The sequence below is a fragment of the Momordica charantia genome (assembly GCF_013281855.1).
Source record: "Momordica charantia cultivar OHB3-1 chromosome 11 unlocalized genomic scaffold, Mcharantia_2.0 BLBB01000011.1, whole genome shotgun sequence".
Classification (NCBI taxonomy): domain Eukaryota; kingdom Viridiplantae; phylum Streptophyta; class Magnoliopsida; order Cucurbitales; family Cucurbitaceae; genus Momordica; species Momordica charantia.
The window spans coordinates 13,194,555-13,266,643 of record NW_028275159.1 but is presented as its reverse complement, the minus strand read 5'-3'; the positions used below and the strand labels follow the sequence as shown (position 1 = coordinate 13,266,643).

Below are 72,089 nucleotides of genomic sequence, written 5' to 3'. Positions count from 1 at the left end.
TTTGAATTTTTCTAAGTTTTAATCCACATCTCACCTCGAACTTGTAAGTTCTTGAGGATTGAATTTTTCTTGAATCTTTCTAAGTTTTAATCCATGTCTCACCTCGAACTCGTAAGTTCTAGAGGTTTGAATCTTTCTAAATTTCGATCCACATCTCACCTCGAACTCGTAAGTTTTAGAGGCTTGAATTTTTCTAGAATCTTTCTAAGTTTTAATCTACATCTCACCTCAAACTCGTAAGTTCAAGAGGCTTGATTTTTTCTAAATTTCGATCCACATCTCACCTCGAACTCATAACTTCTAGAGGCTTGAATTTTTCTAAGTTTCGATCCACATCTGGCCCCCATTTAATTTCACATCGACTCGCACCCTTAGGAGATATGAAATTAAATCACACGGAGTCCTTTACTGGGATTGGCCTTGAAAATTTTTACAAGTCTGATTCATTTTTGGACCATTTCAACATTCCAAGGATAATATCTCTTTAAGTGCTCTGCGTTCCACGGATGCAAGAGTAACTTTCCTTCGACATCAGCCAGCATATATGTCCCAGGTAGGACTATGGCTTTGACTTTGCATGACCCCTCCCAACTTGGTTCTAGTATGTCAACATGCTTCTGCACCTTACGAAGGACAAAGTGTTCGATCTGGAAACTCCAAGGTCGAACTCTCGAGTTGTAGTATCTGGCCATTCGATTTTGGTATTATACTAGGCGCAACTGGGCCGCTTCTCTTTTCTCATCAAAGAGGTCGAGGTTGAGGAGTAACTCTTCCTCGTTCCTTGTCTGCTCATAGTAGTCTATTCTTTCGGTTGGCATCCCAATTTCTACTGGCACTACGGTCTCGGAGCCAAAGGCCATAGCGAAGGGAGTTTCGCCAGTGGACTCTCCAGGCGAACTAGTTCGGTAGGACCAGAGCACCTCAGGTAGCTCATCGACCCACCTGCCTTTCCTTGCGTCGAGCCATAGCTTAAGGGCGCGTTTGATGATTTTGTTGATCACCTCTACTTGTCCGTTGGCTTTGGGGTGAGCTGGGGACGAGCAGAGGTGACTGATTTCGAGTTTGCGGCAAAATCCTTGAACTTTGCGTTGTCGAGTTGCTTGTCATTGTCTGTCACGATGGCATTGGGTATGCCAAAGCAGCAGACAACGTTTGTCTAAATGAAGGTTGTGACCCTGCCTTCTGTAATTGTTGAAAGCGCCTCGACCTCAGCCCATTTGGTGATGTAATCCACAGCTACAACGGTGAATTTGGTTTGTCCCTTGCCCAATGGCAAAGGTCCGATTAGATCGACTCCTCATTGTGTGAAGGGCCATAAAGCTAAGATTGGAGTCAGTAGCCCGGGAGGTCGATGGATGATGTTCGCGAAGCGCTGACAATTGTCACATGCTTTCACAAACTCTTTCGCGTCTTGATCAATTGTGGGCTAATAGTAACCCTGACAAACGACCTTGGCTGACAATGATATAGCCCCTGAATGATTGCCGCAAACCCCTCATGCACCTCCCTGAAAACATAATTCTCATCTTCTTTGGAGATGCACTTAAGGAGAGGTAAGAAGAATCCACGCCGGTACATAGTTCCATCTCGGAGCAGGTATCGAGCTGCTTTCCGCGTAATTTTCTTTGCTTCCTTGGGATCTGCTAGAATACGGCCTACCAGGAAGTCCCTGATCGGGTCTATCCATGACGAAGGCTAGGAATCGATTTCCATCATCTCTGGCTCTAAGATAGAAGGGTTATCTAGGATCTCAACCAGAACCGATCTCGCCAGATCAGTCTCGTAGGCAGATGCCAACTTGGCTAAGGCATCGACATTGGAGTTCTCGAACCTTGGAATCTGGCTGATTTCGTAAGCCTAGAAGTGGGCGAGGTGCGATATGACCTTTCCCAAGTACTTCTCCATCTGAGGTTCTTTTGTATGATATTCTTTTTTGATTTGATTCACTATTAGCTGGGAATCGCTGAAAATCTGAAGGTAGTTGGTTCCAAGTCCCCTTGCCATGCACAGCTCGGTCAACAGAGCTTCGTACTCGGCCTCATTGTTTGAGGTGCAGAAATTGAAGTGGAGGGAATATTTGAAACACATGTCATCTAGGGCGAGGAGGATCACACCTGCACCGCATCCTCTTTCATTTGAAGATCCGTCCACGTACATCTTTCACGGTTGGTTGGACGTGGAGATTTGAGTCGGGGGAGGAGTGAGCTTAGCTATGAAGTCCGCAACAACTTGCCCCTTCACAACTGTTCGAGGTTCAAACTAGATGTCGTACTCGTTCAGCTCCACAGCCCATTTCATTAAATAGCCAGACATCTCTGGCTTATGGAAGAATTGCTTCAAAGGCAAGTTTGTGAGTACGACCACAGTGTGGGCTTGGAAGTACGGCTTCAGCCTGCGTGCCGAGGTAATTAAAGCGAGGGCCAGTTTCTCCATTTGAGGATACCTGGTCTTGACCTCGGTCATGGCCTTACTCGTGTAGTAAACAGGACTTTGTCGAACTCCGTCTTACTTAATCAGGGCCGAGCTAACTGTGTTGTCAGACACGACCAAATACAAATGCAGCTTGTCTCTAGGCATGGGCTTTGCAAGCAACGGTGTCGAGCAGAGATAGCTCTTAAGTTCTTCGAAGGATGTCTCGCACGCAGCTGTCCACTCGAATGTCCCCTTCGTTCTTAATACTTTAAAGAAGGGAATGCATTTGTTAGTGGACCTAGAGACAAACCTGTTCAGGGCAGAAATCCTACCGTTAAGGCACTACAGCTGCTTGAGATTTCTTGGGACTTGCATCTTGAGCACGTCCCTTATCTTCTCTTAGCTGGGTTAAGCTTCATCCGGTATTTGCGAAGAACTCAGAAAGTTTCGATCAGGTCGACCAGGTGCGACCTGGACCGCTTGCTCTTGACAAGCACGTTGTCCACGTACATTTCCATGTTGCGTCTGATCTGGTTGGCAAACATTTTGTTCACCATCCTCTGATAAGTTGCCCCTGCATTCTTCAATCCAAAAGGCATGATTTTATAACAATAAAGGTTTTGATCGGTTATAAAAGAGGTGTGGACTTGGTTTGGTTCATGCATTTTTATTTGGTTGTATCTGGAGTAGGCGTCTAAAAGGTGAGCAGCTCGTGTCTCGCCGTAGTGTCTACGAGCTGGTCGATCCTCGGTAGTGGAAAACAATCTTTTGGGCAGGCTTTGTTAAGATTGGTGAAGTCTACGCACATTCTCCACTCTCTATTGGATTTTTTAACTAAGACAACATTAGAGAGCCACTTGGGATACATAATCTCTTTTATATATTCAGCTTATAGCAATTTATTTACTTCTTCAAAAATTACATCACTCCTTTCCTTATTTACAGGTCTTATTTTTTGTTTGACAGGTCGGAATGATAGGTCGATGTTGAGGCAATGGACCATTATCTTCAGATCAATATCCGACATGTCTTCGTGAGACCATGCGAACACGTCTGTGTTCGACCTGAGGAAAGAGATGAGTTCTTTCCTATCAGTGGCCCTCAGCTTGGTGCCAATGCTCAATTGTTTTTTCGAGTTGAGTAAGGGAACAAGCTCCAACTCCTCAGTGGGTGCAGCTACCTCTCGTTGGCTTACTCTTGGCAATTCGTCTTCTGAAAGTGTAAAAGATGGACTTTGAAGGATTGACTCCTACTCCAAGGCACAAACAGCCGATCCTTTGAGTGTCGAGGTATAACACTCTCGGGATATCTTCTATTCTCTCCAGATCATACCAACCCCGTTGATAGTTGAATATTTCATCACCTGATGCAGGGTTGATGGGATGGCTTGAAGTGAATGAATGATGGGTCGGTCGAAGATGGCATTGTAAGCTTATCGACCATCGTCACCACAAACTCGACCATCTGCGTGACTTGAGTGTCACCTTGGCCGATGGTGATGCAAAGGTCGATGCAACCTTCAGAAGTAACGCTAGGTAAGTGGTGACAGATAGGATGTTAGCCGAAGCACCCCCATTCACCAACACTCTCCTAACTTGGACATGGTCAATCAGCGGCGAGATCACCAAGGCATCATTTTGGGGTAAGTAGACCCCCTCCAAGTCATAGTCGGAGAAGGAGATAGGGCAGGTCGGCCTCTGCTCCTGGATGGTGCAGACTTCACGCCAGGCTTTCTTGGCTAGCTTCTTCCTTTTGTTTTCGAACTTGCCCCCACTCGGGCCTCCGAAGATGGTGTTAATGACTGCAGGTCGGTCATCTCTTCGAGGTGGCATCCTTGAACGCTTCCTTTCTTCTTTCTTTTCTGTCGAGCTCAAGCCTGGCTTGTCAACGTATTTTTTGAAGTAGCCATCTAGAATTAAGTTTTCAATCTGACGCTTCAGTTCCCAATAACTCGAAGTATCATTCCCGTGATCGCGATGGAAACTGTAATACCTGTCCTTGTTGCGTTTTTTGGGGTCTCCTTTAAGCTTATCAGGTTGCTTGAGAAGCTTTTCCAATCCGTTCTCCTTAATATTAGTGAGAATCTCGGAGATCGGAATGGTGGTTGTGGAGTACCTTTCATAAGGCCCCCTTCAGTTGGAGTCCGAGTCGGATCTCCTGTAGTCGGATCGGCCCTGGGAAGGCTAAAAAGACGATCCCTTGTCTTTAGACTTGGAATCAGACTTCCCTTTCTCTTGGTTTCCTGACCTCTTCTGATCGAATCTCTTGTCTGTACGGCCTAGCTTGGTACTGAGTAGCTCCTGCCCATCTATAACTGTCTTGGCCTTTTGTAAGACCTCAGCAAAGGTTGATGGCGCTTCTTTGCCCAACTTGACTATTAAAGTCTCGTCGGCCATGCCAGTGAGGAAGTAGCATATAGCCGAGTCGTCAGAGCAATGTGCTACTTTGAGATGCTCCTCCTCGAAGTGAATCACGTACTCCCTTAGAGTCTCGCCTTCTTTTTGTCGAATAGTAGTGAGATGAGTGGCTGTCTTCCTGTCATAGTATCGAGAAGAGAATTAGGTGATGAACTCCTTCCTCAGCTGACTGTAGGTCAAGATCGACCTTGCTGGCAACCTTCTATACCAGAGCCGAGCACTTCTTGTGAGAGCAATCTGGAATGCTCGACACTTGCGAGCGTTTTGAACTTCAGAGAGATTGGGGCCTTCAAGATGTCCGTGGTGAACGGTGATTCACCCATCTCACCATCATCAAATGAGTTCTCTTTCTTTTCACACTTCCCCTTGAGTGCTTCAACTTGCTCGTCGAACCTGTTCTTCATCAGGTCGAACTCTTTCCTTGTTATCACGGCCTCCGACGTCAATGGTGTGTACATTGACTGGGCCTTGAGGTTGAAGTTGGGGTATTTTTTAGAGCAGGATGGAGAGATCCCTGGGCCTCGTGAGGCCTTCCTCTTCTTGTCGACGAGGTGCTTCCTGAGATCATGGTCCCTTAAGCTATAGTCGACCCCTCATTGTCGGCAATGGGCTCATAGTCATCGGGGTGGAGGTGTGGATCTTGGTGCGCACCCGGATACACATATCGTCTAGTTCCCGCTGGAGAGTAGCAAGAACCTCAGGGTCTGCGGCTAGTGCAGCCCTTAGAGAAGTCTTCTTTGAGGTCTCACCTCGACCTTGGTTGGTTTTGGCGGGCCTCGGATGGGTAGGAGGCAGGTCTAGATTCACGTGGAGAGTGGATCTTCGAGGTGGATCTACCTCTTGCCCTACACAGACTTGATTCTCAGTCATCTTGGCATCGAGCTCGTGCTGAGTGCCATTGTTCCCATTCAAACCTCTCTGTTCTGCCGTGTTAGCAGAGTTTGCTGACTGCACCATCTCGAATCGCTTAGTTGCTGGGATAACTTAAAATGTCCTTCCCACAGATGGTGCCAAATGTTTATGTAGTAATTTGCACAACTTCAATATTAGCTCGAACTCGGTCTTCGCTCCGACATAAAACTCTAATGGAAGACCTACACAATAGGGCAAAATCTCATACGCTCAAGTCAGTAAGCAGCTCAGACTCAATATTAAGTTCGAGGAGAAATTCGATACCTGATGGTGAAATGAGGCCCTCTAGTTATAGGTTTAGGTTTCGACAGGGGTCACAACAGGCGGTTACCTTGGTCAAATTTAAGGTCGGACGTGTCAGGTTCAAGCAGACCGAACTCAAACACTTTCCCCGAAATAGTAAACTAACTTTGGAAGAAAATAGTGGTCTTCGTCCTTGGAGGGTTCCAAGGTGGACCTCTATGAGTTGTTCTTTCTAAATGGTGAATCGTTGTCCCCCACATGGCGGTAAGATTTTTTCTCCTGAACAAACTAAAAATGAATAAATGAATGAAAATAATTAAGACTACTTTCCAGAATTTGACACCAAAAGCAAAGGCATATAAAAATGTTTATGAGGGTTGGATTTGAATAACTCTGAAAGATTAAATTTATATGAGATTTGGCCAGGTGAATCTTCACCTTTGTGCTGCTCCTCTAAATGTAAATGTATAATTTTTTCAAAGTAATACACCATAAATAAAGAATTGAAACTTATTTTTTTGTTTAGCACAATAAATGAGTGGATGAAGATTGGACTTCAGACCTCTAAGACAGAAGGTAAAGTGTTTCCCTTTTGTAAAGGTAAAATGCCTCTCTTCCATGGTAGTGGTACGTTTGGGGTTGGGGTCGTCTTCTCCGATTACACGTTGGTGACTTCTTAGTCTGGCAGCGATGGCCGGCTGTGCATTGCAATGTTGTGGTGATTTGTTTCTGGGGGATCCTGCATTCGATTTCGAATTATATCATTTGGAGAATTATGCTCTAAAGTTTCTGCTTATATAAAGAAGTCTCAAAAAGTCAATCAAATACTACTCCGAAATAAGTAGCACTCAAAGATATGGGTGGACAGTTCAAGATATCAGGAATACAATGTACCTTATGTTATTATGCAACTTAATATCTCTGTTGTCTTGATTATTGAGCATGCACATTTCCTTCTATCCCACCTTTACCTAAGCTCTGTTACAACCATTGTTAAATTCCCTTTGATTTTTGCATTTTATTCATCTAAAAGTGGGGAAATTTGATTCATTTGCAAACCTATGGTAATAACATGTTTGGTTTTGAGAGAAAAAAGAACCCTAAAATGATATTGAGAGATTGAAGTGAATTCCTATGAGCGTGTCAAGTCTTTTACATTGGATTTCAAGGAATTGATGAGATGTTTGAATTCTTTTACAAATTATATCTTATCATCCCTTATTTCTTGATTGTCATTCTAATTATATTCATCTCATAGATGCATGATTAACTTGTATTTTTGGGTATTGAGAAGAAGGAAATGGAGTATAAGGGAGAGTTGGTATAGTGAATAAGATGTACGTGAGGATAAACATGACTTAGGTTTAGAAGAATTTTCTATGAATAATGTGCACCCATATTTAGCTTTCCTTGATTATTTGATATTAGATTGCTATATTTGTTCGAGGACAAGCAAAAGGTTAAATTTGGGGGTGTTGATAGCTCCTGATATGAGCTATATTTTATAATCATTATAGTGGAATTAATTGTTAGTTTCCATTTCTTTATGATCAATTTATGATCATAAATGTTGTTTTATAGAATGATCGAAACATCGAATTGATCAAATAGAGCAGAAGACCATAGCCCGACCAAGTGGAGAAAGCCCCACAACATGATTTAGAGCTAAAAGATTTGAGGGGGTAGCATTGAGATGTTACCAGAGCGTCTCAATGCTCTAAAAGAAAGTCCAGCCAGATGACCAAACAGAATAGCGTCTCAACACTACGATTGCAAAGCATCTGTAAGAACGCTTCGCGTCGTAACGTCGAGACACCACTTACAACATCTCAACGCTACAACGCCAGAGCTGCTTACGCCAACATTTTAAGGCACAACGTTAAGATGCTGCCCCTAGCGTCTCAACGCTATCGAGATTTTTTCTATAAATAGGGACCTATGCATATCAGAATCGAGGGAGATCCTAGAGGGAAACTTACAGAGTATTTTGAGGAAGAAGCCAGGTTTTGAAGATCGATTGTTGAGATTGAGTCGGGGACGATCAATCAACATGACATATTCACTTCCTATCCATTTTCTTTTATTTGCTAGTTTGATCATGAACATGAGTAACTAAATTCTGTTGTCTTAGCGATTGATGTAGTCATTGACGTTTATGGATTGATTTTTTGATGTACTTAATTCAATGCATTTATTTATTATATTTATGTTTTTCTTTGCTTCATGTCATCAATATACTAGCTACAAATTAATTGATCTTAGACTTATAGTCTTATGCTCGGGAGAGGTGATTGAGAGTTGAAAACTGGGATTCATAAATGAAGACGTTTTAAGATCGGGAGATTTAGAATTCTTTTAAAGGTCATTGAGAGACTTGTTCATTAAAACACTTACTTGTTATAGAAACTAGATAGAGATATTGATTTCGTAATTTAGTAAGGAGACTCGACTTGCGCTCGGGAGAGGCAGTTGAGATTTGAGAGTTCTTGGCCTGTAGAATTGAGAATCTGTTCAATCTTGATAAATTAAATAATTGGTTCATAAATTCAATAAGTAAAATTTATTCCCTATGATCATACTTCCCATTGACTCTACATTCTTTAATATTTTATGTTGATTTGTCTTAATCATATTCTAACATCCGAATTTGATTTTCTAAATAAAATTGGGGAAAAGTATCTATGGTACTTGAGTGATCTAGAAACTCAATTTTGAGGCGATATCAGTATTGACTTACCATTTTATTAAAATTTGACCCATACACTTGCAGCAAGCAATTTCTGCTATAATATGTTATGACCAGTTGTTATCTGAAAGATCTCTGCAAAGCTGTGTTGGAAAGCCCCACCGAGGCTAATAGTGATTCCTCCTAGTGTAAAAGTTTTAGGTGAAAAAAAAGTGTGCATAGTCTATACCGTTGCTAAAAAAGTTTTCATGTTTTGAAAAAAGAAAAGATTTTAAGAAACTTTTTATCATAAGGAACTTTGTTGACTTATGTTAAATTGGTTTTTGAAGATAGGAAGAAGATAATGTTTTGATGATCTTTTTGAGATACCATATGAAAAAAGTTTAAGCCTATCTTTGTGTTCAATGCTGTCCATGGTTATTGCATGTGGATTGAGAAATGTAAATTGTTTAAGTTTGCTTGGGACAAGTAAAAAGTCAAGTTTCGCGGTGTGATTTCTCTTATTTACAAGGATAAAAAGAAGCTCAACAGTACTGTTTGATCTTACTTTTCAACATTTAGTACAACTTTCAAACTTTTGAATAAACTAAATTATTCAAACATTTAAAACAATCTTACATTCATTCAAACTTTTAAAATCAGAGTGGAATGTTGCATTATTTGGGTAGCCTACAGAACATATGTAGTTACTCGTCAGTAATACCAATCAATTAGAAGTTTCAATCAGAGTTGTCGAACTAATATTGAACAGAACAGAGTTGCTGAAATAACATCGACTAGAACAAATAGAACGATTACTTAAGTGTGAGGTCACGCGAGTGAATAACACAGACATGAATCTTCCTACCAAAGAAATGTCAAACCACAAAAATGTCTTCCCACAAGTAAGTCGAAACAGAAATCCATCAATTCCAAATTAGGCTACTACATCAAATAGGCAAAACATTCCTCAAAAAAAAAAAGGCATATCAGGATATCCCTATCAAATCAATCAAAACTATCTTTCAAATAAATATGTAAAACAAAAACATACTTTCAATATGAAATCAGTTCAAAACATTTAAATAATTTCAAACAAACTTTATCGGATCATACAAAACATAATTTCAAATATTTCACAAATAAACCAAAGATCAATTTCAAAACATTTAAATAATTTCAAACAAAACTTTATCAATTCATACAAAACATGCTTCAAATAGTTTGCAAATAAACATAAGATTAATTTTTCGAAGGGATATAACAAATTACTTACAATACTTTTAGAAGGGATATGACAAATTACTTACAACACTTTTCGAAGGGATATGGCAAATTACTTACAACATTTTTCGAAGAGATATGGCAACTTACTTACCACATTTTTGGAAGGGATATGACAAATTACTTACCTCTTTCAGAAATCCTACTTCTTCTTCATTGGGTAGTTGTTAACCTTCTTAGAGACCTAGAAACAACCAATATCCAAAATCAATCCTTAAATCCTACCTAAGGATTTAAAATTCAACCAATTATTAAGCAATTCTTATCTACCCAATTCTCCAATTCATAACACTTTTTCATGTAAAACAATTACGAAAATATAGATTTATGTCTACAAAACCATATCTAAAAAACCGGATTTATAAGCCTCAAAATTAAACAACTTTAAAAGTCCAAGAATCGATACTTATCAATATGGGATAAATTTACAAAAAGTTTCTCAACAAAACAAACTTAAAACCTTCTAAATAATTGAAAATCAAATCTGAAAACTAGGTAAAACCATACAATTTTTCATGGAAAAACCAAAACAATAAGCTATAATTTATGAGATTTAAATAGGTAAACATTTTTATGCAAAAAGAATCTCAAAATAACCCAAAAACAGTCTCATAAACAACAAGATTCAAACTAAAAACTCTGGAAACTTTTTAGGGTAAAAAGTCCTTTATCTTTTATTCTAAAAACGAAGACCTCAAAACTTTCGCAATAAATTGAATTAAAGAACTACAGATCAAGAAAAAAAAACAAAAACAATAGGGAAGAAAACTTACGATCTTGAGAGAAAATATCAAAATTTCTTTTCTTTTCTTTTTTTCTCCGGAGATAAAACTAGGTCTAGCGGTTTAAGAAAATAAAACCTAGGGTTTAAGGGCTTCGAAAACAAACCCTAATTAAACCTTTTTAAAAAAGCTAATATAAAACGATAAAGATTTAATAAAACTCATTCTATTTTTTTTAATTCTAGGAACAAATTATCTTTTAAAAACAAAAAGTTTTTTTTTTTGAAAGTAAAAGAAAACAACATATAAAAAAATCTAAATATTATATATATATTTTTTTCTGGTTGTTACAATTAGAGCCGCCTTACTTAAAAGCATAAAAGGGTTGCAACCTTAACTGATCCACCATCCCCGTGGACGCTATGTTATTCGAACTCCCAGCATCAATGATCATCTTTGCACTGGCCAATTCCAACACAGATTTGGAATTTTGCCTTCCATCTCTTCCTCCATTCTGTTGATGTTGGCTCACGTTGCCACATAATTTAACGACAATGAAACTTTCTTCTCTCCTAAGCTTCAGAAACTCTGTTCCAACTCGAGGTTCCTTCCCAGGCTCTAGGCTCCACAATGTTCACTCTTCCATCTTCAACTGATCTATTATGCATTCCTCCAGTAGCATTCATTTGTCTGAAAATTGGGATGGAATAGTAACAAGTAAAATGTTCCATCCATATTCATAACAGTTACTAGATCTCCTTTATCGAGCCTTTTTTTTATCTCCTTTGCAGGAAGCTCTGCAAGCCTCACACTGCAAACTAATGGCATCTCAACGTTCTCCTTGACGCTGTCCATCCTAGCGCTCTCCCCTTTTAATAAGTTTGTAAAATGGCGGACTTTGACTGACTAGAAAGCAAACCCCACCCTAGGTTGTGGCAACTTCCTACTCCTCTTGAGCTGCCTTGTCGTATCTAAAATGGCTTTGAGCATCCAGCTTCACCATAGCTGCTTACTCTCTCCTTCTTCGGCACTTCCTTGTCCACATACTTGGTCTTCTCTTGATCCATCTGAATTACACCTTTGCTGATCCAATGGGCAAGAAATATCACTTTCGTCTGAGCACCATTTCACGTACAGCTTCTTTTCTTGCTACACCCGAAACACTGTACTCAGGGTTACAAACCTCCTGTGAGTGACTATAAACGATTGTGTCATCGAGATTTTCCACTACAAATAGGTCAAGGTAAAAGTTTTAGTTATCCATTGTTGTGCATAATTAGACTATAATTAGAACAATATTCATTGATTAGTTACTTTTTGTGTACGTTATAGAATCTCCACTCCATGTTGAAAGCTCTTTCAAATAGTATGAGCATTGAAAATATTCAATTAGACGTTAGCGTTAGATTTTGTTTTTGACTTCTTTCAAAGAAAGAGGAATGCATGGAATGAAGAAAAGAAGAGAGGAGGAAAGTGATTGACTGGTGGAGTTTGTCTCTTGAAAATGGTTTTCTTTCTGTACTCTTAAGGTCTTTTTCTCGATTTTATTTCATTGTATCCCGGATATCATAAAGAAAATTATTTCATATATATATCCTCCTACATGTTCATGATTTGTTGGGAATGACAATGGTAAACTAAAACATTTTTCCCACATGGAAAGATTATCACTTGGAAAGTTGGTTTATAAACCAAAACCATGTAGTGGCCTTATAAACATAGTGAGAGGTAATCTCAATTCTTGATCCACACGTGTCCTGTCACCGTCTGGCTAGCTTGGGCATGCAGTTAGAGTGATTTGTGCTAAGTCTAATGTAATGGGTTGCTTAGTAAAAGAATCAACATGTGGTGGGTGAATAAATGGTCATTTCCCCTCTCATTTTATGGCATCCCCTCTTTCAGTTCCTTCTCCTCTACTCTCCATCTTTTAGAAAAAAATTTCTGAGCACGATTTGATTCCACTCCGTTCTGACGAGTGCACGTTTGTATCGAAGGTTGTGTTAACCTTCGGGAGCATGCTGGCAATATAACGATTTAGCACCACGATCGTGCCGATTTTGCTTTCAGCGTAGTGGTTCCACCCACAACACAACAATTTTTTCTTGGTCGTTCCAATTTTGACCTTATCCTTCCCACAATCTGAAAGCAAAATTTCAACATGGCTGCTATCGGATCCGAGAAGGCCCTAACAGATTTGTCAAAATTGGAACCTCTCGACAGATCCAATTATCGCCGCTAGTCCCAGAAGCTACTTATTTTCTTTAAGCAGTTGGAGATCGACTATATCCTCATTGTTGATCAGCCCCTCGCAGTCAATGCCACCGCCGCCTTCACTGCTGACCAATCTGGTGCCACTGCTTCAGTTGCCACCGCTGATCCCGGAACGTCCACTATTACTGTCGTTGGTACTGACATATTTGAGAAAGACAACAAGACGGTCCTTGGGCATCTTCTCAACCATATGAAGGATTCTCTCTTCAATCTGTTCTTAGTCCAAGAATTTGCAAATATTATTTGGGATAGTTTAGAATCTAGATATGGTGGGGATGATGCAGGCAGGAAAAAGTACGTCGTCGGTAAATTATTTCAATTCCAAATGACGGATGAAAAACCAATAATCGATCAAGTTCATAAGTACGAAAACCTAGTGGCAAATGTGCTATTAGAAGGCATGAAGATTTGTAAGGTTTTTCAGACTAATGTGATGCTTGAGAAATTTCCTCCCTCATGGAGTGATTATCGAAACCACTTGAAACACAAGAAAAAATAGTTTACCCTGCAGGAACTAATTAGTTACATGCATACAAAGGAAGCCAACAGAACAAAAGAGCTCTCTTCCCAATCTTTAAATTCAGTTAAAGCTAACTTAGTTTAATCTTCTAGTGCTTACAAATACAAGTTCAAAAACAAACGGAAACCGGGTTTTAATGATGAAAGGATGTAAATCCCATAGTGGAAACGGATATTATTTTTGAATTTTTAGGAACAAAACTACAAAGCAAAATAGGAAAATGCAGGGGAAATAACTTACTTTTGAAGAATCTTTCTTCAGATATTCTCCAATGAATCCGTTCACTACCACCGATCTTCCTTGCTATGTATCCAGCAAGGATATACTTATGGGAGCAACAATTTGGAAGCCAAAAGAAATTGATTCAGAGAGAATTTTCTTTCTTTTTTTTTCAAGAGAAATGCTAGGGGAAAATCTTATTGGGAACACAGTTCTGTTTATGCCCAAAACAAAACAAACATGACGTGGAGAGTTTATTATTATGCCCAAAACAATTATGTTTATACCCTACGTCATGTAACTTCCCCACTCCCTACAATTTTGTAGGGGAGTTTATTATATAATTAAATTAATATTAATAATTAATAATATATATATAATTAATTACTACTATTAATTAATTAATTTTTAATTAATTAATTATTAATCTAATTAACAATTAATTAAATATATATATATATATATATATATATAAATAATTAACATTTAATTATTTATTACTAAAATAGAATCAAATTCTATAACATTTCTCTTGTATAACCTATGATTGTAATTTACATCTTATGCACATTATTTTTAACCTATAGTTGTAACATGAATCCTATTCATATTAATTTTTATTTGAATCTCATTCAAATAATTTCTTTCATTATTAATATTGAATCTATATCCAAAATTAATATATAATAACATATAACGTATCAATATACATTATATACATTCCCTTATGTAATTTGAACATTTCAAATTATTTCATAATTATTGATCATCGTTTTACCCGTTGTGAGCTAGCAAGGGGACCTAATGAACCTACAGATCAGAAGCTCCAACGATACGAGATTAATCGGTCAAACTCATTAACCGAGTTAATCAACATTCGTTAACTACGGGTCACTCCACTAAAGACCCGCAGTTGCACTCTTCTCACTGCAGAATGTTTTCGTGTCCATAGATATACGACAATGGCAAGTCAATCCTTCACGAGCGTTCGTAACCACAGATGGGTCAAATTATTATTTTACCCCTGTGTTACATCTTGCTCCTTAAATACCACCGCTCCTCTAATGAACAACCCGGTTATGGTCCGACCAATAATTGGAAGTCCCCCTCGGGCCAGTGAGAGGGTAGGGCCCCTTGTTCAAGTCTCGGAGTCAGCATTTAAGAGAACACTAATCTACTCCCCGAAAGTCGGGGAGGAGTGAATTCTATCTCATGAAGTTATGTTTCCAGCTCCCCACTCGGTCTCGTCCCCAATAGTAGGAATATTGAGTCAGCAACTCGGGTCACTCTCACCCATACAGATCAAAGGACGAGCCCTCGCGGGCAGGAGTCCATAACTCACTCAGGATTGAGAATGAGTTGTCTGGTCACCCTATTAAATAGCAATCTGTTAGTCAACGACGTTACATCTAAAGATCGACTATTTCGTGGTCTAGTCTTATACAAACTCATTGTATAGGATACCTCCACTCGCATGTCTCCACACGAACGACCTGGATCGGGTCGTCTGTAACATTTACAAAGTGGGTCGTATCCATAGTGTTGTCAGGATAAGGTACCCAGCCTTATCCATATACTGTAGACCCTTTAGGTCATTCCTGGGATATTATGTATATCGAGAGTATATCAAATATACACCCAGTATATATACGGTCTTGGTTACATGACAATAACCTTGGATGTTTAGTTTATTGGATTAGATAATTGCAATGAATTCAACAACAAATTTATTGAATATAACTTTGTTTTTACATAAATACAAACTACGATTTTAAGGCAACACACCCAACAAATGATAGAGTATAAAATAAGAAGGGATTCCAACTCAAAAATGCTTGAGGGAAAATTGAAAAAGCCAAACCGGTTTGTTATGTCAGTGGAAAACCAAGACACAAATCCTATCAATGCACCTAGAGAAAGGACAGACGACCTACTCCTCCACAAGCGAATCTCGTAGAGACAGATGATATCATTGCCGCTGTGGTCTTGGAGGCAAATCTGGTAGAGAACGAGAATGACTGGATCCTAGACATTGGAGCATCCAAACACTTCTGCTCGAACCATGAGCTCTTCCATGAGTTCCAAGACTCCACCGATGACGAGTGTGTCTTTATGGGGAACTATATTACATCTTGAGTACTTGGGAAGGGGAAGATACTCTTAAAACTCACTTCTAGCATAACTTTATCTTTAAGTAATGTATTGTATGTTCCTTCCCTATGTAGGAATATGGTGTCTGGAGGTTTGCTGAATCGGGTTGGACTTAGGATTGTGTTTGAGGTCGACAAGGTTATCATCACCAAAAATAGTGACTTTATTGGTAAGGGATATTTAGCATTCGGTTTGTTTGTCCTTAACACTACTTCTATTAATGAAATTAATTCACATTGTGCTTATACGGTTGATTCTATTGATGTGTGGCATGGTAGACTAGGACACGTGAGTATTGCATCAATTAAAAGGCTTAAAGCTCTAAATCTAATTAATAGTTATGAATTGCATGAAACTAAAAAATGTCATGTATGCGTAGAGGCAAAGTTTCACAAAAAGTCTTTTAAACCTGTCACAACTAGAAGTACTAAGCTATTTGAATTAATTCATTCTGACTTAGCTGATTTTAAAAATACTACTAGTAGAGGTGGAAAACATTATTATATTTCCTTTGTTGATGATTTTTCTAGATATACGAAAATTTATCTACTAAAATCTAAAGATGAAGCTAGTAGCAAGTTTTTGAAATTCAAAGCTGAAGTAGAAAACCAATTAGATAGAAAGATAAAAAGACTAAGATTTGATAGAGGAGGCGAATATAGTGATAATTTCTTTAAAGAATTCTGTGAAATGAATGGTGTCATACATGAAGTCACCGCACCTTATTCACCACAACAAAATGAAATAGTTTAATGTAAAAAAATAGAACGTTAAAGGAAATGATGAATGCTATGTTATTAAGCTCTAGTTTATCTAATAAGATGTGTGGGGAAGCTGCGCTCTCTACATGTTTGTTCTTAACAGGGTCCCTCAGAAAAGGCTGAATAAGACGTCGTACGAACTTTGGTAGGATATTCACCTAACCTAAGCTACTTGAGAGTGTGGGGGTGCTTAGCAAAAGTGGCATATCCAGAATTCAAAAAACCTATGGTAGGATCTAAAACCTTTGACTATGTCTTTATTGGTTATGCTCAAAATAGTTTAGCGTATAGAGTCATATGCTTAAGGGATAATACAATTTGTGAATATATAGATGTTGTATTCTTTGAAAATATTTTCCCGTTCATCAAGAATATTAGTAAATCATGTGTAACTCCAAAACAAACTTTACCCTCAATTTCTAGTGATGAGTTGGATTCTGAACGTAGTAGTGAGGTTATAAAAGATCCAGAACTTAGGAGAAGTAAAAGGCAAAATATGAGCAAAAGTTTTGGAACTTACTTTTTAACTACATTTTTAGTTGAAAAATCGGATAAAATAGATGGTCAATTTCTTGCATGTATCTAATAGATGAAGATCCTAAAACTAGTAGTTCTATAGATTCTAGCTTATTGAAAGAAACAATTAAAAGTAAACTAGACTTCATAGTTATGAATCAAACTTGGGACTTGGTAGATCTTCCTATTGGAAATAAACCTATTAAAAGTAAATGGATCTTTAAGAAGAAATTTAGATCAGATTGATCAATTGAAAAATACAAGGCTAGATTAGTAGTTGTAGGTTACACATAAAAATATGGAATTGACTATTTTGATACATATTCTCCTATAACAAAAATAGCCACTATTAGATCTCTAATTGCTCTTGCTACCATTCATGACCTATTAATACATCAAATGGATGTAAAAACAGCATTTCTTAATGGAGATTTAGAGGAAGAGATTTATGACACAGCCTGAAGGTTTTCTAATTGCTGGTCAAGAAAATAAAGTATGCAAGCTTATAAAATCTCTCTATGGTCTTAAACAAGTTCCAAAACAATGGTATGAGAAACTCAATAGCACTTTAGTAAACAATGGTTATAACGTAAATTGTTCTGATACATGTGTTTACTCAAAGTTGTTTGGAGCTAATTATGTGATTATATGTTTATATGTTGATGACATGCTTATTTTTTGTACAAATTTATATGTCATTAATGATACCGAGTTATTGTCTTACATTTTGAGATGAAAGATCTAGGAGAAGCTGATGTATAATTGGTGTTAAAATAAGGAAAAATGATAATCTATTCTCCTTATGTCAGTCACACTATATAGAAAAAATATTAAATAAATTCAATTGTTTTGATAATCAACCTGTAAGAACACCTTATGATGCTAGTATTAGTCTAAAGAAAAATAAATATGATATTATATCTCAATCTGAACATGCAAAGATCATAGGTAGTGTTATGTTTTTAATGAACTATACTAGACCTGATATTACATATGTTGTAAGTAGATTGAGTAGATATACACATAATCCTAGTAAAGAACATTATACCACTCTTCATCGTTTATTGTGATATCTGAAAGACACCATGGATTACTGTTTGCATTATAATAAGTTTCCTGTTGTGTTAGAAGGGTATTGTGATGCAGACTAGGTTACAGATAACGATGAGGTGAGCTATACTAGCAGATATGTGTTTCTTTTAGGTGAAGGAGCTATCTCTTGGAAGTCAGCAAAGCAGACTTGCATTACACATTCCACTATGGAATCCGAGTTCATAGAACTTGAACTTGAAGGGATGTGAATCCTGGAGCGAAAGCGGACCGTTGTTCGTGAAATTTGGGAAACAAAATAAAAATGTGCAAGATGAAAATACAGGGGAAAACTTTACCTTTGAAGAACGTTTCTTCAACGGTTTCCACCCGAACACCACCACCGTGTCTTCCTCGCTATCCTCTTGGGTCTCGAGACCGTGCTTGTGGGAGCACCTCGTTTGGAATGAGAGGGAGTATTGAGAGAGCTTGAGAGAGATTCAAAAATGAGAGTTCTTTCTTTTTTGTTCTGTTAAAATTGCATAACCTTTCTGCAACCCATTTGACAAAGAAAAAGAAGAATGACCTGGGGTAACTCCCCACGTCATACCAACTTCCCACTCCCCTGCAATTTTGCAGGGGAGTTTAATATTAATATAAATATAAATATAAATAATATATAATTAATATATATATATAATATATTTATAATATATATATATATATAATAATTAACATATATATAATTAATTAATTAATCATATTAATTAATTATTAATCTAACTAATAATTAATTAACATATATATATATATCAAATAATTAACACTTAATTATTTATCACATAAATAGAATCATATTCTATAGCATTTCTCTCGTATAACCTATAGTTTTAATGTACATTTTATGCACATTATTTTTAACCTATAGTTTTAATATGAGATTGAAATAATTTCTCTCATAATATATAGTTTTAATTTATAATTGACTATATATTATAATGTATCAATATACATATAATCCCTTAAGTAATTTGAACAACTCAAATTCTTCCAAAAACTTGATCCTCGTTTTACCCGTTATGAGCTAGCAATGGGACCTAATGGACCTAGAGATCAGAAGCTCCAACAATGCAAGATCAATCGGTCAAACTCATTGACCGAGTTAATCAAGATTCGTTAACTACGGGTCATCCACTAAAGACCTGCAGTTGCACTCTTCTCACTGCAGAATGTTTTCGTGTCCATGGATATACAACCATTAATGACGAGTCAATCCTTCACGAGTGCTCGTAACTCAAGTTGGATCAAATTACCGTTTTACCCCTGAGTTACATCTTATTCCTTAAATACCACTACTCCTCTAATGAACAACCGGATTATGGTCCGACCAATAACCGGAAGTCCCTCTCGGGCCAATGAGAGAGTGGGGCACCTTGTTCAAGTCCCGGAGTCATCATTTAAGGGAACACTCATCTACTCCCCTAAAGTCGGAGAGGAGTGAATTCCATCTTGTGAAATTATGTTCCCAGCTCCCCACTCGATCTCGTCCTCAAAATGGTAGGAATGTTGAGTCGGCAACTCCGACCACTCTCACCCATACAGTGTTGGCTTTTTGGCCTTAATCTCAAATTAATTAATTTTAATTAATTAATTAATTAATGTTTTGATGATAACAAACTTAATTTTATTTATTGACATTTTTTGTATTTTAAAGTGTCCATAGTGTAGAGCTCATTACAACGATTCCAACGACTATTAGATCATCCAAATCAGAGCTCAAACGGAGAAGTTACGATCGAAACAAATTGGAAGGAAAAATACCCGAGAAGATAACGTGAACAGTTCGTAAGCTGACAAGTGACAAGCTTCTTTTTAAAGTATATATATATTGAAAAAGAAAAGAAAAAGATTAAAAAAAATTAAAAAAAAATTTCAAAAAGAAAAAGTCAAAAGTTACCGTTGGTAACTTTGTTAAAAAAAAAAAAGTCACTTCACATTAAATGCTGTCAGTTTAAAAAAAATATTTGAAAAGTTACCGTTTTCTCACACACACACAGAGATATATATATATATATATAATTAAAATAACTTGTCACATCACTTTTTATATATATTTTTTTTTTATTTTATTATCATTATTATATATATATTATTCTTAATTTATTTTTTTCAAAATTATCTCAACCCTTCATTCTTAATGATTAAGATCTAATGGTTTAAAATTAAATTTGATTTTTTTTTACCATTTTCTTCCCTCTATTTAAACTAAACTTCTCATTCAAAATTATACAACAATTCTCTTATTCTCAATCCTCCATAACTTCAAAATTTTCATTTTGCTAATCTCTCCAAGTTCTCAATTTTTCTTTCCATCTTATTTGTGAGAGAAATTTTATTGTTGTGAGGATTGAAATTTTTTAGCTCAAATTTGTATATTTACTCTATTTGAGAGTTTGTGAGTGTGTGTTTCAAAATCTTCAACTCATTGTAACGGTGTGATCCTCACCGTGGAGAGGATCGTCTTTGCTCTTGTGAAGAGCAGTGTACCGGTTTGACTCCTACCGTAGAAAGAGTCAGAATTTCAATTTACAACCCAAGAGGTGCTTGGGAAGTGGAGTAGGACAGTTGTGTCGAACCACTATAAAAATTCCCGGTGTCAAATTTCTCTAACTCTCTCTCTTATTTATTTTTGCAATTAATCTTAGAATTTGATTGTTTGCTTTAAATTTCTCTTGTTTGCCTTAGAATTCATTTTATCTTACTTTGTTAAAATTGCATATCTCAAAAAAGTGTATTATTTTGTTTAAATTGGGCCCATTTATTAAAAAGTTTATATTTTGTTAATTAAACCCTATTCACCCCCCTCTAGGGTTGTCATACCGATCCAACATACAGATCAAAGGCGAGCCCTCACGGGCAGGAGTCCATAACTCACTCAGGATTGAGAATGAGTTGTCTGGTCATCCTAAGAAACAGCAATCTATTAGTTAACGGTGTTACATCTAAAGATTGAATATTTCGTGGTCCGGTCTTATACAAACTCATTGTATAGGATACCCCCACTCGCATGTCTCCACACGAACGACCTGGATTGAGTCGTCTGTAACCTTTACAGAGTGGGTCGTATCCATAGTGTTGCCAGGATAAGGTACCCAACCTTATCCATATACTATAGACCCTTTAGGTTATTCACGGGACATTATCCACTTGTATATCAGGGTATATCAAATATATATCTCGTATATCAGGTGTATATCAAATATATACCTAGTATATCAAATATATACCCAGTACATATATTGTCCCGGTTACACTAAAATAACCTCGGATGTTTAGTTTATTGGATTTTGGACAGTGCAATGCTATGAATTCAACAACAAATTTATTGAATAAAACTTTATTGAATATACATTTGTTTTTACACAAATACAAACTACGAGTTTAGGGCAACACACCCAACAGAACTAGCAAGACAAGAGGCTGAATGGTTGAGTTGGAGATGTGCTGTTGTGGGGGGAAATCTTAACCCTACATTGTGACTCACAGGCTGCCATAGGGATTATCAAAAATAGTGTGTACAATGACAAGAGACGTCACATACGTCTAAGACATGAAGCTATGAAACAGTTGCTGAAAAATGACATTATCTCCTTGGAATATGTTAGGTTCGAGAGGAACTTAGTAGATCCTCTCACCAAAGGCCAAACAAGGAGGGTAATTGTAGAGTCCTCAAGCTATATGGAACTCAGCATTTGATGTTTCTCATTTAGTAAATCTATAGCCCTTATTTTGGGTGGTATAAGTATGGACTTGATTGATGTAATAAAACACAATGTGAATCTATAGCCTCATTTTTTGTGGTTCTTGTAAGGACTTGATGGATAATATTCAAAGTCTTCATCGCCCAGTTTTAAGTGGTTCATCAATGATAGACTTGATGAAACAACAATGTGACTGTGAAGGTTTTCTATGAAAAAGTCTTGGTTGTTCCAATTTTGACATTATCCTTCCCACATGATTTAGTTGTCTAGTTGTCTAGCACATTGTGACGATATAATTAATTTTTTTTAATTCAAATAAATACGAGTTGGGAAGATTAAATATTAACTTTACAGAAGATATTAAGTGCCTTATCCATTAAATTATTTCTAGATTGATCAACAACACCTATGGTTCCACAAGCAACCTAAAATGGTTTTAAAAAGAGAAAAAAGAAAAAGAAAGGAAGCTGGGAAGACCAAAAACTACTTGTACTCTAATTTAACATTAATATAAAGTTAGTATTTCTTTGGATAATCAAGGTTTTAAATGTCAAATATCCATAAAAATGTCAAGGTCTGAATTTCATGTGAATGTTGATGAAAATATCGATAAAAACTTATGACAGCTTAATTAACAACATAACCTAGGGTTTGTGATTTTTTTTTTTAACTAATTCTAAAGAGTCCATCTTTACTTCGTTTTTTTTATTTCTTTTTATCTTTCTTTCCTTTTATTTTTTTTCTTAATCTACTTTATCTAATCCAAACTTACCAAATAAATATTATCTTTTTTAGGAAAGATAAGAACAAAAAAGACTAAATTAAAAAAATCTCTATGGTAAAGAAAATTTTAAAAAAATAATTCTCTAGTTTATGAATTTAAACTACTAAAATATCATATAAAAAAAATATGGGGCGCAACAGGTACGGAGATAATATTTGTTTAGTTCGACACCCACTTTAATCTAAATACTAATTTGAACATTAGAGTATGTTAGGCATAGCATCAGCATCAATTGGTGCGAGTTCTCTGTACAGGTCGTCATCTCGATTCGGGTCATCTCCATCTTAAATTTGACGTAAGTAAAATTCACCTGTGTCAAAACTACGCACTAACTTACAATTGAAAATATAAGACTTACCGTACACTCTTGACCATCTAATAAACCTACAAAATAATAAATTACTCGAGAAGTTGAAAGTATCAATTAGTAGTGGTGTGAAAAGAAAATCAGTAGACATTTTGAAATGGAGTGAAAAAGGCATACCTATTGCAAATGCTAAATTTTAGTTAGTATCAATCATTGTCAAACCGAAGGCTATTATTGATCACTACAACAAAGATCAATAAAGCTTCTTAGAATTATTAAGTGAAAAATTGCATACCTCTAGGTCTCTATTTTGTGTTAACCTAAAACTCAAAAATTGTTAATGAAAAATATAGATTAGTTTTAATTGTATATGTGATCCAATAACATTATTTCATGTTAACATATTAAATAATAAACAATAGTTAACTAATGAAATAGAAACTCGTCATTTTATTTTTAAAAAAAAATCACATGTACTAATAAATATTAGTATAATAAATTTGTTTTTATTGGAAGAAAAATCATGGGTGGTATAAACAAAAAAAGAAAAAGTAAATGATAAATTGTAAAATAATTAATAGTACGCGACAATCCAAGAGTATGGACATCTTGAGTTTCTAACCACTTGAATCCAATCTTATAGTTGGTTCAATCCAAAAGGGAGAGATTAAAGGATTCTCTTTGGAGTCGAAAACCAAGGGTAGACAGAATACTCACTGTACTCGAGGTTAGAAACATTCCACGAGTTTTGTGATCAACCAAACAAGCATGTACAATATTTGGGGAGGGTTGCACGAAGGCAAGAATAAGAGAAATTTCTCAATTTTACTAATCTAAAAAAATTGTTTTGAAAATTACAAGAGGCATGCCTATTTATAGGCAAATTCCAAAGGCCTTTACAATATGTTGCTAAATAAAAATTAATCCTGAAATCTAAGGTAAAATAAAATAAAAAATCTTTCCTAAATTTCGAATTTATAGAAATAATTAAAATTACGTCAATTAAATCTAAAGCAATTAAAATCTAAAATAAAATAGTTTTCAAAATAAGGAAAATCTATTCCTTAAATGAAGGTATGGGCGTGGGGCATGGGCGTACCCGGGGGCAGCAGGCGCATGGGTGTGGGCAGCTGGGTGTAGGTATGCAGGGGCAATGGCGTGCGTAGGGGCAAGCACAAGGGTGCAGGTGTGGGGTGAGGCGCGCGCATGGGTGGGTGGCAGGGGCGCACCTGCAGCAGGGAATGTGTGCAGCAAGGACGTCTACAACATGGGGCGTGCGACAGTGAGGTCCACACGCGGGGTGGGCTACGACGTGCAATGGTGGCCAAGAGCTTGCAGTAGGCAAGTTCTTGAGGTCTAGCCATTCACTTGGCCTTTCTTCAATCTCCTTCTTTTTCTCTTAAGCCTTGATCCTTATTCTTGGCCCTTCAAAATAGTCAACTTTTGGTTGTAAGTTCAATGAAGCTTCCTTTTTTTAGGGGTCTTTCCTCTAATTCTTTCATCTTTGTTCATATATGTTGATTCTTGGAACTCTTAACCATTTATAATTGTATCATCAAAGGTCTCATTGTAATTGTTGAAAATGTGCAGGGCTCATAAAGTGAGGTATAAAAATGAGATTAATTAGGTTTTTAGGGAGGAATGAGATTACCCTGGTAAAATCTCTGCGAGAGTACCTATATATTCTATTTGTTCATATCATAGTTTTGCCTTTATAAAATATTTTTTTAATAATATTGAACCACAAATCATTTTTAATATGTTTAATGTGGTACACAATGAATGGAAGGTTTTTAAAATTCTATACAATGGCCTGTGAATGATATTTTGGACGTGGGTCGCTTGTCCCATCCATATCCTAGTTGGGATTTTCTTATTTCTATACAATGGCCAGCAAAGGGTATTTAGATGTAATATATTATTAATTAAAGGTCCGGTTAAAAATAAACAATTTTACTTAATTCTCAATAAATAAAATTGTCCTAAAGAATATAATGAGTAAATAAGGAGATTTTTTTTGTTTTTTATTGTGTGAGTAAATTGTAAAGGGAATTAATGAAGATGGACATATAGAATTGCAAGTTTCAATACCCTCAAGTTAATTAACTCTCATCATTAACCTAAGATTCTTCGGTATAAACTACAGCTGCATTATCATATATTGTAGATGAATTATGGTAATATATAGGATCATTATCGATAATTAGATCATTAATTAAGGGTGCGTTCATTTTGTTTTCTATTTTTTGTTTTTTATTTTTAATTTTAAAAAAATTGGTATTCGATAACGAATTCAATTTACTATTTTTTATTTTTCAAAAATCATTTTAAAATTCCATGTAAATTTCCAAAACAAAAAAAATAGTTTTTTAAAATAAATTTCCATTTTTCAAAATCTCATTTTTTCTTCTAATTCTCAACTTTTTTCTTTTTTATATATATATTTAACAAATTTCTTTCTCACTTTAAAATTTTTCTTCCATAAATATCTCTCTGGAATTTTTATACTCTAAAACTTTTCATATCTGTGTATTTTTATTTATTTATTTTTGTTTAACACACTCTCATTTCTATTTCTAGAAATTTAATATTTTCTCGAACTTTTGTTTCTCTAAAATTCTTTTATAACTTTTCTTTTTCTTTCTAATCTATTTTTCATCTAAAAATTATATCTTTGATATGAACCAGCGAGTGTACCATCAAAGTTCATTGAAGATACAAACTTGATGATTGTGTCAATTTCATTTATTTTAACTTTAGTTAGAGACTTAGCCAATTAGGTTTTAGTTTATTTATTTTGGGCCAAGTATTGGCCTTAATACTTATTTAATTATTTTTAGTTAGTTATTTTATTTATTTATTAATTTTAACCAAAATAAATTAGGATTTTAGTATTTGATGCCACCTAAGTTATTTTATCGGTAAGCCATATATAAGCTTATCATTTAGGTTGTGATGGGGAGTTCAGTTTTAGTGGAAAATTGAGTCTTTGAACCGTTTCTTTCAAGCCAGCCAAGAGCGTTTGAATTTTGCAATCCTTAATCTAGGTTGCAAACTTGGAACATTCAAGAAGGGTTTGATCAACCTCTCTTGTGGAGTGTCAACATCGAGTAGGAACTAGTTCTCTTTGCCTCGTGGCCTTCGATCAACAAGGTAACCTTCATCTAACTTCCTTGGGATTGTGCTAAATTGATTTTAGGGGTTTTAGTATTTGTGAATTAGGGGTTCATATACCCAAAGAGTTCCTAATTCCAATTCGTTAGGGTTTTCATATCAATCTTCTTTTCTAGTTTAATTGTCTTTCATTATAACTTTTATTTCTTTTTGTATTTATTTATTTTCTCGAACAATTATATTTCAAATTTTGCTTTTATCTCTAAATTTTTTATCAATAGAATTTTCTTTTTCTTTCCATTTTTTGTTCTTGAACTTATCTTTTCCTCACAACTTTACTATCTCTTTTTGTCTTTAACTTTTCTTTCACTGTCTTGTTTTTTTAAATCTTTTTCTTTCTCTCTCTAAAACTACTCCTTCAAAAGTTTATTTTCATCTCTAGATTTGTATTTTCATGTCTCTACATTATGGATGACAAAAATTCCTGCATGGTCGGGTCCACGCTTGAAGAATAGGAAATTCATATCCCAATCCGGTTTTTTTAAATAATTAATATTTATTTCATTGACATATTTACTAAATTGTGAATTTAATATAAAATATTTTTAAAAATTATTTATTTATACTAGTAAATAATAATTATAAAAATAATTAATATATATTTATTACTTTTTATTTTTTAAATTCTAAAAATAATTATAATTAATTATAAAACTGGTAATTTTTTCGCGAATATCCCCATCCCTAACTAAATATTCTTTGATCTGAATCTCATTCTCGAAGAACAAGGTGGAGATGGAGACTAAAATTTTTCATAAGCACAAGAATTGGAGAGGACATCCTCACTCCAGCTCTACACCATGGTCATCTCTGCTTTACATAGAAAGTTCTCTCTCTAATATATATTTTCAAACTTTCTAATTTTTTAAAAAACCAAACATGTTCGGTTTTTTGTTTTTTAAAAGTAAAAACAAAAAAATAGTATCAAACATATATGATTTTTGTTTTTCAAAAACTAAAAACTAAAAATTAAAAGCTAAAAATAAAAAAAATGATTATCAAACGGCCTAAGTGATTCATATTCGTTGTTACTCGAGAAAATTGACCATGTTTCTCCTACAACAACCTACTATTTTCTTGAGTATCATTATTATTAATCCTCTAATAGACAAACTTTTGCCGTCACATCCTTGGTTAACTTCTTCTTACGATTGTGCTGATGTGGGGTATCATATTATCTAACACTCGAACTAGAAGGAACCATTAATAAATTTTTATAATGTGTAACTTGTCACACTTACCCTTTCATAAATAAGATATTTTGAAAATTTTGCGTAGGATGTTTTCAATTCTCCATTCGGTTTATGTCCCCAAATTAAGCGTTTTTATGCAAGAAAATGATCGATGTTGTTATAGGTAGATAAAACGAGATCAGATTGGACGAGCAGAAGACGGGAGTTGGGTTAGAGGAGGAACGGGCTCACCAGGTAAGGAGGTCGAAACCCGACGACCCAAGCCGGCCATAGTGTTTGGCGCCAACCAGGACTTGGCGTTGAGACCTTCTCAACCCCCCGACCGAGAACCCTGAGGGTTCTCTCCCGACCTCCGTGCAGCCATATCCGAATTTACCTTGTCTCCATCCTTGATTCGACATTGGGTCAATTACGAAACACACAGGCCTAGAAGTCCAGATCTCCTGGGCACACTAGGATTCAACTTTGGTAATTCCTAAAGGGATTAGGGTTCGACTTCTATTAATAGAAAAGTAAGCTAAACCCTAGAGGTATGCTCACAATACCCTACACTCTATACTCAACTCCCTACACTCTATACTCAACTACTCTTATCCTAACTTAAGCATCGGAGCTCATGTGGCAAGAGCCACACCGGTCTTAGTGCTATTCTGTTTTGCAAGTCTCGTTGATCCCTTTATTCTAGAATATTGGTGCGAATATTGGCGAAATTCCAATAAGCCAAATTTCTACATCAACAGAGGTCAAACCTAGTCGAGATCGAACTCGATACTTGCCTGACTAGGAACACTAAAGGAAGACCTCCAAGAGAGCAAAATCTCTGACGCTGAAGTCAGTAACAGCTCGGACTTAATAATAAGTTCGAGGATAAAATTCATACCTGATGTAGAAATGAGTCCCTCTATTTATAGGTCTAGGATCCAACAAACCTCACAACTGGCGATTACTCTTGTCAGATAGTAGGTCGAACATGTCGGGTTCAACAGATCGAACCTGAACAGGCCGAACCATTGAGATAAACAATATTCAAGGAAAATTGGTTAAGTTTTCCACCTCGAAAAGGTTCAAGGTGGACTTGCCGAAAAGGTTGCGCCAGCTTGGGCGTATCACTATCCTCCACATGACACGACAATTTTCCTCTCCAAACAAAACGAATTATATTAAAAAGCATATATGTGTAATTAGTAAGGGTTGTCGAGGCCCTCCAAAATTAATTATTGATTTCACTAAAATCTAATTTGTTGAAGTAGTGAGACTCGAATCCCAAGGGAACCAATTAATTTCTCAAAAGTTTTAATAAAATGGGGGGGTTTTGAATTTGAATTTTGAAATTTAAAACGATAAACTACAAGGAAAATGAAAGTCAATCTTACCAAACTTCCAATTCAAAAGTATGATTTTCATCAAGTGTAATCTTGATCATAAGTTTTATAAATTTGATTCCTTAATTCAAGAACTTAATGATTGATCATAAGTTTTATAAATTTGATTTCTTAATTCAACAACTTAATGATTGAGATCAAATAACTTAATGATTGTCCCCATAATAGATTTGTATTTTCTTTAATATTTTGGTAAGGAAATCACTAATATATCATCGACTATTCTTATATAATTACATTGTCGTATATTGAGTTTTCACATGGACAATACAAATAATGTTATTCATAACATTTGCAAAGTGAATCGTATATATTAATAATGTTACTAGGATAATTAAGATTCGTCAACTATATTTTACGTACTATAGACTATTTAAGTTACCACGGAATCTCCTGATTTATATATATTATATAATTTAAGATTATATGTGGGAACTTAATAAAATTTATTTAGTTGCAAAATGCATATAAAGACAAAATGCATTATGATACCAACATTCACATGTATTCCTATCTTAAACAAGATCTTCTCAATATAGGTATACCATATATATCTAATTTAAGATCATATGGGTAACTTAGCAAAATTTAATAATATGAATACAAGTAAAGACAAGATATATATATCATACTAACATTCACATGTATTGATATGAATGATTACATATATATAAACTTGTAAGTATTTCTACCGACTTATGTACCGTTCAACTAATTTTATATGGGACAATTGTTTCATCCTACAACATATAATTTGTTGGAAAACTAGTTCGTAGAGTTTAATATATACCTCAAGTATGAAGCTAGTCACCGTAGGGTTTGAATCGATTCTCACGAAGCTCCTCTGTCTTTTAACTTTATTTTATTTTAGTCTATGTACTTTCAAAATATCCATTTTGGCTTCTCTACTTTTAAAAAGTGATATTTTAGTCCCTATTTGTAAAATTTTAACACAAATTCTACATGTAACGGAAACCCTCTACTATAAAGTAATGATTACATTTTAAGAAATACATTGAGTGTAGCGTCGTGTTGAAATTGTGATAGAAAAAAATGAGATTAATAATGAAATTAAGGGACTAAAATGGTCCATTTTTAGAAGTACAGTGACCAAATAAACGAAAGTACATTGACTAAAATGAACAAAAGTTTAAAGTACAGAGTCAAAATGAACGTCTTGAATTAAATAGACTAAAATAAACAAAAGTTAAATAGTACGTTGATCAAAATACTATTTTAACCTAAAAATAAAAAAAAATATGTTTACTATTGCCTTTCCAAAAAAAAATGTTTACAATTTACAAGGTTTTAAGTTATAAACTCTAATAATCTTTCGTTTGTACTAAAGTTAGAGAAACATGCTTCTAAAGCATACTCTATATTCTTCCATTCCTTAATGTAAGTTAATTTTTAAAAAAAAAAGGTATAATACTTTTATTAAAGAAAATATTGATACATTTTTTGTATCATCGAGACCATCTTCAACCTAAAGATCGTGAGTTCGAATCACAACCTCTATATACAGGAAAAAAAAATTGAAACTTACTCGACCTAACTCAAATTAATATGCACACAACTACATTTAGCCATTGTTATTAAATATGATGGTGATATTTAATAAAAGCAATACTATTATTCCCCTGCCAAAAAAAAAAAGAAAAAAAAATCCTCTCTCAGCTCATCCCAGAAATATAAATTAGGGAGAAAAACAATTTTACTCCTAAACCTGCGTGTCTTAATTTTCATCCAACTTTCCACTTTGGGTTAAACTTTAAATTTAAATAATTATGACCAAGACAAAATTAACTCAGCAATAATAATTGTCACATGTCTCTAAGAGGTCATGAGTTCAAATCCATATTTTTTCATTTATTGTAAAAAAATTAAATAAAAGATAATTGATTTAGGAAAAAAAAATAAAAATCTCCCATAACTTTGTTAATTTCAGAGTAACAATCAAGATTAACACAATGTTAAGTAAATGCACAAAATAAATCTAGTTCTAATATCGTTTTTCTTTAAAATTCTAAGTCAATTTTCCCGTCTTTCCTAACTAATCTATAATATATTAAAATGCTACAATTTTGAAAAATATTAAAATGCTACCACTTTGAAAAATATTTTTTTTAACGCCACGTCTCTTTATCAATTTTTAAATTTCATGTCATTTTTTATGTTTTTAATAAATTTTATTTAATAATAATGTAGAAGTTATGAATATGAAAAGCTTAAATATGAAATGTTTGTCTTATTTATATCTAATAGTTTATGATTTTATATTTAATTCGGATAAATAATGGAATTTTAGAATTTTCAACTTATCTATGTCCTATATGTATGTATATATATGAAGTTTCTCTCTAACTTTTTCCACAATCATTTAGCTTTCTTTTTTTAGTCTATTTCTTTTACGGATTTAGTAGTGTCACATTGTACACTCTCCTAGAAGATCGATGTACAGATTTACTAAAAGAGATGGAAATAGAGTGACAGATGTTTGAGTTTCTTGAGCATTGAAAAACGAAGATCATTGTATCTTGCTGGAAGATTGGCTAGAGGATATTTCTTCCCTTGTGAAATAAGAGTTTGTTCCTCCTTCTTTTGTTTATGCTTAAAAGTAGTGTCATATTGTACAATGCCTATCGCATTTAGTATTTCGATACATAAAAATGATAAGTAGTGTATTTCTATAATTAGACGTAATTGAATCCTGGAGAGTGGTATGATCTCAAATATCAACGAAGGACAATATTAGATACTATTTTGAAATAAAGGTGGTTATCTATTCCATAAATCTTTATAAATTGTTACATAAATAAATATTCTTATTATTTTTATTTTAAAAGTTTATGCATAGTTATAATTTTGAAATTTAATTTTACTATAGTTTTTTTAATTCTAATTTTTTGAATGTAATATGATTCTTAATCAAATTTTCTCTCCTACTACCATCTAAGAAATATTATTATTATTATTATTATTATTATTATTTTGAATTTTTTAATTGAATATGACATGTTTTAGTAAGTATTAAAAAAAATTAGTTAAAATATAATCTTTAATTTTAAAACTTTTTTAAATAAACAAAATTCTTTTAAGCTAATTAATCTCGGAAAAATATTTTTTTTATCATTATGTCCCTTTATCAATTTTCAAATTTACTAAACATGCTTTTTTTTAGTAACTTTTATTAATAATAATGTAGAAGTTATGAAGAGTATGAAAATGTTTCAAAAAAAAAATGAAGAGTATGAAAAGTTTGACTTATTTATATCTAAAATTTATGATTTTATATTTAATTGGAATAAATAATGGATTGTTGGAATCTCAAAATTCAACTTATTATCTATCTCCTACATGCATATAATAAATACACAAATGAATATAATATGGATTCAAATAAGTACAACTAACTTTTAAATGTGAAATATTATGAGTATTTATTTTCTAAAAAAACAATAAGTTTATAACGCAATTAGACTACAAATTCAATAAAAAATTTATTAAGTAAAATTTAATTTTTGAATAAAAGAAAATTTTGTATCATTGAGTTCATATGTAATTTAAAAAAAGAAAAGTTTATGAATTATAATTTAAAAAGTTGAATGATTATAGAACTTTAATCGAGAAATTTCAAAAGTGTTACGACTTTTAAACTTGTTAGAACTATAAAGTGAAATTTTTATCCACCGTTGAACTTTGAGTTACATTAATATTCTATTAATTTATAGAAGCGTTTTCTTTTCACCATTTCTTTTTTTCAATAAATAGTGAAATTTTTAATCTTTTACTATGTTAATATAATATAGTGTTGAATTAAGTGAAATTTTCTTCCACCGTTGAACTTTGAGTTACATTAATATTCTATTAATTTATAGAAGCGTTTTCTTTTCACCATTTTATTTCCAATAAATAGTGAAATTTTTAATCTCTTACTATGTTAATATAATATAGAGTTGAATTGAAAAATCTCACGTGCATAGCATGTGGTAATAGACTAGTTTTTACAAAAGTTTGATGGCAACCTGTGTCATCTCTCCTATTTTCTTCCTCTCTCTCTCATTCCCACGCCACTTCCCCCATTTCTCTCTTTGCTTATTGTATTTTTTTTAAATACTTTATGGACAAAACTTCCCTCCCGAAGATTCAGGAGGAAACTTCTCTTGAATTCATGCATGGTCCAGTAACATATGAAGAAGTGAATTTTTTAATTTTGTATAATTCATATATAATCCACTTGTCTATACACTACTGGACCAGGTGGGAATTCAGGAGGAACTTCCTCGAGAATCTTAAGAGTGAAGTTTTTTCCATACTTTATCTTCACTTTTACAAATCTCACTTTTCTCAAATTGATTTGTTCTCTCATTGTATTACTTTCCCATCCATTCTTCCTTAATTATTTCTCCACCCATCCAAATTCATTGCTAAAATTAATCCACTCATATAAATCTCTTTATCTCTTATTTTCTTTTTTATATTTTAAAATTAAGTTTCACTTAATTTTGTATTCAAAACGTTAGAATATGAAAAAATTTATTATCTATTTTCATTGAGTATTTACTTATGAAATTTGAAGTGTTTCTTTTTCCTCTCCCTCCCTCCAAAAGCCACCATCTAAGTATTAATTATGCAACTTGAAAGGTTTTCTCTGTCTCTCTTTCTCATTTCTATATAATTCTAGAGGTTTCTAAGTCTAAAACGAATCGATGATTGTAGAGTTCATCCATAGAAAGCACAACATCTGGTAAGTCAACAAGAGTCGTTGCAATTGCCAATTTGTATTCTACTACGATATTCTTACAGTGTTATCTCAATTTCGATGAAGGTCCATTATGTCACAATACTTTTAGCGAATACTATATGCGCCGCAATTTCTCCACTCACATTGCCGCCATTTCATCTTCCACAAAATCATCAATTGTTCTCGACAGGGACGAAAACTCCTTCATATGATCAATTCAATAAATTGGTGACAATTGTGTGAGTTGGAATCTCAATTGATTGGGTCTCCTTACCAAAGTCATCGTGTTCGATGGTGGACAGGAGCGATTTGGTGGAGGTGAAGAGGATGAGAGAGATTAGGACGACGGAGATATAAATGGTGGGTTAATTCTGGTGAGTGTTAAAATAAAAAAAAGATAGCAACTCATCCTAGTATTTTTTTTATTCTTTATTTGTTCATTTAATTTTTTCTTTAAAAATTAAGAATATAATAATTTTGAAAATTTGAAGTTGTGTTTTGTATGTAATAATTTTGTCAAATCATGGATAATCAAATAAGGTAGCTATAAAATGTAGGAAGTAAAAAGTTTAAGTGAAAAATACACATGTCATTCTTAATGATGTTATGTTATATTATTGCAATGATATATTTAATAATTAAATTATTTATAATCAACTTTAAATTATACTACTTCCTAACTTTGAGATAAAAATTGATTTTTTTTCTCTCTATAAACTATTAACAAAGTAACACGGTGACTATCTAATTTGAATTGAACATTTTATGAACTTCTTGACAACTATATATAATAAAATCATACAGTTATTTTGTAAAATTAGTGAAAATGCGCTCAAATTGTGATGTTCTAAAAAGTATATATATTGACAGAGAATTTGAAGGTGGGGAGGCGGAAGGTGAAGGACAGGCGCGTGTCCACCACGATCCAGAGACGAGAATGGTTGGCGTGGAGTTGGAAGTTGTCGATGTGGGAATAAGAGAGAAGTCCACCAAAGTGACGGATTGAAGAGTTTTTAAGAGAAGAGAGAGAGAGGGAGGCAGAAATTTTTTGGAATTAGTAAGCAATGGAGGCTGGGAGAGAGCTGCTTTGACCAGACCCGCTTCAACTTCAGCCATGGCCATGGCGCAGACCCCATTTCTGGACTTCCTTCCACTCCCTGCCTCTCTCTTTTGAAAGCTGCCTTCCCTGACTTTCTCTCCTCAACTGGGTTTTCTCCCATTTCCCCCCTTCATTTTCACTCTCTCGTTTTCTTTCTTGGTGGACTTTTCGATTTTGCCCTCTCTCTCTCTCTCTTTCTTCCCCTGTTATCGCAATCCCCTTTTGCCATTTAGGAGATTCAGCGTCGACCCCTCTTTGAAGATCATCGCCTCCACATACCCTTTGATTTTCATCGCCTGTTTTTGGTGTCCCCTTGTTTAACCGGCGGAGTTTCAATCTGGGTTTCTTGCAGATCCCATCACTGATTCTCTGCCCACCAATTGTTTGCTGGTTTGTCTCTTTGCTCTATGGCTCTTAAACATGCCTAATTACTATGTGGGTTTAGATCTTTTGTATGACTTTACTTGACTTGCTTTAGTGATTTTCTTTTTTTAATGATTGTGTTTGTTGCTTTTGCTAAAATGACTTTTTTTTTTTTTTTTCAATATGGGTTTCGGTGTAGGCTTCTAATTTTGGTTCTCCATGTGTTTATTTGGGTTTTTAGTCTTTGAATTCTCTGTTTCTGTTTCGATTCACAGTTGGATTCCTGTAGTGGAGGGGCTGGAGCTTCAAAATTGATCGAGATATGTTTTTTGGTAGTTGGGTTCATCAGGGTTTTCAGTTTTGGGGTTTAGATTGTCAATTGTTGCAGAAGTCCTGCTTGGAAAAGGTCAACTTTGTAAAAAATTAATTGAGGCAGGATTTCTGTCTGGAGATTAGTCTTTTGCTTCATTGAAGACTAATCGCATCTCTAGAGATAAGAGGCAAATATTTGCCCTTTTATGGAAATTGTGGACGCAGGAGAAATATAGTTTGTTTTTTTTTCCTACACAATGGGAGGAGTTTGTTCGAGAACAAGAAGAACCACTGCAGATGATATTAGTGGCAATAATGGTTATGATGGAGGCTTTGCACATGCCAATGGTCATTCTAACAGTGAACCGGTGATGGGTTATCAGTCTCGTGGACTGCCCTCGAAAATTAGTGATTCCACGCCGGCTGCTGTTGATGATGGAATGAATAAGCAGTTACGAGAACCGTTTTCATTTCCAGAGGTGAATGTGGTTACATACGGACTGGATGATATCAATGATGGAATTCCTCGCTTATCTAGAACCTTATCTCAGAAATCTAGATCAACCAAGTCCAGACAAGCTGCTGTTGCAAAGGTAAATAAATCTACATTTTACTTGCAACTATATAACCTCTTCTTGGAAGTAATGGAAGAGTTTAAAATGTTTTCAAATGAAGTACCTTTTGAGAGTTGCTTTTATGAAAATCTATTTAGAGATAAGCTAAAAAAATTCATGAAGACTGTTTCTTCTTTCTGTATTCATAAAATGACTACAAATACCATTGCATTTCCATACAGTTTCCTCTTCTATTTCCAAAAAGTTTTCCCCATGAAATTAAACCAAGCATATTCTTATCAAGAAAAGATAAAACCAAGTATCCTTTGAGAATAGCTTTCTGTAAGAATGCAACTGAATGATATATCGGTTCATACAAATTGTTTAGTTGTGCTGATATTCAATTACTCTCTCGTCTCAATGAAATATCTTTTCCTATAAAAAAGAAAAAGATATCCGCTTACTCTACCAAGTGTTTTCCTTTCTTTAGATGCATTGCATGCACGATATTCATAATTTTTTAATTTCCATAAGATATAATATAGTGAATTTTTTGTGCAAGTTTTATATTTGAACCCATGATTTTGGGCCTTCCTGGGAACAAGAACCTGGTGGTACACAAATCAGCGCTATCACTTCATTTTTTCTACGTTTACTCAAATAAATTGCATTTGTAATGTAGGTTTCAGAAGTGAGCTCCTTTCTAGGCAAAGCAGGTACTGCTGGGTTCGGGAAGGCGGTTGATGTCTTGGATACACTTGGTAGTAGTGTGACTAGCTTGAACCTTGGTGGTGGTTTCAACTCGGGGGTGGCAACAAAAGGGAACAAAATTTCAATCTTAGCTTTTGAAGTTGCCAACACCATTGTGAAGGGTTCTAGTCTAATGCAATCCCTCTCAAAACGTAACATCAGAGTTTTAAAAGAGGAGGTGCTCCCATCAGAAGGGGTGCAAAATTTAATATCAAGAGACATGGATGAACTCTTGAGAATTGCAGCTGCAGACAAGAGGTGGATAGTTTAGTAAAATGTTGTTAGTTTAGTATACTACGTATTGTTTTTGTCTGGATCATTGTTTGAGGTCAAACTGTGAAAAGAGTAATTATCTTCTATGAATTCTGGCAGAGAAGAACTGAAAGTTTTCACTTGTGAAGTGATTCGCTTTGGAAATCGTTGCAAAGATCCTCAGTGGCATAATTTGCACCGCTATTTTGATAAGTAATGTCCGATGGAATCATTGCCTCCCATTTTTCCTGGTTTCTAAATAATAACGCTGTTAGACTTAAAAATTGAAATTTTTTCTTGTCTTTGAATTTTTAACACTCAGGTTAGGTTCAGAAGTTACACCACAAAAGCAATTGAAGGAAGATGCTGAGGCAGTGATGCAGCAGATGATGACATTGGTACACTATACAGCAGTGAGTATATATATCATTACTGTTGTGAAGATATGTTCTTCTTTTTTCTCCTCGTCTTTGTTGCAGTTGTGTTAATAGATTATAATTAAATTTCCTTACAGGTTCTAACAGAGAGTTGTGTTGAGTTATGTGAAATATTTTTAGATTTCTTATTGTGAGAAATATTTTCTGAAACTGAACAATTTTACACTGTTTTCTTTTTGAAAAAGTTTCCTTCAGAGCTGGTGGGAGAGGTTCAGTGATATTCAAACGATAATGGACATGCATGGAAGCTGATGTGATTGACATCACTGATGTCAATATCCTGTGTGTGCTTGTTTATTTATTGCATTGTAGTTCCAGTCCCTATTATGCACAGATTTCCTTAACTATTGCTTTTGAGCCTATTGATTAGTGCCACACCATTCATTGGATTGAAAGTATGTACTATGTAGCATAGGCTATTGATGATAGCAATTTTCAATCTTGTACTAACTATCTGGTGGCATATATGTCATTGACACTCAATGGTATATGCATGCAGTTTACTTGTTGGTTCGTTCATGTTTGAACGGGCAATGGTTTGATTGGTCAATATTGTGTTTGTAGCCATGTCCTTATTGTGTGTCCTTTCGTGGGAGTTACAGTATGTAAGGTCCATATTCCCATGCTTTGGAAAGTATTAAATAAGTGAGAATAGTAATCATACTGACTGGAAAATGGAAATGCTAAGAAAAATGGGAATACCGTTACAATATTTTGCAGTTAGCTCCCTTTCGACTATTTTTATATAGAATAAAACTTGGTTGAGTTCTCATGTCATCTTAGAGTCACCCACTTGCTTCAAGTCTCTCTTTGTGACTTTGATGTCCTCAGTCATATATTTATTGAATTTTTGTTTTATGACCTTATGAGGACCATAGGGCATGCTCTAATTATTTTCAGGTTAATAACCTTTTCCGCATATTTAAGATTAGCCTGTTCTCTTAGGAAAAAGAGAAGGAAAAAAAAAGCCTGTTCATGATTTTCAAAGAAGTTGAAGTACTTCCAGGCCTCTGGTATTTTATTTTGGCATTAATATTAGTTTTTTGTTACCATTTGTGGTGATCTTTCATTCTTCCTTCTTCCTTCTTCGTGACTGAATATCACGAGTTAATTAATTTTTACGTAGTGTTTGTAATTTTTCTTCCACTAATAATATTATTGCCTTGTATAAAAAGAAATCAAATTAGATAAGGGGCTTCGAATGCAGTGGCCATAACATTGGATGAACTGTGATATCAGTATACTTCCACCTTCACTTTTCTTTAAACCTAAATCTAGTAGGCTAGTAAGATTGTCTACATGTATCCTTAACTTGGTTTGGTTTTTTAGCATTGAAGTTTCGTGTGTTCTAGTTCCATGGTAAACACTGTAATATGTGATTCCTTTATATTTTACTTAAAGATAACCAAAAATTCTCTTGGTTTCTAGGAACTTTATCACGAATTACAAGCCTTGGATAGATTTGAACAAGATTATCGGCGCAAGCTTCAAGAGGAGGATAATTCCAACACCGCTCAAAGAGGTATAAAACTTCTTGCATAACCAGTAGCAGTTTCCAAGTTGAAGACCATGCCATGGATGACAAAATTTCATAAATGTGGGATACTGGGATAGTAGTTCTGGAATTTATATAGGTTTCGAGCCTATAGTGTTCTGAATCTTAATTACTGTCTGGTTGGGTCCTGTAGGTTTCTTACAGTATTTCATCTCTCTTATTAAGTGTGTATATTCAAGGTAAAATATGCTGTAGTTATATTTCATACCATCAATGAAATACTCGTTTCTCATTAAAAAAAAAAAAGAAAAAGCTGTAGTTATTTGTAGATTTTTTAAATTATGAAGTTATATTTTTCTCCAAAGTTTCTTTCAATATTGAATACTATTTTGGCATACAGGAGATAGTATTTCAATCTTAAAGGCTGAGTTAAAAAGCCAAAAGAAGCATGTCAGAGCTCTAAAGAAGAGATCTTTATGGACCAGGATTCTGGAACAGGTAGCAAATTCTGTTGTTTATATCTCTTTAATACTGTATGGAATTAGATGGATTTTTATCAACAAGTATGGAATCCAGAGGAATAAAAAATTCAACCTCTGTTTAAGTAGATGTTACTATAACATAGACCATTTATAGGGAACTTACTAGCACATGTACTTGAGAAATATTGAGTTGGCTTTTATTTCAGTGTTGTGGGAACAGTAAGATTGTATCATGTATTCACAGGTGATGGAGAAGCTTGTGGACATAGTGCAATACTTGCATTTGGAGATTCATGAAGCCTTTGATACTGCTGGTATGCGCTTGAAATGATGGATAACTTGTTATCATGAATCCATGATTAAGTGAATGCTTCCTAGACGTGTGTTTATTGTTTAGGGTTAAAATTGCACTTAAAATAACTTAAGCAACCGTGTCAATCTAAGAATAGCTCAGATAAAAGCATCTATTGTTGTTCCAAAAGTTGATGGTTTGATCCCCAACCTGAAACCATTGAACTCAAAAAAAAAAAAAACTTAAGCAACCATAGTCTCTAAGAAATGTACAGTTAGCCGCCATAATTGGTCTCAGGGGTTAAACTACAAATCTTGTTCATCTTTTGAGGTCAAAAGTCTACCTAAATGTACAGTTAGACACTTTGTTTTAGGTAAAGTGTCCATGTCACTAGATTTGTTTTGACATGCTCCAGACACGTGTCAAGTGTCCTATAATTTCACTTTTGGTTGTTTGGTAGTATTTGAGGGAGAACATGTGGCACATGTTAGGGAGATGGAAAGAAGGAAATGTGAGGAAAGAGATGAGAAAAAAATGCTTTAGGGATACATCATTTATTTGATCCATTAGATCTGATCTCTTATTGTTTTTATTTTATAAATACCAATTTGTAGATTACAATAACAATTCCCTTTGAAATCTAAAGCCATGGGTGGCCCCATTGACAAGGACTTAGGATTTCTTGGTCATACCAGCTTTTAGCTCAGAGGTCTCAAGTTTGAACTTTCGAATGAGCTTAATACCAAAATTCCTTCATATGTCCCAGTTCGAGCCTTAGAGCTAGAGCAAAGCTACGACTCCCAATTATAAAAAAAAAAAACCCTTTGAAATCTAAAATAAATCAAAATGCTAGATAAAAATTTAAATTCCTCAATGCCCATAAAGGAGGATTATCATAGAATGTTACACTATATTAATATTAGGTTTGATCATAAATATGTCATCAAAATTTGAAACAAATGAATAAAGGAGTGAAGATTATAAATCCTCCCGTTCCCAAGTCCATAGAGATTACAAAGTACACTCAGTTTGGTATTAATTGAAGATGGAGAATAATCTAGGAAGAAAATCTTAGAGAGAACTTCAAAAGGAGGCTAAAATTGCATTAACTCCAAAATATAAGAATTTTGTTTCCTCTGAATATCAATTCAAGATAATACCTGAATGGTGTCATTGTACAACAATTGAGAAAAAGAATCACCCTTTAGTTTTGTAGTTTTAGAGGGTAGGCAAAACAATAACCCTTTACATCAGGACTATTGGAATATGATCAAGGGAGTAACGAATTCAACATTTGCAACTTTAGATCTAAAAGATTATCCTCCAAATTTTCATTGGCTCCTATTGCCCCACACTTTCCATCATCTTCAAGAAATTTTCTGGTTGTTCACGTTCTAATTGTGTGCCAATGGAATTTATATATATTTTTATTGAAATAATTAAGGGTTTTTTCCCAGTCTGTTTGAAATAGCATTTTTTAGACTTCTCTCTCTCTTCTTCTTTTTTTATTTTAAAAAAAAAACTAAATAGCCTCGAGAGCCACTCAGCAAGTTCTGCAATTTCTTGTTGGAAACTGGCAAAAAGTGACACAGATGCACAGATTTTGTACTTTGTACATTATTCAAAGTGTGCATAAACCCTTTTTTATTTTTTATTTATTTATCGTGATATAGTTATTCTACTTTTCCCATAGGTCATACTCTTATCTCTTCTATTTTCAACCCTAAAAAAACTATTCTAACAAAAGCCTTTTGTTTCCCCAAGTTGAAGTTATAATATCTGATACCATATTTATATTTGAAGAGAGGTTCAACATCCTTTATTTGAGTAGTGGTTTTCAGGTTTTACTTCGGTTAAAAATTTGAAGTAACAGTTGCATTGAAACGAATCCTTTTTGGTGGTAGTCTAGAAATAAACTTATAGCACGGGTGTGGACAATATACTGCTAATATGAAGATTTTGGTAGTCCATTGTCTTGGACAAAAATGGCATTTCATTTTTTTTGCCCTCTATGTTTCGGCTTTGTTTCTGAATATCATCTGTCATTGAATTATTTCTATCTCTATTCTCTGCTCATTTTATTATATTTTTCACTTGGGATCTTGTAGATGATGATAAACCGACAAAAGGTTCTCAGAATAACCACAAAAAGTTGGGGACTGCCGGTCTGGCTTTGCATTATGCAAATATTATTAGTCAGATCGATACACTTGTGAGTAATGATTCATCAAGCTTTCAAAATCAATTTTTTGCAAGTTTTTGTTTTTCTTGCTGTTCACATGATGCAAGTTGTGTTATCCACCTGTAGTTTAAGCTTTTTTTGAGCAGGGTTTGTTCTAGGATTCTTCTTTCTTTTATAAATAAGAAAAACAATTCAACTGTGAGGGATTTTGAGAGATCCTCCCAATCCTAAGCCATGGAGATTACAAATTATCTTCTAATTAGCAGTAGTCCAAAAGGGAGAAAATGACTATAAAAATCCTTATTAACTTCAAAGGTCTGTGTTTAGATTGTTTTTCTTTGTATTGAATGCTCCGTCTCGATTTGTCTGAATATGAACCAAATAAATTCCAGCAAGCATGGAAACACAAACCGGAATGGAGCTTCAGTCTTCTAGTTGGTGGGTTGAGTAAATGGCTTAAAAAATTACCAATAAAGAGAATTGTATAAAGATCAATTTGTATTACTTCATATACCAGCATGTCTACAGTTGGAAAATGAAATCATAGATTGTAACATTATGAGATCGAAGAGAGGCAAAAGCAGAGTCCATGAGAAAAAAAAAGTTATCTTTTTTATTAGTTATCATTTTTAAAGATAGAATCCAGTTTCATTTTTTAAAGCTAAGTCATATTAGGAATGAACTGATTGTATCTGAGCTTTTATCCAATGATGTCTGGTTCTGAATTGAGCTGTGAGAATGGATAGGTTTTTAGTTTCTTTATTTTGTTCTGAGTTAACATATGTTTCTGAATCAGGTGTCTCGATCGAGTTCCATACCTCCTAATACTAGGGATGCTTTGTATCAAGGACTACCACCGAGTATAAAGTCAGCTTTGCGCTCAAAATTACAGTCATTTCAGCTCAAGGAAGAGGTATATGTGAATTTTACTGAAAACAAATTTATTATTATTATTTGTTAAAATAGCCTATTTAATTGGTTTAGCCCTGTACTAATCTTATTTTCTCAAATTCGTTCATGCAGCTTACAATTCCTCAAATCAAAGCTGAGATGGAGAAAACTTTGCAATGGCTTGTTCCTATTGCCAATAACACTACCAAGTAAAACTGCTTCCCCTTGATATAGAGCAACTACTATTCTTCTTCTTACTATTCTTGAGCTTCGTACATGTTATCATCAATGTTTCGGGTTTTATACATTCCGTCCTGTTTCGGTAGGACGTATTTTGGGTAAGTTCCATTGGTTAAGGAAGGTAGTTAAAGTACTAAGACTATGTTCGAAAAGCACTTCTCTCAAAATAATCAGGTTTGGGGAGGAATATAAAAATTCTTTTTCAAAGCACCAGTGCTTGATCAAGTTCAAGAAGTAATTTGAAGCACTCTCAAGGGTGTAGAATCACGCATCAAAATGATTTCTTATTAAACACTTTTTACCAGAGCACTTATAATTGGACTTCTGCTAGAAGCATATTGTTTCATCTTTTAGCATCATATGTTGGATCGGTTGGCAAACAATCTGATCCTTAGATAAAAACTTCCTAAAAGTTAGGAGGTAGAACTAATAAATATTTCTTTTTCGATTCATCCTGGCGTTATATACCTCATCCAAGAATTGGTAATTTTACAATGCTCTTCGACTTTGGTTCCTAATAGCAGTTAGAAGAGTCGGGTTTGTGGTGACTAATGTTCTGTTTGCTTGACCTCTGTTTTTTCTCCTCTTGCACTCTCCAGGGCTCATCATGGTTTTGGTTGGGTTGGAGAATGGGCAAATACAGGGTGAGTTGTGATTTATGAACATGCTGCCTCCTTATATCATAATTCCCATATCCTACTTATTCAACTAACTGGATAAGTCTGTTGTTTCAGGTCCGAAGCAAACCGAAAACCTTCTGGCCAGAATGAGTTACTAAGGATCGAGACTCTCTATCATGCCGATAAAGAAAAAACCGAGCTTTACATCCTTGAACTGGTGGTATGGCTTCACCATCTGATCAGCCAAGCTAGAGCTTGTAATGCTGGAATAAGGTCTCCTGTTAAATCCCCAATTAGATCCCCAAACCAGAGGACGATTCAGTTATCTAACCAGAAACCGAGCTCTCCATCCACTACGTTGACTATCGAAGACCAGGAAATGCTTCAATATGTGAGTAAAAGAAAACTTACCCCTGGAATAAGTAAGAGTCAGGAATTCGATTCAGCAAAAACCAGGTTAAGCAAACACCATAGGCTGAGCAAAAGTAGTAACCATTCCCCAACCAATGAAAGCAAGAAGGATCCATTCCCCCTCCGACGGCCCAACTCCATCCCGGTCATTGATTTCGATATCGACCGCATGAAAGCCTTGGATGTCATTGATAGAGTCGACAACATTCGAAGCTTTTCATAATCCGGGATCAAAATGCAAGGAGAACGATTGCTGATCGTGTACACATAAGGTAATAACATGCCATTTTCCGATTCGATTCGAGTGCGCTTGGTAGTGTTTGTGGTGAAGAAGAAGAAGATGATGGGAGTAGAATTGTTAGGCGTTGTGTTTTTTGGATGTGAAAATATATAAGGGTAATAGCATGTTAATGTTCAGAGGACAGCTTTGAAATAGTTGTAGAGATTGTGAGGGGTTTCAGATAATAGTTTCTTTCAGTTCTGTGTATAGAAAATACTTTTATTATTTCATAATAATTGAAAGTTATTTGGATTCTTTTTCTTCCCTATTCCTCTCTGTATTTTGTTTATCTTTCATTTCCTAATTCACTTTTCTTCACTGTAAAGAAAACCTCAGCCACTCTTCAATCATAGACTTCCAAGTCCCCATTTTTGAAGAATGAAATGAATTATAAATCTTGTTCTTCAACTTTGATTTTGACGGTTGTATCTATTTAGTCGTTGAACTTTACTCTTCAACTAATGAAATGCTAATGTGACATGCCTATTAGACGTGATTGAAAGAAGTGATTGAAAGAAGTTGATAGTTTCATAAAATAAAATGATTTATAAGTTATTTTTGTAAGTTATTTTTGTAAACTATGATATTAATTTGTCCAATTGTTTACTTTCTTATCTATTTGTATGATATGTCATCATTTAGTTATAATTTAACCCAATTTTTTGTAGACGATGTTATTTTAAACAATCTTCACCATTTAAATCAAGTTTGTAATTTAACTAAACAAAAAGACTGATTTTTTAAAACCACTTTTACCTTTCAAAATTCAACCCATATTTTAACATTTTGGTAAATAAGTTTTAATTAGTAAAACATAATAGCACAGCTCAACTGGTCAAAACACCTATCAAATTAGTAGTTTATTTAGTTAAAATTTATTTTGGTGTCTAAACTTAGGTTTGGTTTTATTTTTGTTCTTCAGCCTTTAAAATATCTATTTTAGTTTTTAAACTTAAAAAAAAGGGGATTTGTAATGGGTAGATATAAGTTTTCTATATTTAACAAAATAGAACGCCTTTTTGATATAGCATTTTTTTGAAAATCCTGATTTTAAAATTTTCAGTATTTCCAAATTACCCTTTTCAGTTATCGTTTCGTTATTATATTCAAACATATATCACATATATATCAGGAGTATACTATCACTATTTTACCTGCTTTAACCCATTGTCTTGTATTTTTTTGATCAATTAGAAATTAGTAGGTATTGGTATGCATGGAAAATGAGAAAAAAATTTGATACTTACTGAAAATGAGAAAGAAAACTTGAAAGGAACGTGAATGTGAACGTCAATGGTGATTTTCGAAATTACTGTGCATGAGAAATCAATTAGAAATTAGAGGTAAATAGAAACTTAGGGTTTTTCTGTATATCAATAATATATTATATCAATTATACATTGTACCTATATCAATAGTACAATTAAGTTTTATTTAAAGTTTTAAAGATCAAAATGGAAGCAGCAACAATGTCATTCTTAAAAGGTTTAAATATCATTCTTGGGTATCAACATCAACATCAAATCAGCAGCAAAGTCCTTCAACAAAAAACTTAAAGGTTTAAACATCAAAACGAACCAGTAGCATAAACCAAAAGTAGACTAATAATGTCATTCTTAAAATTCTATAAAAGAAGAAGCATAAGTTCCAGAAGCATAAGTTCCAACAGTCTAGAAAAGCGTAAGTTTCATTCTTGTATAATCTTTAGGTAAAAGCTTGAGACATCAGGTTCTTGGTGATTGTCGTGTTTTTGGAGATAATATCTTTGAAGCTTTCCGTTTTTCCAAAGACAACACTTTTGGCGTTGGTTTATGTTGTCTTTTGAGACGAACGACATCAACATTTTCGACGATGTTTTTTTTATTTCATTTTTCGTGTTTGTACCATTGCTTTTATCTGAAAAAAAAATTATTTCATATATTAGTATCTCATAAAACATATATTAGAGGTAATATGTTCGAAATAATTGGTAGATATCATAGTTATATAAGAAGTAAATCAATTTCATATCATATGTATATCAAATATATATCACATATATATCAAGAGTATATATGTTAATCATAGTTATATTAGAAGTAAATCAATAGTATATAAGAAGTCAATCAGTTCTATATCACCTATAGTAGTAGATATCATAGTTATATCAAAAGTAAATCAATTTCATATCATATGTATATCAAATATATATCACATATATATGAGAAGTATATCTGTCAATCATAGTTATATCATAAGTAAATCAATAGTATATTAAAAGTCAATCAGTTCTATACCACCTATAGTAGTATATATCATAGTTATATCAGAAGTAAATCAATTTCATATCAAATATATATGAAACATATATCACATATATATCAGGAGTATATCTGTCAATCATAGTTATATCATAAGTAAATCAACAGTATATCAAAAGTCAATCAATTCTATGTCACCTATAGTAGTAGATATCATAGTTATATCAGAAGTAAATCAATTTCATACCATATGTATATCAAACATATATTACATATATATCAGGAGTATATCTGTCCATCATTAGTATATCAGAAGTCAATCAGAAGTAATTTATTGTTGGTTCGGGCCTGCAGGGTATATTTGTAATTTATAACGTAGGCCTCCGTTTTTTTGCCAAAAAAATGATATATTTGAAAAACCCAAACCTTGTTGCTATTTTGCTTATTTTCCTAACTTTTTTTGCCATATCTCAAGTTGCCCCTTTAAAAAATAACTATTTTGGTCCTTAAACTTTCGTAATGTCTATTTTAATCCCCAAACATTAAAAGAAAAAAAAAGATAACCCACTTTGGTTGTCAGATTATTTTTTCTACCTAAAATTTACCTACTCAGTACTCGGTTTGAACTAAATGTTGTTCGAACATGTTCATATTAACATACACATAATTGAAGCAATATTATTAATTGGTTAAAATAAAATAAAAATAAAAACCAAAATGATTACCTTTTTAAAGTTGAGGAATAAATTAAACATTTTGAAAGTTTAGGGACCAAATCGAACAAGCAAGCTAAGGAACAAAATGATATTTAAGCCTAGTTTTTGTTCACTATGTTTTTTGGGAAAAACTTTTACCCTTGAATTTGAAAATGTATGTTAACTTTTATCCTATACTTTCAATTTCATTAAATTGCATCTGCTCCTATTCATGTTCGTGTTTACTTGTATGCCAGAGCAACAAGGTCTAAGGACATATTCTAGGTCTGAAACTCACCCCCATTCAGTGGTTCCCATGCCACTACAATGACATGACATCGAAACAGTGACCAGTATTTCCCTCAGTTGCATATCCCGGTTATTCCAAACTAACATACCATTTTTCTCCTGAACCAAACAACCCAAAAATCTCGGAAGACAGCTTGCGACATGCCAACACAACTAATTGAGTGCCAACACGTAGCAGTGCTGTTAGTAAGAAGGGAGTCGGTGCCAATACATTGGAATCCTGAAGCACCACCACAACTTACATAATTGTTGTAATTTTCAACTAAGAGGTTATGAGTTCGATCCTCTAACCAAGATTGTAATCTTTACCTTAAACTAAAAAAATGGTTACAATCTTTACTTTCACTTGAATAAGTGTTGAAATTTAAGAGAGGTTTTCTTGTTGAAATTTGTGAGTTGTGACAAAGTTCTTTAATTGTCAATTTTATGCCCGCATCAAACTTAATTTTATGTAAAATGTTATTTTCAATGAAATTAGTGAATTTTGGGGAATTTTTACATTACTCTTCATTAAAATTAGTGGGTAATTCAATGGAAACTAAACATATGGTAAAAAAATGCAAAACTTATATAAGTTTAGAGTCTAATTCGATTAAATTGAAAGTTTAAGGTGAAAATGAGTACATCTCGTCAAATTTAGGGGCAAAAAGTGATTTTTTTTTCATTTCCATTTTCTTTTTTAATTATTTGGAGAGTTTAAACTAGTAGTCTTCTCAAATGCAAAGCCTAAGAAACACATCAATCATTGAACATAATTAGATTTTTGGTAGTGGAGAAATAAAATTCCAAATAGTTATTATGGTAGCAGCAAATATGAACTTTCGGTTAAAGCATCTTGTTTCTTTCGTAGAGATATGAAGTTCAATCTCCCCCTACATTTGTACATTTGTGGTACTAAAAAGAAGTTATTAATGTAGGAGCAATATTGTTCAATGGAAGGTTTGAATTTTGCTTTCTATCTTCTTTGTAGAAGCATCCCATGATCTCTATTTATTCTACCAATCCATTGACCTAGGCACTGACGGGTAGGATTTTTGAACTAAATATTAAAGTATGGATAAATGATTCAATTTATTATAACTTATTAGTTTCAATTTTTTGATTTAATGATGATTTAATATGTGATATCAAAATAGAATGTCTTAGGTTGGAATATTTGTAACAGTCTTTTCCTCCTCAAATAATATTGATAACCACTCATTAGACCTTCTGCAAATTTTCAACCCACAATTGAGTGGAAGTATTAAAATAATACTGATAAATGATTAAATTTGTTGTGACATATCAGCTTAGACTTTTAGGTTGAGTAATGATTTAACATTGTATAAAAATATGAGGTCCTATATTCAAACCAAAGTTCTTGGGTTATGGCGATCTGCGATAGCATCTCCATTGCACTGTGTTGATGCAAAAATGTACTAAGGCACGAAGAACGACTTGGAAGGTCGGTAGGTGCTGCTTGGAGCGTTCCCTCAAGGCAAAACAGGTAGGCCACCCTAACACCCAAATCAGTTAATAATCCGAGCTAAGATAGATCAGCTTTAGATAGATTTTCATACCTAGGCTCGTTGAGTGGTGGTGTATTTATAATGGTCAAATGGGGTAGCTACCTATCCCATTTGGGTATTCCCCTGCTCGCACCGGGCTACCTTAAGCGACTTCCAATCCGTGCGCTTTACCAATCCTTCCTCTGCCTTCAACGAGGAAGCCCTAACGCTCCCACTTTTTCCCTAAGTTTCTGGTCTCATTAGGCCGACCATCTTGGAATTGCTCGAATAGGTCAGCCGTGCACAATAGAACCCTACAACACATTGGGTTTAGGATTGAGCTTCAATTTTTTTTTAAAGTTGAGACACATCCTGCAAGAATTTTCAACCTAATTAGTGGAGGAAAAGAGATGAGTTTAAGGTGAGAATGTTAGTAAGAGAAATACTTGACCTCTCATTCCAGCTACATAAATGTTCCTTCTCTTAATATAAGAGATCTGCAAATAAAACGACACACGAAATGACGACTGCTATATTCCCTTTCTTTGGTTCCTTTAATGCGAGAGAAATTCTGATGCGATCATATTTGGCACGAAGTCCTTGGAATCTAATCACGCTAAGTGGAGAACCCAACCGCATGCACAAGACCAACATCAACGTGCTAACCTCGTATAGAGACAACCTACGCATGCACGACAACGTCCTCCGTGCGCATCCGTGTCTATGCACGCATAGCAGCATCTCCAACCGATAGCCGTCGTACATGCCCACGTGCGCCTCAAGCCAGCCCTATGCCGCGCATGCCCAACCCTGCGGCTAACCTCATAAGGCAGCACCCATGCCTAGTGTTCTCTTGCCGTGCGCCATCGCCCATTGCCATACACGCCCCCTGCACGCAACCTACCTCACCTGCGCGCCAGCCGCATGCCTTTGCAAAGTTTGCCCACCAGGTGTCAATGCCTTGCCTGTGCACGCCTTCGCCCAGCCGTGCGCGCCCCATCTGAATGATCCTACCACACGCCATACGTCGCACAAACTTTGCGCGTGTCTACCTTGCCGCCTAGCCTCAGCCTCGCCCATCCGCACGCCCCCGCTTGCCTCCAGCATTCCAGCGCACGCCCACCTACTCCACGCGCGTGCCTATGCTATGCGACCCGCATGCCTGCCTGTTGTGCCAGCGCCCCTGCACACCTCCCCTGCCCACGCCCGCATCACACCGCCACCCTCATATGGGCGCCACCTCACTTTGGAGCCAAAACAAATGCCTTGCTGACTACTCTTCAACATTTTAGGAAATTCCCTATTCCTAATTTGTTTTAAGCGATGGACTCTTAGTCCTTTGTTCCCTCAGCTCCACTCCGAATTAAAACAATTGTGGAATTTGTTTTAATTAGTTTTAGCAAGTATTTTCAATTTTAGGAAAGGATTGACATAGTTGTTAAGGAAGTTGGCAATTTAAGGGAAATATCTTTTCATTTATTTGTTTTATTTTATTTTTATGTTCTATTTTTATTTAACAAATTTCTTTTAAAGGCCAAGGCCTTAGCCTAGAAATAGGCTTGCACCTCTCTTGTATTAGACACTTTAGTTTTGAATTAGTATTAGGTTTTTGTATTTTACCCTCGAAGCATGTTTGTTTAGTTGGTAACCAAACTCATGGAGTGTTTCTAGCTTTGAGCATAGTGAGTTATCTGTCTACTCCAGGTAACGACTGCAAAGGTAATCCCTCTAACTCTTAGCCTTTCCGGTTAAAACCATCTATACGATTGGGTTAAAGTGGTTTGTGGCTCGAGTAGTCCAATATGCTTGAGTTGTCGTGTATTAAGTTCTCTTATGTGCTTTAATTTGCTTTATTAGTTGTATTTCTAGGGGGAAAAATGATATAAGGATGCCTAATAATTATTTTTCTCATTTTTCTTTGGTTAAAATACTATTTTTATCATTTCTACCTTAAGCTTTAGTTCATTTTGATCTCTATACGTCCATAACGTTCATTTTGATCCTTGTACTTTTCACTTTGGTTCATTTTAGTCTACTTTCAAATTGTTCGTTTTTATCTTTATACTCTTAAAAAGTGACTATTTTGGTCCCTTAATTTTTAAATCACATTTTTTCTATTACAATTTCAAGATGACACTATACTCAATATATTTCTTAAAATGTAATTGTGACTTTATAACGAGCGTTTCCATTATGTGTAGAATTTGTGTTAAATTTTGCAAATAGAGACAAAAATGGTAATTTTTTAAAGTTACATGAACGAAAACGAATATTTTTGAAGTATAAAAACAAAAATGAATTAAAATTAAAAATAGAGAAACCGAAATGAATATTTTAAAAATTAGGGGTTCAAAATAAACCAAAGCTTGCAGTAGAGAGACTAAAATTTTCTTTTCTACTTAAAAAAAAAAAAAAACTCAACCAATTAATTATTGAAACAAGTTGTTTTAATAAATTGTAACGGCAGACCTTTTCCATCACAATTGAAGGCTGAAAGATATAAACAAGAAATAATGATTCGTAGCCGTTCAATAATTTTTCTCAACGGTTATTTTTTCAAATATTCAAAATACGAACAGACTAAGCAACATCCAATCTGTCCTCTCTCCCACGGGGCGACTACAAAATTCGAAACCCATTCCCTCTCATTTCTCAAGAAAATCGAAGAAAACTGAACTGTGTCCTCTTCCAAAGAAAAAATGGCGGACAGGGAAGAAGAAGAAAGCAAACCAGACCTCAACGATAAGAAAATCCCGGTCTTCACCGTCCTAAAGAACGGCGCAATTCTCAAGAACATCTTCATACTCAACAATTTTCCAAATCCAGGGAACGAGGAGGAGGTAATAATCCTCGGACGACACCCAGATTGCAACATAATGCTGACACACCCCAGCATTAGCAGATTCCATCTCCAAATCCATTCGAATCCCTCTTCGCTAAAGCTCTGTTTGGTGGATTTGTCATCGGGTAATAGAATAGTAATGCCCTTTTCTTTTTTTGTTTCTTTTTGACTTCGTCAATTTTTGGCCTCTAATGGAATCTGGGTCTTGTGTAGTGCACGGAACATGGGTTTCAGGGAAGAAGATTGAAGCAGGGGCTAGAGTGGAGATGAGGGAAGGGAATACTCTGAGAGTCGGTGGTTCAAGCCGAATTTACAGACTTCATTGGGTTCCTTTGAGCCGTGTTTATGATTTCGAAATAGAGAAGAAAGAAGAGGAAGTTGCAATTGCAGAGGAAAGAGCTGTGGAGAATTGTGAGGTAATATCTGACCTTAAGGTGTTTGTGAAAATGTTTCTGTCAGATTTAATTTTTTTTAACTTGACATATGTGGTTTGTTATTAATTAGTGGTTGAACTTGGGTTTGGAACTTTTGTTTGAAGGTATAGAAATAGAGATTTTATGTGGGGGAAAAAGGTTAACATTGATAAGAAATGGAGTTCATTTGATTAAATCTGATTTGTATCTTTTACTTGTTCTTATTAAATAGATCGTTTTGCAGAAGGAGAACTCATTGTTGGATGAAAAGAAAGAAACTGTGAAGGATTTATTTTTTGGTAATATTGTTGAGCCTTTGTATTCTGATGAGGATTGGAGCATAGAGATGATGAAAGAGGTCACTTCAGCACCTCCAATGGGTGAATTTGAGGGCATGGTTGTGTCTCCGGTTGATGGTGGTGAAAGCGAGAGTCACTTGAGAAATGAATGCCCACAGGAGGAAACTTGTTTGTTGAGCAAACCTTTCGGAAACGAATCGAAAAGTTTGTTTGCGCCTCTTTCAGCAGAGAATCTGTCTTTCAATGTTGAAAACATTATCATGTCCTCATTCTTTGGCAGTGAAAACAAGAGTACGTCGAGTATATGGACCATGCCATTGGAAAATGAATCAAGAATTTCTTCGAGTGGAAATCAACAATTGCTGCACCATGGAAAGGAGAGCCCTCAATCCGTTTCTCTGCCTCTTTCAGCAGAGAATTTGTCTTTCAATGTTGAAAACATTATCATGTCTTCATTCTTTAGCAGTGAAAGCAAGAGTTCGTCAAGTAATACGTTTGATCAGGAGGAAACTGATAGAAGCTGGACCATACCGTTGGAAAATAAATCAAAAAATCTGTCTGTGGTTGATGATAGGAAGCCTGCTCCAGCGAACGGATATCGACAATTTGACAATGAAAACCAGAGCCCACAAACCCATTCCGTGCCTCTTTGCAAAGAGAATTCTTCTAATGTTGAAGACAATGACATGTTTGAACAGAAGGAAATTAGTAGCATCATGACCATACCACTTGGACATGAACTAACCGATGAGGCTGTGGCGGATGATGCAAAGCCTATTTCACACGAAAGTCAAAACTTTGATCTCGAAAATGAATCACCCCAATCCGTGCTTCTTTCAGGGAAGAATTTGTCTTCAGATGTTGAAACCCAAAATCTTTCAATATGTGAAGTAAATTCTCTCATTTACGATGTTGGAAATGTTGTAGAAACTATCACAGAAAAGGAAGAGTTAATGGTAGAGCATGAGCTGCATCCTCTGGAATACAATCATTCTTCAGTTAGCACAGAAGAAAGGATTCACGAAACGGAAACACTAGACAAAATCGAAACAGAAGTTGAGGAAGTTAATGTAGATGAAGGAAATGGAGATTTCTATCATACATATCAGGTAAAAGAGTCTCTTCTGAATTGGCAATCACAGTACATAAATGAGACCTCTATGAAGTCTACACCTGAGGTAATACCAAACTTGCCAATGAACCAGAATGTTGGATGTTGTGTTGAAGAAAAAGATACTGCAGGATACGAAACACTCAAACCGACCAAAAGCGTACAGGAGAAGGACCATGAACAGAAGGAACTCTCAGAGCCCGGTACTGTGTCTTCTTCAATGGAATTTGTTAACTCATCTCTTCCGGATGAGGATGTTTCCCTGGAGATTTCAGTTGAGAAAGAATTTCAGACACCGAGATCTGATAATGTATCAGCCATGGGGGATAGCATTTGGTTAAGAAGAGGTAAACCAAATAGTTTTCCTCGAATCGAAACAGGCGTGAATCGAGCAAATCGAGTAGGGACGTCTTTAACGGATGAAATTAATCATGAAATAGCAGAAGATGAAACAGTAGTAAATACCCTTCTCCCAATTTTGGGTGAGGAGGAAGAAGAAATCTTTACTCCAGACAAGGAGAATTTCACACCAAACACACTTTTGATGAAGTCATTGAAAAAGAAGGCTAACATAGAAGACAGTGTGAAGAATTCCTCCAGGCCATCCAAGTCCCAATCATCAATTTTCAAGTCTAGACAAAAAATCAAACCAGAAGAACTAAGTGAAGAATCAGACAAAGAGAACCAAACTCCCAGATTTCTCCAAGAACAGAAACTGGCAAAAAGTATCTCTAAGAATAGGAGGTTTGGAAAGGATAAAAAAGTGATGAAGAGAGGGGGAGGAGAACGGGCACCGTTTCAATCTTTGCAGTCGAACTTGGCCGGAAAAAAGAGACCGGAGGTTACTGTAGTTAATTCTGCTAGAAAGAGTAATATATCTGTTTGCACAGGGGCCATGAAGGTCAGTTTCTCAACTATTCATCACATGCTTTCAAATGATTCTATAAAGAATATATAAGTATGATAAATGTGTCTTAGCAGAATAAATTCACAGAAGGAAAGAAGCGATGGACTATGGTTGTGGACATCAATTCTCTTCTGAACAAGGAATCAATGAAGTCACTAAAACTTTTACAAGGTCTTCAGGGGACACATTTGATCGTTCCAAGAATGGGTAACGAGCTTGAGAAGTTTCTTTAATTTTTCTCAATAAAAAGCGAGGTTTTTCATTAAAAAAAAAAAGAGGTCGTAGTTTTCTTGTTTGATCTATGTTTACTTATCAAATCTTTCTAAATTAGTCATTTCTTATTGGAATCAGTCATAAGGGAGCTAGACTGCTTGAGGAGACATGGTAGCCTATTCCGAAAAACGACGGAGGCGGCTTCGATTCTTCAATGGATTGAAGATTGTATGGTGCAAACAAGGTGGTGGATTCATGTTCAGAGTTCAGATGAAGGTGGCAGGCCTCCTGCGACGTCTCCTGCTACTCCTCGATCTCCATATACCGAAGGGAGTCAGAGTTTGTTGTGGCGGACAGCAAGCTCAATTCAATCCATCACCCAGAGAAGTTTCATGGAAGTTCTTTCACCAACTGCAGAAGATCATATCCTTGAATGCGCACTGCACTTTAGGAGGGGAGTGAATCATGGACAGCTCGTTCTTTTAAGCGACGACGTGACCTTGAAAATTAAAGCCATGGCTGAGGTACTACTATCACTAGAACTTAACTTCAGTTTTTCTGTTTGTTGCATATTAGAATGAAGGCCATAATATATGTTTAATCCGTAATGTTAGAATGTTTATTCGATTTAATTCTTGTAGTAAAAAGTTTCAGTTTAGGAGAAATTAATGCCATCTAGAAGAGAATAGGAAAGGACAGAATTACTTCCAACTTTTTAAAAATTTGGATGAATTAAAAATTTTCCTTAGGTGACCTCTTCTAAATTTCTGCCAACTCGTTGAGTATCATGTCATGTCATGTCGAAGCTTACCATTGGCAACCTTTAATATCTACACATGGAAAAGGTAGAATCGAAAAGTATTAAAACGTTAAGGGACTAAATTTTTGAAACACCCCAATATTAGAGACAACAAACATATATGTTTAGCTTGGAAGAAAGGACTATAATCGATCTCATAGATACAATATAGAATTTTGTGGAAAGCTTCATGTTAGAGGAAGCACTATACTCAAATCATTGATCGTTTCATACAACTTTCTCCCAATCATGGCCATTTTTGTTCTATAGGGATTAATTTGTGAAACAGCCAAAGAATTCAGGGAGAGTCTGGTGAATCCATTTTCAGAGAGGTTCTTGTGGGCTGACAGTTCTCCCAGAGGCCTTACCTGGTCTTGCCCCGATGATGTCGTCTTGAGGGAACGGTACGATCGATGCTCGTCATGGTCGTTGAAAGGGACGGCTGAGGGGGCAAAGGGTCTGAAGCTCATTTTGCTTCACAATTCCCATTATGGAATGCTCAGATAATGTAGCCTGCCTGTATTTTGGATAAGAGATTTCTGTTTTCTTTTGTAATACCAAATTCTATTTGGTTCTTTGGACCCGTTTGGATTACTTAAAAAATGAAGAGCCGTTTTGCAGATTCTTGCAAACTTGTGAACTTCTAATTTAAGCACTTTAAAGATATATATTTTTCCTTAAAACACTGTCTACAAAATGGTTTGAATTAAAATAATGGTGCGTTTGGTTATATTTTCTTTGACAAGTTTATTTAGCTGTATTGTCAGGTAAAAGTGACTCTACGAATGTTAAATTATCATAAACCGATTCTAAAATGATTTTTGATCTATCACTTTTTGGATAATCAATTTTAAAGTGGTTTTTAAAAAATGGCTATAAACCAATTTGATTATTAGAAAAGTGGTTTTTTTTTTTACCAAACACTCTCGATTTAAAAAGAAAAAAAGAAAAACTGTTCGCCGTCCAAAATCATCACCGGTGCCGGTGGTGCTTCAAAGTGGAATAAAACATATTGGTTCGACTTTTAGCTAATCCAAACACACTTTCAGTAGATTTTGCAAAATTGTGTCAATATTCATAACAAACCTCCAAAATTATCCCAAACTTGCTTCTATTTTTGCTTGCAAATATGAGAGAAATGGCTTCTTATAGATTGAAAAAGAAGTTAAACAGTAACTCTCTTTTCCATGTGGGATTGAATGCCGCCTCTCAAAGTATGGTTCTAAGGGAAGGAATTTCCCTGCCTATTTCGACCGGTGAGAACAGACCATTCGACTAGAGATTATAAAATTGGAAACAAGCTATAGCATTTAATTAAATTGAAGTACAAACTTAGTTGGAGATTACGAGCGTTTCAAATAAGAAAACTTTGTTTATTTTTTTCTTCATTTTAATTATTAAAATTTCATTTTCATAAGGTGGAACGTATGTGTAATTTAACATCAAGTTGATGAATTAATTTCAAGATATAAGACTTTCCTATTATAATAGGCTGTTAAAACAGATTTTTCCCTTCTTCCATAAAATATTCTACTATTTCCCGAATACCTGAGTTTAAATACCCCTAGATCTGTTGTTTGCTTATCGGCTTCGTATAATTCAAAGAAGATTAGTATTCTAGAAGTCTTGGGCGTATTCCTTCAAAAATGGGAATCTCAAGGACAGTGTCGGGCGGCACGGGTGTGCCGACATTGCGCCTTGTCCCATAGGTCGAAGGTTGCGCCATAGGGTCGTTGTGCGGGATGATATGCTCAAGTGAAATTGAATTAGCGCGAGAGTCGTCGAGCCTCGACAGTGTATGGATAAATGCATGTTCGAAAGACCCTAATCATAAGTACGAACCCATGAGTTAGTTCTCGATAAGCATGCCCGAGCGAGTAGCAAAGCCCAATAATGCCCCGAGGCTCGAGGTGGCATCCTAAAGTATTGATGGGCACTCGATAAGTAAGAAAAAGCTATTATTGGCCTAGTAAGCAGCAAGATGCATCCTAATAAGGTCTCGGCTCAGTGTAGAAGCGGGACGACTAAATGGTCGAGAACTAAGATTGTTGGAACTTAGTTGCGACATCGATTTTGGAGGACCTTAGCCTAGTATAGATGCAAGGTTGAGCTGTGTGGGGCTTGACTTAAAGTAGAGGCAAGTCGGTTAGAGTCGCGAAAGAGTTGAAATGCACGTACAAGTGACATGCATTGCTGAGACAATCAAAGTTTCGCATGCAATGAAGCTCAGTAGAAGAAGAAAGAACCTCGCCTAAGGTTCGAAGAAGCCACAAAGGGCTCGAAAAGTATGTTGGGGCTAAAGTTCCTCTTAAGGCTAGCCATGATCGATCTTAGATCATGGCGCTGCGGTGTCGAAAAAAGTATGTTGACAATGAAGTGTGGATTTGGTATCAAAGCCACACTTTGTGCATCAAGTCGGACAAATAGACAACCGAAATGCAGAAGTGAAGACTTTGCAAGTGCGTCAAGAGTGGCAATTTGGCAGGCTAGCTGTGTCAGTCAGTATTAGAGGTAAGATAGAGTGGGTGAAGCCAGACTCCTTGTGACTCAATAGTGCCTTCTATTTGACATTCGATAGGGGAGAGTCCAACCCATCCAGAAAGCAAGAACCAAGCTCATTTTTTGAGTGCCTTGGTGTTCTATTGGGTAAGAGTTGATCCGAAGGTGAACCAAGTAGGGTGTCTTCGAAAGAATCATTACCGTCAAAGGGATAATGCCAGTGGATGCTGCAGAAAAGCTGGGGGATCAATGAGATATGAATCGATCAAGTTCAAGAGACACATCAAGCAAGTCCACAGGTGGTGGACAGTTTAGCTAAGTTGAGAGCCAGTTTAGAGAAGGGAAGTAACACGAGAGAATAAGTGTTTGCCCCTAATTCATGCTCGAGACATGAGCACGTATGTCCCTTAAGTTGATATATTTTAGGGTAATACGCCTGTAGGTGTGCTCAAGAGAATAGGCTGGGTTGTATGACAAGCTTAAAGAAGACAACGTCGACGTAGAGATGTTGCAGAGGCCAATGTTTGCTCGAGTAAAGGAGCGTCATCCTGGCAAGATTGTTTGCGTGGAAAGTTGCAGACCGAGAAGCATCGTGTTGGGAAAATTACTTATAAAGAATATTTTCCCATTCCACAATTCTTCAGTGAAAACTAAGTCAATCACATAATAAAAGAAATATGGGGAAATCTCAGTAAAAGACATAAGAGATTTATATTGGTTCACCCAAACTATGAGTTACGTCCAGTCTTCTGCGACAACGGGTTCTACAATGATTTTGAGATAATACAATAGGCAAATACAATAATCTCTCAAATCTAGAAGTCTCGACAAAAGTCACCTACCTTCTGGGAACTACAACAATAGAATTCTAGGAAACAGGAATGAAAAACCTCACCAAATACCCACGAGAATAGGTTGCCGATGACGCTTTACAACCCTGGGATATCACCTCTGCAACTCTGCCAAATACCACTGTCGTTGCCCTCTGAAAATTCGTGCACCTACACATTCAGCCGCCACTTTGATGTGCAACAACACATAAACAAAACCTAAACAAAAATGCTCTATTTATAGGAGGCCAAATATCCTAATCCTTATATGAAAAACAAAATTATATTTCTTTTCTTCATAGGACATGGGTTTCCTGTTTTGGCTCCATTATCCCAACACGTCGTTGTAGCATATTTGCCATAACAGGTGGCATTAACGTGTTTGCTACAACAGGTGGCATGAGTGAGAGAGTTGGCCAAAGGAGAGCCCCAACAGTTGAGTGGACTGTGTGAGAAGCTATTGTATCTTGCTTTGGTTTGGTTGGTACCACTGTAAGTCGTTCAGTGGTAGGCTTGGCGAGCCTCACCTAAGAGGGGTGCACATTATGTGTGTAATAGGACTGAAGTTCACCAATTGTGTTGTTGGGCAGGTTTGCACGTGTGGTGGGGGATGTTTGTCTGTGTAGCTAAGTTAAGAGGATGTAAAGCCGTTTCCATGTTCTATGAGGTGACTCTCAGGCCAAGTCCTAAAGTTCGGTGCGTGAAAGTCCACGAGTGGGATAGCCCACAGGCATTGTGCATTTGCCGTGACGATGTTACGGATATGAGGCCAAGTCCTAAAGTTGGTTGCAAGAAGGTTTATGGGTAGGATAGCTCATTGTTAGTATGCATTTCCATACTTGTTATGATGCACAAGTGTTTTTCAATGGGTCAATTAGCAACAGTCCAAGTTCCGGGTCGTCATCGGAACAATGCCGAGTTTAAGTGGGTTCGTGTTACAATCGAACTGCCATGTTCAGATTGAACCCCACGACACGAGTATATCATTGAGAATGATGGCAATTTAAGTGGGGATGTCACAACCATACTAAAAGAGAGTAGGTTGTGACTCCCCACAAAGTGGACAAGTGGTGGCGATACACGTGTCGATCATCAGACGATACTGAAGGTCGAGAAAGAAGTGTTGTGATGAGACCAAGAAGGATGGTACATCTCACAACACACCAAGAGGATGTCCGTAAGAAAGCCTAGCTAAGGCGCAAACAAGATTGGAAGTGATGATAGCATCTGTGATGTTAGTGACAAGCTTTGTGAGACTAGTTGAGGCCTCAAGCCATGCCTCAAAAGTTAGGACTTCGTCGAAAGTTTGGACAAGCGGCTTTAAAGTTAGATGCTATTAGTGGGATATGCAAGCATGCCAAGTTTTGCGTCAGTCGGAGTTCGAACATGAGTTCTACGCTGGTGAATGACTCCTCGTCACTTTGTACGTACAAGTCTGCCAAATGAAGATTGCCTGAGAATGTACCCATAGGGGGAGGCATGGTATCAACTCTCCACCACCCATGAGCCTTGGGCCCTGTGGCCTAAGTGAGTTACCCTATGGCACATACGTGTATCATGGCATGGGCGAACATTGCAAGACTAAGGTCTTGGGTGTCTTGCTAAAAAATGGGAATTTCAAGGACAGTGTCAAGTGGCACGAGTGTGCTAACATTACGCCTCATCCCATGGGTCGAAGGTTGTACCATAAGGTTGTTGTGCGAGATGGTATGCTCAAATGAGATGGTATTGGCATGAGAGTCGTCATGCCTCGATAGTGTTCGAATGGATGGATGATTGGAAGGCCTCGATCATAAGTATAAACTCATAGGTTGGTTATCGGTAAGCATGCCTGAGCGAGCAGCGAAGCCCATTGACATCCGAAGGCTTAGGGTGGCATCTTAAATTACCGATGGGCACCGAGTAAGTGAGAAAAAGCTAGTCTTAGCCTGGTAAGTAGCAAAACTCATCCGGATAAATCCTCGGCTCAGTTAGAAGCGGGACGACTGAATGGTCGAGAAGCAAGATGGTTGGAATTGAGTTGTGACATCGAGTTTGGAGGACCTTGGCTTAGTTTAGAGGCAAGGTTGAGCCGAGAGGCTTGACAGTAGAGGCAAATTGGTTAGAGTCACAAAAGAGTTAAAATACACGTATCTGCCGTGCATTGTTGAGACAAGCAAAGTTTTGAATTCAATGAAGTTCAGTCGAGGAATAAAGAACCTCGCCAAAGGTCCGACGAAGCCACAAAGGACGTGAAAATATGTCGGGATTAGATTTTCCTTTAAGGTAATTGACCATGATCGAGCTTAGATCATGGTGCCACGCGGTCGAAAAATGTATGATCATGATACAAGGCGTGCTGTGAGGCTAGCGGCCACATTTGGTGCGCGGTTTGGAGGCCATGAACTTGTGGTTGCCAAATCCTTTAGGCATTGTTGTTTTCTTGGTTCATCTTCAAGCTCCATTTTCCTTTGGATCTTGTTGGATCTTCTTGGTTATTCAAAATTGTCAAAGTTTACTTATAAGTCCCATGGAGCTTCGTGTTTTTATAGGACACCTCCTCTCGATCCTCCTCTTTGTTGATGTAATTAAGTCGACTGTTAGAGCTCTGGACTAATTATGACTATATCATTAAGTGTGTTTCTTGTTTGAGAAAAATATATATGTAATTAAAATCATCGAACCAACAAGTTTGAATAAAAGTTTTTTTTTTCAATACAAATTTGAATAAAAGTTATTAATGCTTCAACCACTTATTTTTATTTGAGTCGGTATGTTTTACTTATATACATTGAACATGTTTAACAAATGTGAATGTGGTGAATACTATCAAATATTTGTGAACTAGAGACTTTATATTTTGATCCAACTTCCAAAATTTCTTTAGTTCTTGAGTTTTTCATAAAAATCATTTTTATTTTTAGTCGGTATAAAAGTAGGTGTCTATGTAAACAAATTTATATTAAATAACTAACGAAAAATCAACAATAATGACTAAAAATTTTTTTTTACCAAAAAAACTTATTGAATAAATCAGAACATGTGAAATTTGAATGACTAAAACAAAACAACCAAAAATGAGGTACAAAAATAAAACGAGTGGAAAGTTTTAAGAAAAGCTTAAATAAATACAAATGAAAGTTTAAGAACAAAAGGTTATATAATTATAATAATAATATTTGGATAGGTCTAAATAATATTAATTTTGGTCGATTATTGTTGGCGTATTTTTAACTTTTGTCCATTTTCAATTAGGTATTTTTCCAGCAATATTTTAAAAAAAGTTACACCATTTTGGTTCTTTTTTATTTTTATTTTTATACAATTTCATGATGCATCATACTCAATATATTTTATTTTTTAAAAATATAGTCATGACTTTTCATCACAAGATTTTTGTTGGGCACAGAATTTGTGTGGAATGAAAGTTGAAAATACAAGAATAAATGGACTCGTATTTACACATGATATAATGAATATTTAAACAATATTTTCTTATTATGGCACAATGAAAATAATGGAGACATGAGCAGTTGAGCAAAATAATTCACTTAGGAGCTGAAGAAGTTAACAAAGTACATTATATTGCAATTTTACAGAAAGCCAAGAGACTGAATAAACATCTTTCATTCAAGGTTATTAGAGCTCGACTCTGCACCAGATTTTTGGTTGTAATTGCTAGATGCCGGGATAAGAAACGAAAACGCATTCTCTGTGTTCTCAAATGGCGGTCGAGGAAACTCGTGAAAGCCACCGAAATTACACGAATCAAAGTTCAGAGGCGAGAAATAACCAAGAGGATCATCAACACCTTTTGCATCTGCAATGTTTTCAACTGAGCTTCCACCCGACCCAAAACTGAAATTTATACTCCCGTGCTTATTCATCGCTTCGTAGCGTTCTCCTCGATCGCACGGCCCGACCGTTCCCTTTGACTCGTCGAGCGGAATTGCAGGAGTGTGGCCTTGGAAGAGAGCAATATGTCCAAAAAGCTTGTCTTTCCTAGAGAAAGTTGTCCCACAAGAACAGAGCCATTTATCTTTCCCACAGTGCTTCTCATGTGTTTTGAGATCAGCAATTACTGAGAATTTCTTGGAGTTGCATTTGCTGCAAGTGAAGCTTTTGTCACAGTGAGTTCTCTTGTAATGGTTTTTAACACACAGAATAGTTTTCAGAGGCTGGAACTTCTTATGATCCTTGTTCCGTTTGCACCCGGTGAAGGGGCAGGAATACCTCTTGATCAGCACAGTTTCGGTACTCGGTTCTTTGTTTGGCTTTGCAAGAGCAGCTGCAGTTTTGTACTCGTCGCCGTGGCCCCTCATGTGCATTCGTAAATTTGCATCCCTCTTGAACCCTTTTCCGCAAATTGCGCAAAAGTGGGTGTGTGGTGCAAGGATCTCTTCTTTCTCTAGCTGTAGTATTTCGTACGAACCGGGCGGGAGGTTCTCGCTTTCATCCACATCTTCTTCATCCTTCAATTCATGCTCTTCCATGGTCATGTTCTGTTCCTTTCCGCACTTGCTACTTTCGTCGATTTGGGTTGGGAGCTCAGGGAATTTAGTTCCATCATCATGTTGTGACTGAACAACACCACTAGACCCGGCTCCGGACGCGAAAAGAACCCTGTCGAGCTGCTCCAGCTGCCCAACTGGAGGAACAGCTGCAGACAAGTTATGCTTTACTGAAGGCAGAAGACTCCCTGCTGTTGAGATTAGCTGAACAATAATTGAAGTTAGATCTGCTGTTATCAGCTGCTGTTGCTGAACCACTAGTTCATCGGGCCTCGCCAAAGCTTGACTCCTCCGGCCAACGATCAAGTGCACGAGTTCCTGAAGCTGATGAATCTTCTGCTCAAGGAAAGAAAGATTATTTAGCATCACTCTCGGGTCCCAATCTTGAATTTTACTGGCTAGAAGTGCTGCATTTATCTGATCACTATCTTTATCCGGGATATCAATCTGCTGAGTTGGGTTACAGGTTAGAGAAGTCTTCGACTCGGTCGGTTCATCGAATTCTTGGAAAGGTTGATCCATAGCATAGTCTAAAATGGAAGTATCTACCCATTTCTGTGCAGGTTGCTGGGTACTAATATTAGAGAAAGATGAAGATTTTGTCCAAACTTCAGAGCTACACAAACTATCTTCAGGATCCATCTTCAAAACTTTTTCTGTGCCACAAAGATTCAGTTCTCTTTAACTTGGATCTGCAACAAGTTTCAAACAAATTCTCCAACTCAGTAAAATTCAGTTGATCACGTTTTTCCTTTTTCCTTTTTCTTAGTTTTCTAAGAGTTTCAAAAACACTTTTCAGATTCTGTCTAAATTCTGAAAACTAAGAAAAAAAATAGTTTTCAGAAACAGATATTTGTACTTTAAGATTTGACTAAGATTTCAAAAGGGTTTTCAAAAAGTGGAAATGTTCATGTACATTCATCACAAAGAAAAATGGGAGGAAAAAAAAAAAAGAATGAACTGATCAGAAAGAAAGTCAACTTTTCCAAAAAAAGAGGAAAAATCAGAACATCCCATCTCATACTTAAATCCCTAAATTAAGTCATGTTCCTCCTCTCAAAATCTTCCATTAATCCCCTTCATTCTATTGATTCACCATAGAAGTCCACTTTAAGAAATCTAAATCAAGAACACAAATCTCACTCTCCAGATTAAGGTTCAAAAATCAAACCCTCCTCTTCCAATCAGACCAGAAACCCATCATAGTCTCCAAATTGCAGCAAACAGAAACTCTCTAATCAATCAATACAAGACGAAGAACAGAAACAAACACCCATAAACTGAAAAAATAGCCAAACAGAAACAAAATCCAATTAAGAAGATAATCAGGGAAATTCACCGATTCGCGATTTCTTGCTCAGACCCTCTTCAATCAAATCAACCTCCTCACTCAACGATGGCTGCTCCCAAATCTCTAGAGAGAGAGGCGAAACTGGAAATGGGTTATAATGGATTTATGAGGAGAAGAAGCAGCGGGCTGCGAGGACTTTCAGAGGGTGAGGGAAGTGAATCAGGGCCGTTGATTGAAGAGCGGGGCCCATCCAAGGTGGATGATTCCTCCATGTACACAATATGTATTGTATATACTTTTTGACCTTGAATTTGAGAGTCTTAATCAAATGGGGGAATGGAAATGAAGGATTTTTGGTATAAAATATTTTGGAAGGGAATGGGTGACCGGGGAAGGGCTTTACTTTCAAGTTCCAAGTGAGGAGGAAGGGAAATGGAAGCTATGAACTGCCACCACTTTTTTGCTTAGACGCCCTTCCGGGAACTTGCTGCCTTTTTTGCCATCCATTTAAGTTTACTTTTGACTTTTCTTTTTTGGGATTTTAAAACTTTTAACCCAAATTTGTTATTTTGTGTGATTACTTTAATTTTATGTCAATTGTAAGTGTCCGAGGTGAATTATCGTCTGTCATGTGTCAATTGATGTCTTTGTATAGAATCCTATCAATTGATGCTCCACTAGACCTTCTTTACTATTACTCAAAGTCTCAAACAATGGACCAACCTTGGTGGGAGTCCCCTTGAAAGAAACCAAGGAAAGTTTTTTCTTTAGGACTGGAGAATAAGTTAGAGAGAATTCTCTTACAAAGTGTGCCTATTTGACTTATCTAGATTTTTATTTGTAGAAGCTAAGGATAGAATGTTTTAATATCTCGTATATTAAAGTTTTATATTATTTTATTTTCACTCAAATAAGTATTTTATTAGTATATCTTATATATTAATAAAATAATAATTTTTCTTTTTAATGTTTCAAATACATTTATTAATTAGGTAGTATCCTTAACCAAATAAAATCTTTTAATATTTCAGATATTAAAATTTAATTCGAACTTTGATGTCAAGGAAAGGAGTAAGTATCAATTACCGCTGAGTTATATTCATGTTAACACAATTTTATATTATTTGAGTCTTATTCAAATAATTATTTTATTAGTATATCTTATATATTAATAAAATATATTTTTAGGTACCAAATAGGATATAAATCTTTAGTCAAATAATATCTTAATATCTCAAATATTAAAATTTTATATTATTTGAATCTCGTTAAAATAAATATTTTCTTAGTATATCTTATATATTAATAAAATATAAATTTTCCTTTTAATGTATCAAACATATTAACTCATTATTTCCTTTCAAATCCATATTTGCATACATTAAATATGGATTTGAAAATTTCAATTTCAAATTTATTTCAACATAATTGGTCCATTAATATTTGAGCTAGCAAGGGGACCTTATCCAATGATACAAAATAAATTAATTTTCATTCATTAACCCAAGATTGCTTCACAATAAATTTAGTGTTGAACTCTTATGCACTGCACACATGTTATGTGTATGGATATAATCACTATATGCAAGTCGACCCTTCAAGAATTGTTCGAAATTATAGCTAGGTCAAAAACTCGTTTTACTCTTGTAATCACATCTTATACGTTAAGTATCACAGATCCTCTAATGAACAATCTATTTATGGTCAACCTATAGACTAAGTCCCTCTCGGACTAGTGAGAGAGTGAAGTCTCATTGTTCAAGTCCCTAAATCAACACTTAGAACTACTAACCTACTTATCCTATTTTCCTCAAAGAAAAAAAAAAAGAAATCTACTTACCCTGTATAGGAAGGAGTAAATTCCATCTTGTGAGATTATGTTCCCAACTCCCTGTTTAGTCACGTCCCAAAATAGTAGGCTTATTGAAAAAGCCACTCTAACCCATGTTAAACAAATGACATTTCCTCCCACAAATAGAAGTTCATAAATCACTTAGAATTAAGATCAAGTCACATATGATCATCCTGTGAAATATTTATTTTATCTTTTAAGAGATTTACAAAGAAAGATTAAATATTTTGCGATCACGTCTTATGCAAACTCATTATATATGATACCATCATTCACATGTCTTCACATAAATAATTTCGATAAAATTATCTATAACATTTAAAAAGTTGTATCAATAGTGTTACCAGAATAGGACACTAATCTTATCCATATATTATAGACACTTTAGGTTATAACTTGAATACGATCCTACTATATGTCAACTACATACTATTCAAGTTTACGATATAATCTTCAATCTTCATAAAAATGTATAATAAATATTGCATACAATCAAACTAATCAAATAATTATTTTTTCAATAAATAATAAAATATCTACTAATTACGAGGTTTTAGGGCATACAAATCCTAGCCAATTGGATCTCAAAACCCTTGTGGTTATGCAAACCCCTAGATCATCACAAATGCTAAAACCCCAAATACGATTTGATTTCAATCAAAGAAATGAGTTTGAATAGATTATCTTGTTGATGAAATACTCAAGACAAGAAAAATTATTCCTTGATTGAGGTTTAAAACCACTCGACAAGCAAGATAGATCAAGTCTAACTTGAATGATTGTAAACATGCAAACTGTCACAAGATTGTAAAGTATATTGGCAAAAAGAAAAGCTTAAATACTCATATTTATTACATCTTCAGATTTCCAAATCTGACTATAAATGGCAAGTTTAATGATTTATATAGTCAATCTATCAACCATATGAAGAGTCCTAAAGTAAATGTAACATCTTATAACTAGCTAGGCTATCAAACTAAAAGATTTGTAACTTCCTTTGTGAAAAAAAAAGACTCAATGACTTATAAGAAACGAAAATACTTGCAAATGTAAAGACATAACTTGCCACAAATTAAAAGACAAACAAACAAAAAGCCTTGATTTAATAGTTTCAATAGTTTTCACAAACAAAAAATCACATTCTCATCCATAAATCTAAATTTAATAGTTTTGACCTAATTTTGACTTCTTTTAATTTTTTTTATGAGATTGAAAAATGTTCGACTTGACTTTGAAATAGAAGAGAATTGAGCTAACTTGCATCGGACTTGTATTTGTTTCGTGTATGTTGGAGATTCATATCAATGTATATGATTATACATGAGAGAAAACATGCTTTAGTAAATATATGCAAGCATGTGGTATAGTTTGTTCCTGTGCCGTGTTTATCGTCATTGTAAAACAACAACGTACTAGAAATTGCTTTATTTTGAATTTGAATGGATATCCTTCCTTGTTTCCTAGGCTAAGATCAGGAATTTAACAAAGAAAAGCTAATTTTCCAACATGTCAACCTATACATGTTTCTACATGTATATGTTATGGGGAGATAAAAAAAGAAGAGACCAAGCGACGGGGGCCGAAGGAAACCCGAGAGAAAGCACGAACCAGGAAAGGAGGGCTGGCACCTGACGACTTGGGTTGGCCCCTGGCCGACCAGTGGTCTGCTCAGTGCCGACCAGTGGTCTGCTCAGTGCCGACCATGCCTCGACATCGAGGCCTCCTCGGTGCCAAGCAGTTTCCAACCCCCCGACCGAGAACTATAGCGGTTCATCCCGACTGTTTCGCAGTCCCACTCGAAGTGTCCCGCCTTAATCTCGATTCGACCTGAATCCCACAACGAATAAGCGGGCCCGAATATTGAGATGTGTGAGGATTCGACTGGGGTAAACCCTAAAGGAATTAGAACTCGACTTCTATAAATGGAAGGGGGAGCCAAACCCTAGAGGTATGCAAAAAAAACACCCTACTCTCTACATTCTAATTCTATTATCCATCTACTTTTCTTGCTAACTTAGGCATCGGAGCCCGTGTGACTAGAGTCACACCAGTTTAGGTTTGATTGGTTTGTAGGTTCTCTGTCCCCTGATTATAAAGTTTGGCGCAAACCTCGGAAGGAACCGGGAGAGCATAATTCACGCATCAACAATTGGCATCGTCTGTAGGGACGATTCAGATCCAAAAGTTGAGACGATCAACAAGTCGACCAAGAACTGCTCAAACCCGAGAAGGGACGATTCAGATCCAAAAGTCGAGACGATCAACAAGTCGATCGAGAACTGCTCGGATACCAAGGACCGCTCGGATCCAAGAAGGGACAATTCAGATCCAGAAGTCAAGACGATCAACAAGTCGACCGAGAGCTGCTCAGGATCCGAGAAGGTCTAGGGTGAAGCGAATCGACAAAATCTAGGACCGATCCTGAGAGAAGCAAATCGACATGAATTCTGGAAATAGACCACAACATGCTGGCAACGAACGTCATACAATTAGGAGGTTGCCTTTACCCGAGACAGCCGAGGGTGAAACAGGTCAACAATTTCCCGAGTAGACCTTGGGTGATACAAGGCGATAGATTCCAGAGCAAAAAGAGCAACAGACAGAAATTCCTGAACGACAGGAAAACAAATGGGCTACTTCAGAAAAGAAGATTCCAAGAGTGAACCGAAACATGTTTCTCATTCTTGAGAGACTTGAGCAACAAGAGGAGAGTCCACCAGCATTGGTACGAGATCCATGAAAAGGCAAAGCTCCCACGAGTGGAGACGCGAAGGAGTCGACGAACAACCCATTGGCACGGAGTAAATTGGTAATGAGAGGGAACGACAAACCACAGAATGATACTTACCATCGACGGGAAACCCGACCAGGCCTTAAGAACACCACACTACATAAAGAAAACTCGCTTAGCCGACATGAGCATACGGAAAGATCACAGAAAGGTAGTAAAAAATGAAAAGACAGAAGATACGATCTTGAGGAGATTATCGAGCAAACAGATTCCCCATCCGTGGAAGAAATAATGAGAGAAAAGGTCCCTCCAAAGTTCAAACTCCCTGCTATAAAGCAATACGACGGCTTACAGATCCTTTTGACCATTTGGACGTGAATAGAGAATGGATGGATCTCTACGGAATGACAGAAGCAATCAAGTGCAGAGTGTTCTCTTTTACTTTAACGAGCACTGCTCGTGTCTGGTTTCGACAATTAAGAAGAAAATCAATTTTCTCCTTCAAAAAACTGGCCGAAACATTTGTCACGCAATTCGTTGGATGGCAGAATAGGAGCCAACCAAAATAGGTTAGAAACCCAAGGGTATTGATTAAACCCAAGGTAAAAACTGGCAAAAGCCAAATAGGTTAGAAACCCAAAGGTTCCGACTAAACTCAAGGTATAAAACCATTGGCGAAAGCTAAATAGGTTAGAAACCTAAGAGTAAACCCTGGGGTATAAAGCCATGGGCAAAAGCCAAATAAGTTAGAAACCCAAGGGTGGTATCGCTGGTCCAGTTAAAAGTTAGATCCCAATTCTAAAATCTAACGGTTAAAACTAACCATATAGTAGAGCCCATAAGACTTGATTGCAGCTAGCTATGTAGAAATAGTATGGAGCTAGGAAGACCAGCCCATGAAACGACATCCAACAACGACTAAAGGGTATCGACTGGACTCACGGTATAAAACCATTGGCAAAAGCCAAATAGGTTGAAAACCCAAGAGTAAAGCCTGAAGTATAAAACCATAAGCAAAACCCAAACAAGTTAGAAACTTAAAGGTGATACAACCAGTCCAACTGAAAGTTAGATTCCAAAGCAAAAATCTGACGGTTAAAACTAAAAACTAACCGTATGGTATAGCCTAAGAGACTTGATTACAGCCAACTGCAACAAAAGAGAATGAGGGCTAGGAAAGTTAGCCCATAGAGACGACCACCAATAGTGACTGAAAATAGGGCTATTCCAAAAAAGTAGCCATCCACGCCAGATAACAAATACTCTTAATATAGAAGCCTTAACATGCTCGTGCCTAATATTTTGAGAGTGGGGGCAACTATTATGGGGAGATAAAAGAGGAAGAGACCAAATGATGGGGGCCAAAGGAAACCCGAGAGAAAGCAAGAACCAGGAAAGGGGGTCCGACACCCAACGACTTGGGTCGGCACCGAGCAGTGCTGTAGCGGTTCATCCCGACTGTTTCGCAGTCGCACTCGAAGTGTCCCACCTTAGTCTCTACAATCTCGATTCAACCTAAAGCCCACAACGAATAAGCGGGCCCGAATATTGAGATGTGTGAGGATTCGACTGGAGTAAACCCTAAAGGAATTAGAACTCGACTTCTATAAATGGAAGGGGGAGCCAAACCCTAGAAGTATGCAAAAAATACCACTACTCTCTACATTCTAATTCCATTATCCATCTACTCTCCTTGCTAACTTAGACATCGGAGCCCGTGTGACTAGAGTCACACCGGTTTAGGTTTGATTGGTTTTGCAGGTTCTTTATCCCTGATTATCAAGTTTAGTGCGAACCTTGGAAGGAATCGGGAGAGCATAATTCACACATCAACAGTATAATATGAGTGTCAAAGTCTTTGCAGACCATCCTTGTCTGATTACACAAACCATTTGCAGGATCTAAATTTAAGTATAATTGGACACTTATTTTCAAGAATTAACTTGTGAGGAGGAATTCCATTTAGAATCAATGTATTAAGAAACTTTTCTCGATACCAATTGTTTGTATCATCAGCTGCTTTGTCAAAACTCACAAAAAAACACTTGATTCGCCTAGAAATATGTGAATCAATTTTTTCACTTAGTTGGTTGACATATTAATTTTTTTTATGGGCTATAATTGATCGACTTGTTATACATTATGGACTAGTGTTTTCTATCAAATTAGGAAAGATGATTTGAATAAAATTTATTTCATAATATTTTTCATTTTCCTACTAAATGAGTATTTGATCTAAAAGGGAAAGAGATGATTTTCTATTCGCGATTCTTCCTCATTACTAACTTGCAAACCCTTGATAAAAAAAAAATGGCTATGACATTTGTGGTTAATTTAAGCTTTTCCATAATTTTCCAAATATATGACTTTACAAGGCTAGTATTAACGGTTTATGATCTTGTAGTTGATGGGACCACAAGAAGTACCGGGTAAAAGTCACCACAAAACACAAAAACCCTTCCAGCAAGTGGTTTGGAAGTATCCATTATATATCTCAAAATGTTCTATCAATTATTTCAATAACAATTCTCTTTGCCATTGGTGCTTCATCTCATGTATTAATCACTGCCCTTCTTAGTAATTTAACCTTATCACTTTGTTTTGATACGACACACATAGAAGTCTCTATAGTACAACCTAAAATTGTATGTTGAACCATGAATATGTTGTTCGACATCGCAGCATTATTGCAACAGCAACACCTTAATCATCAGTTGCAAGTGCAAACATTCCTTATCATCTTATTGTTGCAAGTAATGCACGATATAAAAATATTTTTTCAGTCCCTCTTAGACCATCAATAAAGAATATACCAACTTTATTACTTGTTACTCGTTCCAATACTTGATCATAGATTTTTTTTATGGTTCAATTTCAAAACCACGTCAATATCTTTCTTTGTGGCATTTATAGCTTTTTCTGTACATCGTATTTGGTCCGAGTTAATTTTAAAT

General features: G+C 35.6%; 3 protein-coding genes across 4 annotated transcripts; 2 read left to right on the top strand and 1 right to left on the bottom strand.

The window, feature by feature from the left end:
- The first annotated feature begins 34,459 nt into the window (after positions 1 to 34,459).
- LOC111006935 (Ikzf5 (DUF668)) lies at positions 34,460 to 44,395 on the top strand. Its single transcript, XM_022279046.2, has 13 exons — positions 34,460 to 34,956; positions 35,205 to 35,834; positions 36,478 to 36,803; positions 36,918 to 37,010; positions 37,120 to 37,210; positions 38,663 to 38,756; positions 39,130 to 39,227; positions 39,456 to 39,525; positions 41,612 to 41,715; positions 42,482 to 42,598; positions 42,709 to 42,785; positions 43,416 to 43,460; positions 43,551 to 44,395. The coding sequence occupies exons 2-13, from the start codon at positions 35,499 to 35,501 to the stop codon at positions 44,068 to 44,070; spliced, it is 1,971 nt and encodes a 656-aa protein (XP_022134738.1). The 5' UTR covers positions 34,460 to 34,956; positions 35,205 to 35,498; the 3' UTR covers positions 44,071 to 44,395.
- A 7,023-nt stretch (positions 44,396 to 51,418) lies between these two features.
- On the top strand, positions 51,419 to 56,066 carry LOC111007231 (forkhead-associated (FHA) domain-containing protein). Of its 2 annotated transcripts, none has more exons than XM_022279524.2 (6): positions 51,419 to 51,825; positions 51,914 to 52,116; positions 52,358 to 54,424; positions 54,505 to 54,637; positions 54,782 to 55,167; positions 55,713 to 56,066. In XM_022279524.2, the coding sequence occupies exons 1-6, from the start codon at positions 51,558 to 51,560 to the stop codon at positions 55,947 to 55,949; spliced, it is 3,294 nt and encodes a 1,097-aa protein (XP_022135216.1). In that variant the 5' UTR covers positions 51,419 to 51,557; the 3' UTR covers positions 55,950 to 56,066. The 2 variants fall into 2 exon arrangements, with proteins under 2 accessions (XP_022135216.1, XP_022135215.1); XM_022279523.2 differs by having other exon boundaries at positions 52,346 to 54,424.
- Positions 56,067 to 62,283: 6,217 nt separating this feature from the next.
- On the bottom strand, positions 62,284 to 64,875 carry STOP1 (C2H2 and C2HC zinc fingers superfamily protein). Its single transcript, XM_022279752.2, has 2 exons — positions 64,601 to 64,875; positions 62,284 to 63,953 (listed from the first exon to the last, which is right to left on the bottom strand). Exon 2 carries the CDS (start codon positions 63,901 to 63,903, stop codon positions 62,377 to 62,379), a length of 1,527 nt encoding a protein of 508 aa, XP_022135444.1. The 5' UTR covers positions 63,904 to 63,953; positions 64,601 to 64,875; the 3' UTR covers positions 62,284 to 62,376.
- Between the last annotated feature and the right edge of the window lie 7,214 nt (positions 64,876 to 72,089).

Coding starts and splice junctions, on each gene's coding strand:
- STOP1 (XM_022279752.2), bottom strand. CDS start 63,903: ATGGATCCTGAAGATAGTTTGTGTAGCTCTGAAGTTTGGACAAAATCT.
- LOC111006935 (XM_022279046.2), top strand. CDS start 35,499: ATGGGAGGAGTTTGTTCGAGAACAAGAAGAACCACTGCAGATGATATT. Junction 36,804..36,917: donor ATTGCAGCTGCAGACAAGAG/GTGGATAGTTTA, acceptor GAATTCTGGCAG/AGAAGAACTGAAAGTTTTCA. Junction 42,599..42,708: donor CATTTCAGCTCAAGGAAGAG/GTATATGTGAAT, acceptor TCGTTCATGCAG/CTTACAATTCCTCAAATCAA.
- LOC111007231 (XM_022279523.2), top strand. CDS start 51,558: ATGGCGGACAGGGAAGAAGAAGAAAGCAAACCAGACCTCAACGATAAG. Junction 52,117..52,345: donor GAGCTGTGGAGAATTGTGAG/GTAATATCTGAC, acceptor CTTATTAAATAG/ATCGTTTTGCAGAAGGAGAA. Junction 55,168..55,712: donor AAATTAAAGCCATGGCTGAG/GTACTACTATCA, acceptor TTTGTTCTATAG/GGATTAATTTGTGAAACAGC.